The sequence below is a fragment of the Nerophis ophidion genome, linkage group LG11 (assembly GCF_033978795.1).
Source record: "Nerophis ophidion isolate RoL-2023_Sa linkage group LG11, RoL_Noph_v1.0, whole genome shotgun sequence".
Taxonomy (NCBI): domain Eukaryota; kingdom Metazoa; phylum Chordata; class Actinopteri; order Syngnathiformes; family Syngnathidae; genus Nerophis; species Nerophis ophidion.
The window spans coordinates 22,710,901-22,782,989 of record NC_084621.1 but is presented as its reverse complement, the minus strand read 5'-3'; the positions used below and the strand labels follow the sequence as shown (position 1 = coordinate 22,782,989).

The following is a 72,089-nucleotide window of genomic DNA, read 5'->3' as shown; positions in this document are numbered from 1 at the left end:
TACCAGTTTTTTATATTGCAATTAGCACACTAATTGTTAGCTAGCGGTCTAGCGTGGTAGTTGTCAGCTAGCAATTAGTGCGCCAGTTGTCAGCGAAAAATAAGCGCACCAGTTTGTCAACTAGCATTCAACTAATCAGTTTTCAGCTATCAATTAGCATGGCTAGCAATTAGCGTGCTAGTTGCCAGCTAGCAATTATATACCAGTTTTTTATATTGCAATTAGCACACTAATTGTTAGCTAGCGGTCTAGCGTGGTAGTTGTCAGCTAGCAATTAGTGCGCCAGTTGTCAGCGAAAAATAAGCGCACCAGTTTGTCAACTAGCATTCAACTAATCAGTTTTCAGCTAGCAATTAGCATGCTAATTGATAGCTAGCAATTAGCGTGCTAGTTGCCAGCTAGCAATTATATACCAGTTTTTTATATTGCAATTAGCACACTAATTGTTAGCTAGCGGTCTAGCGTGGTAGTTGTCAGCTAGCAATTAGTGCGCCAGTTGTCAGCGAAAAATAAGCGCACCAGTTTGTCAACTAGCATTCAACAAATCAGTTTTCAGCTAGCAATTAGCGTGCTAGTTGCCAGCTAGCAATTATATACCAGTTTTTTATATTGCAATTAGCACACTAATTGTTAGCTAGCGGTCTAGCGTGGTAGTTGTCAGCTAGCAATTAGTGCGCCAGTTGTCAGCGAAAAATAAGCGCACCAGTTTGTCAACTAGCATTCAACTAATCAGTTTTCAGCTAGCAATTAGCATGCTAGTAGTTAGCTAGTAATTATATACCCGTCTTCATCTAGCAATTAGCATGCTAGCGATTAGTTAGCGGTTAACATGCTAGTTGCTAGCTTATAATTATATACCCAATTTCATCTAGCAATTAGCATGCTAGTTGTTAGCTAGCAATTAACGCACTAGTTTTCAGCTAGCAATTAGCGTGTCAGTTGTCAGCTCGCGGTTAGTCTGCCATTTGTCAGCTAGCAGTTAGGGTCCCAGCTAGCGATGAGAGCACAAGTTTCCAGCTGGCAATTAGCGCTGTTGTCGTCAGCTAGTTACTAAGTGAAGTGAATTGAGATATTTCTTTATATATTAGTATTGATACAAAACACATTTTTACACAAGGTACAGAAGTAGGTGGTCCCCGCTCTATCAGTCTGAGGGTGATCAGCGCCACGGTGCGTTTGTGTGTATCCAATGATCGGTTCTCTCTTGTGACGCAGGATTTCATCAAATATAAGAGTTGGGGCAGCTCGGGCTCCTCTGGCTACTGGGTCGGCCTGAGAGTGGAGGGCGGTGGATGGAAGTGGGTTGACGGCCGGGAAGCAACTAAAGAGTAAAACCACACGCTTTGCACAAACACTGAAAAATTGACCTCATCACTGCAACTGTGACGTGCTCTGTTGCCCTTAGCTGGATACCACGGTCTGGCGTTTCTGACCAGTTCTGCGCCATTTCTGTGATGACCGACGGATTGAAGGCTGTAGGATGCACTGAAAAACAACAATGGATTTGCCAGAAAACGGCCTTATCACTTTAGACGCCGTGATGCTCACTCACATTATATTATAAAGATTCAACAACACCCGTGCTCTGAAAATTACTTCTAAAAAAAATATTTTTTTATATGTACACTATATTGCCAAAAGTACTTGGCCACCTGCCTTGACTCACATATGATCATGAAGTGCCATTCCATTAGGGTTCAATATGACTCGGGTCCACCTTTTGCAGCTATTACAGCTTCAACTCTTCTGAGAAGTCTGTCCACAAGGTTGTGCAGTGTGTTTATTGGAATTTTCTAAAATTCTTCCAAAAGCGCATTGGTGAGGTCACACTCTGATGTTGGCCGAGAAGGCCTGGCTCTCAGTTTCCGTTCTAATTCAACCTAGAGGTGTTCGGTCGGGTTCAGGTCAGGACTCTGTGCAGGCTAGTCAAGTTCATCCACGCCATACTCTGTCATTCATGTCTTTATTGACCTTGCTTTTGTGAACTGGTTTACAGTCATGTTGGAAGACGACGGGGCCCGCTCCAAACTGTTCCCACAAGGTTGGGAGCATGGAATTGTCCAAAATGTTTTGGTATCCTGGAGCATTCATAGTTACTTTCCCTGAAACTATGGGGCCAAACCCAACTCCTGATAAACAAACCCCACACCATAATTCCTCCTCCACCAAATTTCACACACTGCACAATGCAGTCCAAAATGTAACGTTCTCCTGGAAACCTCCAAACCCATATTCGTCCATCAGATTGGCAAATGTAAAAAATAAGCGATTTTGACAAAAAAATCATTTAAAACTGGTGAAGTTAAATGGAAAATAACTTTATAGTATAATCACTGGATACATATAACAATATAATAAAAAAATGTATTTAAAAAATGTTTTCTTTCCATGATGGCAGGTGAGGCCACACCTCCCCTGCCGCCCCTGACTGCATGTCACTGATACACACACACACACATATATATATATATATATATATATATATATATATATACACAGGTGCTGTATTATAAGAATATCATGAAAAGGTTTATTTATTTCATTAATTCCATTCAGAAAGTCAAAGTTGTAGAATTTATACATTCATTCCAAACAGACTGATACATTTTAAGTGTTTTTTGCCAAAAAGGAGATGCTTATAGCTGACAACCAATAAAAACCCTAAATTCAACATCTCAGAAAATTAGAATATGGTGAAAAGGTCAGATAATGAAGACATCTGGTGACACATTCTAATTAGCTAACTAACTCAAAACACCTGGAAAAGCCTTTAAATGGTCTCTCGTTTTGATTCTGTACGACACACAATCATGGGGAAGACTGCTGACTTAACAACTGTCCAAAAGATGACCATTGATACTTTAAAGAAGGAGTCCAAGACACAAAAGGTCATTGCCAAAGAGGTTGGATGTTCCCAGAGCTCTGTGTCCAAGCACATTAATAGAGAGGCGAAAGGAAGACAAAGATGTGGTAGAAAAAAGTGTACACGCAAGAGGGATAACCGCGTCCTGGAGAGAATTGTCAAACAAAACCGATTCAAAAATGTGGGGGGATCCACAAAGAGTGGACTGCAGCTGGAGTCAGTGCTTCAAGAACCACCACGCACCGACATATGCAAGATATGGGCTTCAGCTGTCGCATTCCTTGTGTAAAGCCACTCTTGAATAAGATACAACGTCAAAAGCGTCTCGCCTGGGCTCAAGACAAAAAGGACTGGACTGCTGCTGAGTGGTCCAAAGTTATGTTTTCAGATGAAAGTCAATTGTGTGTCTCCTTTGGAAATCAAGGTCCCAGAGTCTGGAGGAAGACAGGAGAGGCACAGAATCCCCGTTGCCTGAAGTCCATTGTCAAATTTCCACAATCGGTAATGGTCAGGGGTGCCATGTCATCTGCTGGTGTTGGTCCACTCTGTTTTCTGAGGTCTAAGGTCAATGCAGCAGTCTACCAGGAAGTTTTAGAACACTTTATGCTGCCTTCCGCGGACCAATTTTATGGAGGTGAAGATTTCATTTTCCTACATGACTTGGCACCTGCACACAGTGCCAAATCTACCAGTACCTGGTTTAAGGACCATGGTATCCCTGTTCTTGATTGGCCTGCAAACTCACCTGAGCTTAACCCCATAGAAAACCTACGGGGTATTGTGAAGCAGAAGATGCGAGATGCCAGACCCAACAATGCTGAAGAGCTGAAGGCCGCTATTAAAGCAACCTGGGCTCTCATAACACCTGATGAGTGCAATAGACTGGTGGACTCCATGCCACGCAAAAGGCAAAAGGAGCTGCAACTAAGTATTGATTGCCGTACATGTTGAAACTTTCCATGTTCATACTTTTCAGTTGGCCCACATTTCTAAAAAAGATTTTTTGGTACTAGTCGTAACTAATATTCTAATTTTCTGAGATACTGAATTTGGGATTTTTAGTAATTGTCAGTACTAATCATCAAAATTTAAAGAAATAAACATTTCAAATATATCACTATGTGTGTAATGAATGGATATAATATGTAAGTTTCACGTTCTGAATATAGTTACTGAAATAAATCAACTTTTTCATGGTATTCTAATAATATGAACAGCACCTGTGTGTGTGTGTGTGTGTGTGTGTGTGTGTGTGTGTGTGTATATATATATATATATATATATATATATATATATATACACACACACACACACACACACACTCGTGTGTGTGTGTGTGTGTGTATATATATATATATATATATATATATATATATATATATATATACACACACACACACACACACACACACACACACATTCACTCCAGAGAAGGTGTCTGTACCACTCCAGAGTCCAGTGGCGACGTGCTTTACACCACTGCATCCGACGCTTTGCATTGGACTCTGTGATGTATGGCTTAGATCATGGGTGTCAAACTCTGGCCCGTGGGCCCGCTGTGTAATTTCATTTGCCCCTTGAGGCAATATCAAATTAACATTAGAGCTGGCCCGCCGCTGTAACACCGCATTCACCACTAATACACATACTCGTCAACCCTCCTGATTTTCCCGGGAGACTCCCGAAGTTGTCCCGACTTCCACCCGGACAATAATATTGGGGGCGGGCCGTAAAAGCACTGCCTTTGGCATTCTCTACATGTCGCCACGTCCGCTTTTCCTCCATACAAACAGCGTGCCGGCCCACACACATAATATATGTGGCTCATACACACAAAGTGTATGCAAGGCATACTTGGTCAACAGCCATACAGGTCACACTGAGGGTGGCCGTACAAACAACTTTAACACTGTTACAAATATACGCCACACTGTGAACCCACAGCAAACAAGAATGACAAACACATTTCGGGAGAACATCCGCACCGTAACACAACATAAACACAACCAGACAAATACCCATAACCCCTTGCATCACTAACTCTTCAGGGACGCTACAATATACACCCCCGCTACCACCAAACCCCGCCCCAACTCAAACCCGCCGCCGAAAAGAGGCATTCAATCTGTATTTTTATTTTTTGATATGCCATTGATATTTTTTTAATTATTATTATTTAAAACTCAATGTTGCATGTCACTATAAAGTTATATAAGCCTTGCTTGGTCAATATTCAATGCCAAACTTGTTTGGGTCCCTATTAAAGGATGAATTTGTTCAACCTCGGCCCGCGGCTTCGTTCAGTTTTAAATTTTGGCCCACTCTGTATTTGAGTTTGACACCCCTGGCTTAGATGCAGCTGCTCGGCCATGGAAACCCTTTCCATGAAGCTCTCTGCGTTCTGTACGTGGGCTAATTGGAAGGTCACATGAAGTTTGGAGCTCTGCAGAAAGTCTTCACACTAAGCGCTATAGCATCCGCCGACTCCTCTCTGTCAGTTTACGTGGCCAACCACTTGGCGGCTGAGTTGCTGTTGTTCCCAAACTCTTCCTTTTTCTTATAATAAAGCCGACAGTTGACTTAGGAATATTTAGGAAATTTCACGACTGGATTTTTTTTGCACAGTTGGCGTCCTATGACAGTTCCATGCTGGAAATCACTGAGAGCGGCCCATTTTTTCACAAATGCTTGTAGAAACAGTCTCCATACCTAAGTGCTTGATTTTATACACCGGGCCAAGTGATTAGGACACCTGATTTTAATCATTTAGATGGGTGGCCAAATACTTTTGGCAATATAGTGTACTTGTTATCGTTATTGAATTAGTAACGGAACTACTCTTAAATAAATGTAATTAATTACTTGGGAAAGTCATTATTACTGTATTTAAAAAAAAGAAAATCCGGCATTTGCAGTTGAAAAACGTGTGTGCGTGTGTCTGTGCTTTTAAAAGGCGGGGCCTGTTTCTTAAAATGGTAAGTGGGTTATACTTGTATAGTGCTTTTCTAGCATTATACATCATTATTCACATGTGAATAAGATCAATACAGTCTATTATACAGCTTTGTTCACATGTGAATAATACTGTATAATAGACTATTGATAATAGACTATATGACACTGTCTATTATACAGCATTATTCACGAGTGAATAATATATATAGTCTATGATACAGCATTATTCAAATGTGAATAATACTGTATAATTAACTGTATTGATAATAGACTGTCTATACAGCATTATTCACATGTGAATAATACTGTATGATAGACTGTATTGATAATAAACTATAATAGACTGTCAATTATACAGCATTATTCATGTGGGAATAATGTAAATAGTCTATTATACATTATTCACATGTGAATAATACTGTGTAATAAACTGTATTGATAATAGACTGTCTATTATACAGCCTTATTCACATGTGAATAACACTGTATAATAGACTATAATAGACTGTTTATTATACAGTATTCACATGTGAATAATGCTGTATAAATAGGCTGTATTAATATTATTGACATGTAAAAAATACCTTATTGTTTATTGTGAGCAAACTGGTGCTGAATTTCCCCCAGGGATCAATAAAGTACTTTCTATTCTATCTTCAAGGTACTCAAAGCGCTTTGACACTATTTCCACATTCACCCATTCACAAACTGACGGCGGGAGCTGCCACTCAAGGCCCTAACCACCACCCATCAGGAGCAAGGGTGAAGTGTCTCGCTCAAGGACACAACGGATGTGACGAGGTTGGTAGAAGGCGGGGATCGAACCAGGAACCCTTGAGTTGCTGGCACAGCCTCTATCCCAACGGCGCCATTCCGTCACTTAGCGTCATGTGACGTCTAGGGGGTGAACGGAGCTGTGTTTGTTTGCTTTAGCCTGCTCTTTTGAATCTTTTCGCCGGATTGTGTTACCTCTGGTTAATAAATAGGTTTAATTTGCTTCGATAGGACAAGTGGTAGTAAATGGATGGATGGATGGGCTGTCATAACTTCCTGTCAACAAACAGTGTGTTCTATTGATCAGTGTTTTTCAACCTTTTTTGATGCCGTGTCTGACCCACACGCTGCAAGTCTTTGCTGTCGTCCAGCATTCTGCTTTTGTTTACTTTGCAGCCGGTTCTGTTTGCAATCAAGACTATTTAAGTTGAGCCTTTTTCTACCTTGGTTGTCGGGACATTGTTTGTTGATGCTGCTGTTATCTGGTGACTACAGACAATCTTTTTCATGCTCCTACTTTGTGGACGCCGTCTGCTCCACATTTCATAGTAAGTGTTTTTTGTTCCATTTATTTCTTTTGTGCCTGTCAAAGTCTGGCCGGTTCGAGCACGTCCCTTCTGGTCTAGCCTTCTGTTTTTGCTTGTTTAATTCAGTGTTTTTCAACGTTTTTTGAGCCCAGGCACTTTTTTTGAGTTGAAGCAATCCGGAGGCACACCACCAGCAGAAATCATTAAAAAACAAAACTCGGTTGACAGTAAAAAGCATGCGTCACTATAGCTCTTGTCTTAAAGTAGGTGTACTGTCACCACCTGTCACATCACATCCTGACTGATTTGGACTTTTTTGCTGTTTTCCTGTGTATAATGTTTTACTTCTTGTCTTGCGCTGCTATTTTGGTGGCTTTTTCTCTTTGTTTGGAATTTTCCTGTTGCAGTTTCATGTCTTCCTTTGAGCGATATTTCCTGCATCTATTTTATTTTTAATCCTTCTTTGTGGGGACATTGTTCATTGTCATGTCATGTTCGGAGGTACATTGTGGACGCCATCTTAGCGCCACAGTAAGTCTTTACTGTCGTCCGACATTCTGTTTTTGTTTACTCTGTAGCCAGTTCAGTTTTAGTTTCGTTCTGCATAGCCTTCCCTAAGCTTCAATGCTTTTTCTTAGGGGCACTCACCTTTTGTTTATTTTTTTTTTAAGCATTAGATACCTTTTTACCTGTACGCTGCCTCCCGCTGTTTCCGACATCTACGAAGCAATTATCTACCTGCTGCCACCTACTGATATGGAAGAGTATTATACGGTTAATCTACCGAGCTCTAGACAGCACAGACAATCAACATCAATAAATTACTTGCCGACTATAATTACTAATTTGCAAAAAATATTTTTTACCCCACATAGATGAAATTAGATATCTCCCACGGCACACCAGACTGTATCTCATGGCACACTAGTGTGCCGCGACACAGAGGTTGAAAAACACTGGTTTGATTAGTAAATACCCCTTTTTACTTTACGCTGTTACCTCGATCATCTGCATCCCTAAAATCACGACAACCTCCGGCGTCTCCTGTGACAAACTGCTTATCATCGCTTGACATCCTAAGCTTCAATGACTTTTTCCTTAGTGGCACTCACCTTTTTGTTTATTTTTTGGTTCAAGCATTAGATGCATTTTTACCTGCACTCGTCTTGTTGACATAAATATAACCAAATCAAAAAGTAGCGTGCCACGTTACAGCAAACGGCGTTGTAATGGACCTAAAAGTAGTTCATTATACCGGTGCTTTTCAACCTTTTTTGAGCCAAGGTACATTTTTTTTTTTCATTGAAAAAATCTGGAGGCCCGCCACCAGCACAAAACATTAAAAATGATTATCCAGCAGCTGATTATTGAGAGTAAAAAGTTTTCGCAATTGTTGGATATGAATTTAAACCGTAAACAAGCATGCATTACTATAGCTCTTGCCTCAAAGTAGGTGTACCGTCAGGACCCCCTGACTTATGGTGAGTTTTTTGGTGTCTTCCTGTGTGTAGTGTTCTTGTGGCTTTTCCTGTTTTGTTTGTATTTTCCTGTAGCAATTGCCCGTATTCTTGCTTTGTTTAGCAATCAAGATTATTTAAGTTGTGCGGACGCTATCCTTCCTTGTGGGGACATTGTTGATTGTCATGTCATGTACGGATGTAATTTGTGGACACGCCTCTGCTCCACACGCGTAAGTCTTTGCTGTCGTCCAGCATATTCTGTTTTTTTTTTTTACTTTGCAGCCAGTTCAGTTTTAGTTTTGTTTTACATAGCCTTCCCTAAGCTTCAATGCCTTTCTTTTTGTTTATTTTTGGTGCAATCATTTGCTGTTCCCGACATCTACAAAGCATTTTGCTACCTGCCGCCACCTGCTGATATGGAAGAGTATAACATGGTTGCTTTGCGAAGCTCCTGGCAGTACATACACTCGACAAGGGCACATTATTTGCAATTATAATTACTGGTTTGCAAAACATATTTTTAAACCAATTTGGTAAAATTACATAATCTCCGACGACACACCAGACCAGGGGTCGGGAACCTTTTTGGCTGAGAGAGCCAAAAAGCCAAATATTTTTAAATGTATTTCCCTAAGAGCCATATAATATTTTTTTAACACTGAACACAACTAAACGCGTGCATTTTTAAGTAAGACCAACATTTCCAGAGTATAATAGGTATCTTATTCTTTGTAATAACATTGTTATTCTGAAGCAAACTGTGCAGGAGGTGTAGCCTGCGGGCCTGCAGCAAAGTGGGATGTTGCCAGGACCGGCCTCGAAATCAGCGACAGGTGCGTAGATGGCCCGCCTGGGCCTTTTTATCTAATCACCTGTCGCTCTGTTATAAGCACAGCCAGGAGGAGAGACAGGGTTGGGGCTGGAGCCAGAGCGTGAGTGAGGATGAAAGAGAAAAAGACAATTGCTGGAAAGCAACTGAGAGACTAATTGAAAAAAAAACAATATTTTACCCTAAAACAGGCTCTCATGTCGGTGCTTGGTGGTCTGAAGAACCCCCAGGAGGGAAAGCCCAACACTAACCAATAATAGATAAATTACTTCTTACCATTAACGCAACTTCTTGAACATAAAAATGCATGAGAATGTTTTATATTTTTAATGTTATTTTTAACACTATGATTACAAGTGGAATAATTCATTACTTATCCTGTTAAGCAATGTCAGCTCAGATTGATCCGAGAGCCAGATGCAGTCATCAAAAGAGCCACATCTGGCTCTAGAGCCATAGGTTCCCTACCCCTGCACTAGACTGTATCTCATGGCACAATACTTGAAAAACCCTGAATTAGACAACGAGTAACGTCGTCTTTACAAACACTGCCCGTTACCGTTGACAACAATGTGTTCTGTTCTGATATACTAAAATACGCAATGCAGTCTTTAGAACCACATGGGGCACTATTTGTTCTTTCATTCCCACTGTTCCTCAAGAGTAGGCTTGTCAAACTCATTTTCATAGAGGGTCACATTGTATTTGTGGCTTCCCTTACAGGGCCGCTTGTAACAACGAATGATATATACAATTGCCTTTGCATTTGGGAATTATATTTTTTTATGTTCATTGTAAGAATTTTTTTTTTTTTCAGTAAAAAACTAGCAACTCAAACAGCAGAATTTTATTACAAAATATAAAGTGTTTTTTGCAACATGTTAAATAAATAAATGATAAATGGGTTGTACTTGTATAGCGCTTTTCTACCTTCAAGGTACTCAAAGCGCTTTGACACTACTTCCACATTTACCCATTCACACACACATTCACACACTGATGGAGGGAGCTGCCATGCAAGGCGCCAACCAGCACCCATCAGGAGCAAGGGTGAAGTGTCTTGCTCAGGACACAACGGACGTGACGAGGTTGGTTCTAGGTGGGATTTGAACCAGTGACCCTCGGGTTGGGCAAGGCCACTCTCCCACTGCGCCACGCCGTTACGGTAAATGGAAATACTTTTCCATCGTTTTTATTTTATTGTGGCAACTGAGCTGACAAAATTTACTGTTAAAAAACAGTGATACTGTTTTACCATTAACAGTAAAAATAACAACCATAGATCTTATATATGATAACACTGGCAGCTAAGTCGACATAATTTCCCGTAAAAAAAAAAACAAAAAAAAAAACAGTGGTAGAGTTTTTGCAATTGACAGTAATATGCTGAAAAAACATCGGAAATTTTACAGTAAAATGTAGTGTCATTTTTACAGTGCACAATTTGATGGATAACTTGCTCTAAAACCACAAGTCAAGCAGAAATTTAAGTATTTTAACAAAATAAAATGTTTGGAAAGTGTAATAAATTTTTTTGTTAATTGGATAATATTAAAGCTTAAAAGGTATGCAATGTCATGCGGTATATCTGCATATGTTTTCTGTTAAAATGGAAAGAACTAGAGATGTCTGATAATATCGGACCTTTAGACAGCCAGCACTTCATCCGTGCCCCCCTCCCCTCTCCACGAGGGAGAGGGGGGCAGAGCAGAAACGAAACGGCAGATCAACTGGTCTAAAAGGGGGGTCTATTTAAAGTCCAGAGTATACAAATGAGTTTTAAGATGGGACTTAAATGTTTCTACTGAGGTAGCATCTCTAACTGTTACCGGGAGGGCATTCCAGAGTACTGGAGCCCCAATAGAAAACGCTCTATAGCCCGAAAACTTTTTTTGGGCTCTGGAAATCACTAATAAGCCAGAGTTCTTTGAACGCAGATTTCTTGCTGGGACATATGGTACAATACAATCGGCAAGATAGGATGGAGCTAGGGCACGTAGTATTTTATACGTAAGTAGTAAAACCTCTTAAGTGCACAGGAAGCCAGTGCAAGTGAGCCAGTATAGGTATATCTATATAGGTATATATGTATATAAAGGTATATACAGTATAGGCTTAATATGGTCAAACTTTCCTGTTGTCAAAAGTCTAGCAGCCGCATTTTGTACCAACTGAAGTCTTTTAATGCTAGACATAGGGAGACCCGAAAATAATATGTTACTGTAATCGAGACAAAACGTAACGAACGCATGAATAATGATCTCAGCCTTGCTAATGGACAAAATGGAACAAATTTTAGCAAAACTACAGAGAAGAAAGAAGGCCGTTTTAGTAACACTCTTGTTGTGTGACTCAAAAAAAAGAGTTGGGTCTAAGATAATACCCAGATTCTTTACTGAGTCGCCTTGGTAATCCATCTGGTCCTTGCCCTGCCCCGGGGCCTCCTCCAAGTGGGATGTGCAACGAGGACTTCCCTAGAGAGACGCTCGTGAGGCATCCCTACAAGATGCCCAAACCACCTAAGCTGGCTCCTTTCCTAGCGAAGAAGCAGTGGCTGTAGGGCAGGTCCGACCGGTAGGAGGCCACGGGGAAGACCCAGGACACGTTGGGAAGACTGTCTCCCCGCTGCCCTGCGAAATGCCTCGGGATCCCTCGGGAACAGCTGGACGAAGTGGCTGGGGAGAGGAATGTCTGGGCTTCCCTGCTTAGGCTGCTGTCCCCGCGACCCGACCTAGACTAAGTGGAAGAAGATGGATGGATGGATAGATCTCACCATAGGAAATGTAACTTACTTCACCGAGTATTATTTATGTTCATCCATCCATCTTCTTCCATTCATCCAGGGAAACCCAGACTTTCCTCTCCCCAGCCACTTCGTCCAGCTCTTCCCGGGGGATCCCGAGGCGTTTTCAGGGTAGACGGGAGACATAGTCTTCCCCAGCTTGGTCTTACCGGTGGCCTCCTACCGGTAGGATGTGCCCTAAACACCTCCCTAGGGAGGCGTTCGGGTGGCATCCTCGGTTGGTAGAGTGGCCGTGCCAGCAACTTGAGGGTTGCAGGTTCGATCCCCGCTTCTGCCATCTTTGTTACTGCCGTTGTGTCCTTGGGCAAGACACTTTACCCACCTGTCCTGAGTGCCACCCACACTGGTTTAAATATCTCACTTAGATATTGGGTTTCACTATGTAAAGTGCCTTGAGTCACTAGAGAAAAGCGCTATATAAATATAATTCACTTCACTTCACATCCTGACCCCATACTTGCCAACCCTCCCGGATTTTCAGGGAGACTCCCGAAATTCAGCCCCTCTCCCAAACATCCCAGGACAAATTTTCTCCCGAAAATCTCCCGAAATTCAGGCGGAGCTGGAGGCCACGCCCCCTCCAGCTCCATGCGGACCTGAGTGAGGACAGTCTGTTTTCACGTCTGCTTTCCCACAATATACACAACGTGTCTGCCCAATGACTGTATAAATGTAGAATGATCGAGGGCGAGTTCTTGTTTTCTTATGTGGGTTTATTGTTAAGCAGTTTCATTAGCGCGGTAACAACACACAACAACAGCAGTCAATGTTGTGACACCCTTAAACAGGACAATACTGCCATCTACTGTACGTACATATGGTTAGGAAAATAGTGACAGACAATAGAACAAGGATGGACAATTCAACCCTTAACTAAAAAATGATTAGATGAATATTATTTGTGTGTATATGTGTAAATAAATGAACACTGAAATTCAAGTATTTCTTTTATATATATATATATATATATATATATATATATAAGAAATACTTGACTTGGTGAATTGTAGCTGTAAATATACTCCTCCCCTCTTAACCACGCCCCCCACACCGCATCTCTCGAAATCGGAGGTCTCAAGTTTGGCAAGTATCTCCTGACCAGATGCCCGAACCACCTCATCTGGCTCCTCTCCATATGGAGGAGCAGTTTGAGCTCCCCCTGAATGGCAGAGTAAATAAATATTATTATTTATATATTTTTATTGTGATTACTCATGGAGTATATTGTGAATAATTTGAGAACGTGAAGTGAGCAAAAGTTTTAGCAACTGTTATGTCAAAGAAAATGGGTAGGATTAAATAAGCGCTGCTTCTTCCTAATCCTTTTTCGAACATGTTAAATAGAGAAACTGGAATCTGTGATGCGTCATGTTGTATGTTTGGATGTTCGAAATAACCTCAAACGCAACACTTCTGATTCTGATAGAACATGGTTGTTCCCACTGCACCTAAATGTCACATGTGCGTCCGACTGACGTCACCGTTGCGCCTGCGCGGAATGCAATCCCGGAAACACTATACTTGTTTTGCGTTTTACTAGCAATGACTTAAACCGGACATAAGATTCGATTAATTCTCACAAACGGCCGCCATTATGTTGCTGTGTTTTATCCGCGTTCACGAAAGTGGCTGTCCTCTAAGTAAGAGACATTAAGAGAGTGTTTTGGGGCGGTTAGCTGGTCCCGACAAGTTTCGTGGCGATGGACAGCACAGCTTTGGAGCTCGACGCTGTCAGGTTTGCCAAAACAGCCGTCACGTATGACCACAATGGCAAGTATAACGAAGCCGTCTTTTATTATAAGGTGAGTAAATATGACGGCGGGCGACATTTTCCTATTGCAAAATCATTCCGGGTCACTTTTCGAACCGTCCATCGATGTGACTTATAATGACGTCACGCGTGTGACGTCACTGTTACTTCTTTGCTCCAGGAGGCAGCCCAGGCCCTCATCTATGCCGGCATGGCCGGCTCCAAACTGGAGGGAATCCAGGACAAAGTCAATGAGTACTTGGATAGAGTGCAGACCCTCCACAATGCGTGTAAGTCAATACAAATAGAAGGAAACTTTGTTTTCAGCGCAAACCCGTTCAAGTTTAGACAAGCAAATTATGTGCAGTAATGTTTCAAATTACAAACCCCGTTTCCATATGAGTTGGGAAATTGTGTTAGATGTAAATATAAACGGAATACAATGATTTGCAAATCCTTTTCAACCCATATTCAGTTGAATGCTCTACAAAGACAAGATATGTGATGTTCAAACTCATAAACTTTATTTTTTTTTCCAAATAATAATTAACTTAGAGTTTCATGGTTGCAACATGTGCCAAAGTAGTTGGGAAAGGGCATGTTCACCACTGTGTTACATCACCTTTTCTTTTAACAACACTCTATAAACATTTGGGAATTGAGGAAACTAATTGTTGAAGCTTTGAAAGTGGAATTCTTTCTCATTCTTGTTTTATGTAGAACTTTATTCAGTCAACAGTCCGGGGTCTCCGCTGTCGTATTTTACGCTTCATAATGCACCACACATTTTCGATGGGAGACAGGTCTGGACTGCAGGCGGGCCAGGAAAGTACCCTTACTCTTTTACTACGAAACCACGCTGTTTTAACACGTGGCTTGGCATTGTCCTGCTGAAATAAGCAGGGGCGTCCATGATAACATTGTTTGGATGACAACATATGTTGTTCCAAAACCTGTATGGACCATTCAGCATTAATGGTGCCTTCAAAGATGTGTAAGTTACCCATGCCTTGGGTACTAATACACCCCCATACCATCACAGATGCTGGCTTTTGAACTTTGCGCCCAAAACAACCCGGATGGTTATTTTCCTCTTTGTTCCGGAGGACACCACGTCCACAATTTCCAAATATAATTAGTAATGTGGACCCCTCAGACCACAAAACACTTTTCCACTTTGTATCAGTTCATCTTAGATGAGCTTGGATCACCACCCCTTTTAGGCAAAAGTAACACAACAATGATGGCAAGCTTTAATGCCATAGACTCTAAAACTCTAGTGGAAACGGTGATAGCTCTAAAGTCATCCACCTGCTGCCTTAATGTTTTACCTACCAACTTATTTAAAGGGGAACATTATCACAATTTCAGAAGGGTTAAAACCAATGAAAATCAGTTCCCAATGGCTTATTTTATTTTTCGAAGTTTTTTTTCAAAATTTTACCCATCATGGAATATCCCGAAAAAAGGCTTTAAAGTGCCTGATTTTCGCTATCTGTAAATCCAGCCGTCCCTTTTCCTGTGACGTCACATAGTGATGCCAATACAAACAAACATGGCGAATAGAACAGCAAGATATAGCGACATCAGCTCGGATTCAGACTCGGATTTCAGCGGCTTAAGCGATTCAACAGAATACGCATGTATTGAAACGGATGGTTGGAGTGTGGCGGCAGATAGCAAAAACAAAATTGAAGAAGAAACTGAAGCTATTGAGCGAATAGCTATTGAAGCTATTCGGCGATCGCATTCTAACCAACGACTGCATCTTTTGACCACTGGAGCAACTTAAATCTGTCGATTGGTAAGTGTTTGTTTGGCATTAAATGTGGGTGGAGGGAAAGGCTGGATGCAAATATAGCTACAAATGTACATACAGCTAGCCTAAATAGCATGTTAGCATCGATTAGCTGGCAGTCATTCCGTGACCAAATATGTCTGATTAGCACATAAGTCAATAACATCAACAAAACTCACCTTTGTGATTTCGTTGACTTTATCGTTGGAAATGCATTTGCTTTTAGTGTCGCAGGATATCCTCACATTCTTGCCATTTCTGCCATGTTAGTATCGATTAGCATGCCGTGCTAATCGATGCACACTCCACGTAAGACAACTTGAATCCGTCCCTGATCGTATTGTTAGACCCTCCGACAACACACCAACGAGGCATGATGTCTCCAAAGTTCGGAAAACAGTCGAAAAAACTGAAAATAACAGAGCTGATTTGACTTGTGTGTGTAATGTGTTTGAGAAAATGGTGGATTGCTTCCCGTTGTGACGTCACGGGTGAAAGGTCATCGCTCCGACAGCGAACAATTGAAAGGCGTTTAAATCGCCAAATTCCCCCTTTTAGAGTTTGGAAATCGGTTAAAAAAATATGGTCTTTTTTCTGCAATATCAAGGTATACATTGACACTTACATAGGTCTGGTGATAATGTTCCCCTTTAACTTAGAATTTCATGGCTGCAACACGTGCCAAAATAGTTGGGAAAGGTCATGTTCACCACTGTGTTACATCACCTTTTCTTTTAACAACACTCAATAAACGTTTGGGAACTGAGGTAGCTAATTGTTGAAGCTTTCAAAGTGGAATTCTTTCCCATTTTTGTTTTATGTAGAGCTTTAGTCGTTCAACAGTCCGGGGTCTCCGCTGTCGTATTTTACGCTTCATAATGCGGCACACATTTTCGATGGGAGATAGGTCTGGACTGCAGGCCACGCTGTTGTAACACGTGCTGAATTTGGCTTGGCATGGGCGTCCATGAAAAAGACGGCGCTTAGATGGCAGCATATGTTATTCCAAAACCTGTATGTACCTTTCAGCAATAATGGTGCCTTCACAGATGTGTAAGTTACCCATGCCTTGGGCACTATTGCACTCCAATACCATCATAGATGCTGGCTTTTGGACTTTGAGTCGATAACAGTCTGGATTGTTCGCTTCCCCTTTGGTCCGGATGACACGCTGTCGAATATTTCCAAAAAAAATTTGAAATGTGGAGACGTCTGACCACAGGACACTTTTCCACTTTGCATCAGTTCATCTTAGATGATCTCGGGCCCAGAGAAGCCGGCAGCGTTTCTGGATGTTGTTGATAAATGGCTTTCACTTTGCATAGTAGAGCTTTAACTTGCACTTCCAGAAGTCGCGACAAACTGTATTTAGTGACAGTGGTTTTCTGAGGTGTCCCTGAGCCCATGTGGTGATATCCTTTAGAGATTGATGTCGGTTTTTGATACAGTGCCGTCTTAGGGATCGAAAGTCACGTTCATTCAATGTTGGTTTCCGGCCATGCCGCTTACGTGGATTGATTTCTCCAAATTCTCTGAACCTTTTGATGATTTTATGGACCGTAGATGTTGAAATCGCTAAATTTCTTGCAATTGCACTTTGAGAAACGTTGTTCTTAAACTGCTTGACTATTTGCTCACGCAGTTGTGGACAAAGGGGTGTACCTCGCCCCATCCTTTCTTGTGAAAGACAGTATTGTTTGGAAAGCTGTTTTTATACCCAATCATGGCACCCACCTGTTCCTGATTAGCTTGCACACCTGTGGGATGTTCCAAATAAGTATTTGATGAGCATTCCTCAACTTTATCAGTATTTATTGCCACCTTTCCCAAGTTCTGTCACGTGTTGCTGACATCAAATTCTAAAGTTAATGATTATTTGCAACAACAAAAAAAAGTTTATCAATTTGAACATCAAATATAGAATAGAATAGAATAGAGTTTTTATTGTCATTATTGCAATGAACAGGTTCAAAGAACAACGAATTGGAGCAGGCATCAAATTTGAAAGTTAAAGATTATTTGCACAAAAAAAAAGTTTTATCAGTTTGAACATCAAATATGTTGTCTTTGTAGCATATTCAATTGAATATGGGCTGAAAATGATTTGCAAATCATTGTATTCTGTTTATATTTACTGTACATCTAACACAATTCCCCAACTCATATGGAAATGGGGTTTGTACCATAAGTCTTGAACTATACAACATATTTCAATGGTTGGAATCTGTGCCTTTGCATGATATTTTAGTGACTAGTGCTGTCCTGATACCAATCTTACTTTGGTACTTTTCTATACTTTTCTAATTAAAACAGACCAGAAAACATTTCATTCTTAGCTTTATTTTAACAAAAAATCCTGGTTGTGGCGGACCGGTACTTTTCAGAGGCGGTATGGTACCGAATATGATTCCTTAGGATCGCTTTATTACAGTAATACCTGTATACCGTACAACCCTACTAGTTACTATGGTACTGTAGGTCACAGCAGGTCAGACGAGGCACCAAGCAGTGTGGGTGGGGAGCGTTTCCATAGTGTTTCCAGAGCGGTGTGTGTCAGGGATCGACGTGGAAGGAGATTTTTACAAGAAAGTTCTAAAGCTTAGTGATATATCCAGATGTTAGTTTTTTTACCTTTCACGTTCATATTTAGCTGTGTTTGTTGCATTTTTGTTGCATTCGGCTTGATTGTAAAATATGTCGATTAAGAGCAGGTGTGACGTTCATATGTTTTCAATATTCAGGGTTGTATCGTTCATAGAAAAAATACAATTCCACTCCGTTTTTTAAGGCGGTCTGTCATAACATTTTTAGCATTCAATCAGACTTTATTGTGACGTTTTGTATTAGTTTTTCTAGAAATAGATATACCGGCCCCCAGACACTTTTTTTTCTCTAAATTTGGCCTCCGAGTCAAAATAATTGCCCAGGCCTGGTGTACAGGGTTACAGAACAGGAACGCTGATGGGTCGCCACACGGCGCCCTATAAAAGATGGTGGAAAAAGGTAAACCTGGTGATGGATGAGTAAAAAAAAATACAATCTTGACTGGGCTCCTAAGGTAGTCTGACCATATTCTAAAATCCCAAAAAGAGGACACATGTATGCATGCCAAGGCGGGCAGCATGTCAAGGCCGTGACTAGGTGAAAACTTGCCAATGATACTTGATCTAACTTTATAAATAATATATTTATTTAAATAAAGCATTTGTTCTCTTTTGTTGACAGCATTGTTGGCGCTAGGAATTTTCTAAATGGGGTCTCATGGGCGGTCCATGGGACCCCATTTTGAAAAATCCCATCACGGACCCCTACTTGATGGAATCCATGCTGGACCCCATCAAGTCATAAAAACGGGGTCCCACGGTAAATTTTTGGGGTCCCACTTTTTTGTAAGCCTTTTGAAAACGAATGATGAAGGTATGCATTGTCCTGTTATATCTCACATTATATACTGTGTTTTGGAAAATGGTTGTCATAAACGTTACTTAATTCATTAAAAGAAATAATATAAAAAGAATACACATTTGTATGCATATGTAAATGTATTCAGTTATAAACATTCATTCACTTTCTTCTTTCCTTCATGGATCTGAACTTTACCGCTGCTGGTTGTTTTTCCTATGTTTTTAATTTATAAGTTGCAGATGTATTTATTTCAGTATAAAAGTTTAAAAAGTGTTTTGCTTGGGTCATGAAATGATGATAATGGTGTGCCACGGCATTCATACATTTTATATTTAACGCTTAAATCTCTGGAGTTTACATCAACTTCAGATCTATTCCTCATTTCAAAATGTTTTAGTTTTTTTTAATGTTGTTTTTTTGTTTGTTTGTTTTTGGCCCTTTTTTGTCAAACAAAACTATGTTGTTTTTTTTATGGCCAACACACACTATATGCAGGGGGGTGGCTATTGTATCATCCCGGAAGAGTCAGTGTTGCAAGGGGTTCAGGGTATTTGTTTTGTTGTGTTACGGTGCGGATGTTCTTTCGAAATGTGTTTGTCATTCTTGTTTGGAGTGGGTTCACAGTGTGGCACATATTTTGTAACAGTATTAAAGTTGTTTATACGGCCACAGTCAGTGTGACCTATATGGCTGTTGACCAAGTATGCCTTGATTAATTTGGCCTGACGCAACAATCAAGTCTCCATCTCATCGCTCCCTGGGGGGTTATAGACTACAGACTGTGGTGAAGTAGGCCGGCTTCATAGCATGAACAAGCCTACAATTTTTGGTTGTGTTTTCCTGCTCCGTATGCTGAATGGCAATACACGATATATATCTCTCGATATTTTTTCCGTAAAGTAACAACAAAACACAAACACTCCTAGTTACCTAAGAAACTAATAAGTATGTCATTATTTTGACTTAGTAAATATTGACTTACTAGGACAAAATAATGACTAAGTCAAATTAATGACTTACTGTAAATAAGCGTTTGCAATAAGTGTTTGTTAAAAAATAGTTAATGTGGGGCCACATGCTGACATTTGCTAAACTAATCATGCTTAATTACAGCATTAGGGTAGCCTGTATTTGATTTTTATTATGTAAATGTTATATTTTTGTTAACGTGATAGCAGGGACGCTGCTATTCAAAACTAGGCTGCTACATTACTAATGATTAATGTAACTATAGCTGAAAAAATAGTAAAATAGCAATAGGAGAGACTATTCATCCCTGAACACCATGAAGTTCATGTAGGCTTTATGATGCAGTTACATTATTATATCAACTATCAGAGACAGAAACTCTTCATTTAACATAATGTCCTATTTTTCTGCTTCAACACAGAAAAAGGTCAAGTGAAATAACTTAGTTGTTAATTGTGGGTCGGCAGCACGGTGGTAGAGGGGTGAGTGTGTCTGACTCACAATATGAAGGTCCTGAGAAGTCCTGGGTTCAATCCCGGGCTTGGGATCTTTCTGTGTGGAGTTAACATGTTCTCCCCGTGACTGCGTGGGTTTCCCTCCGGGTACTACGGCTTCCTCCCACCTCCAAAGACATGCACCTGGGGCTAGGTTGATTGGCATCACTAAAATGGTCCTAGTTTGGGGATGTGAGTGTAAATGTTGTCTCTCTATCTGTGTTGGCCTTGCGATGTGGTGGCGACTTGTCCAGGGTGTACCCCGCCTTCCGCCCGATTGTAGCTGAGATTGGCATCATCGCCCCCCGCGACCCCAAAAAGAATAAGCAGTAGAAAATGGAGGGATTGATGGATGGTTAATTGTAGGTCAATAATGTTTGTCTTTTGTCTCAGACAGACAGGGCTTTGCTGTCCGTAACACACACACGCACGCACGCATTCACACACCGCAAAATGAGCTAACGTTACGCTAAAAGCTAATTAGCCTTTACCTCAAGGACTGTGAGTGAGCTAAGCTGCCGTTTATATTTCTAGAACGTCAACGGGCTCATAGTGATGTTACTAGTAGTTGACTGGGAGGTGTTAATTATAATTTGGGGAGAGTCCGCTGCATTATGCTCACCAACTAAACACCTTTATGCTAACCAGCACCTCTCCTCTCTGCCTGCCTCTGCTGTAAGCACTGACTCCATGCGCTCTGAATACTCACTGCTGATTGGCTGTTACATGCGCTCTGAATACACACTGCTGATTGGCTGTTACCGCTTTGCGTGTAACCTATCAGATGGTTGTGTGGGTGGGACAATGCTAGGTGCTGCAGAGACGTACTGACAGAGGCAGAGGCAGAGGCAGTACGAAGCGTAGCAGCTTGTTAAGACTTTAGATTAGCACCAAATGATAGAATAAATACATTTAATAAAGTCAAATACAAATAAGGCAATAAGAGGAGTATCCTACACTTCTCTATTGTAAAGTAAATTTGCACAGCCGATATGGGCATCTACATCAACTATATGCTTTGCCTAAAAAGCTGGACAGGACAAATGATTTTAAAATAACAATTTTTTATTTTATTTAATTTTTTTTTACTTTAGTTTAGGCAGTGGCTCTTTGTTGCTAAGGCGGCCTCCTTAACAACAAAGCGATGTGGGAAACCCTTTATATGTATAGGCTATATAAATAGTTTCTTTACATGCAGTTGGTTTTTGGCCCCCAGACAACATTTTTTAGCCCAAGTCAAAAAGTGTGCACACCCTTGACATAACCCAAATAATTATATGTAGCTATGTGGGTGTATATTGATTTTTATGAAGGAAAAAAAACCTTATTTGGTAACACTTTGTTTGATAATTCATCATCCTTAGTCCATAGTACAAACATGGATCGCCCACGTTGCCCATACCAGAATCTGCACCTGGTCCTTGGTATGCTGGCTAACTTCCTGGTATCCTGGCTAACTTCCTGGTATCCTGGCTAACTTCCTGGTATCATGGCTAACTTCCTGGTGTCCTGGCTAACTTCCTGGTATCCTGGCTAACGTCCGGGTATCCTGGCTAACGTCCGGGTATCCTGGCTAACGTCCGGGTATCCTGGCTAATGTCCGGGTATCCTGGCTAATGTCCGGGTATCCTGGCTAATGTCCGGGTATCCTGGCTAACGTCCGGGTATCCTGGCTAACGTCCGGGTATCCTGGCTTATGTCCTGGTATCCTGGCTAACGCCCTGGTATCCTGGCTAACGTCCTGGTGTCCTGGCTAACGTCCTGGTGTCCTGGCTAACTTCCTGGTGTCCTGGCTAACTTCCTGGTATGCTGGCTAACTTCCTGGTATGCTGGCTAACTTCCTGGTATGCTGGCTAACTTCCTGGTATGCTGGCTAACTTCCTGGTATGCTGGCTAACTTCCTGGTATCCAGGCTAACTTCCTGGTATCCAGGCTAACTTCCTGGTATCCAGGCTAACTTCCTGGTATCCAGGCTAACTTCCTGGTATCCAGGCTAACTTCCTGGTATCCTGGCTAACGTCCGGGTGTCCTGGCTAACGTCCGGGTGTCCCGGCTAACGTTCTGGTGTCCCGGCTAACGTCCTGGCATCCCGGGTAACTTCCTGGCGTCCCGACTAACTTCCTGGCGTCCCGACTAACTTCCTGGAATGCTGACTAACTTCCTGGTATCCTGGCTAACGTCCGGGTATCCTGGCTGACGTCCGGGTGTCCTGGCTAACATTCTGGTGTCCTTGCTAACGTCCTGGTATCCAGGTTAACTTCCTGGTGTCCTGGCTAACTTCCTGGTATCCAGGTTAACTTCCTGGTATCCTGGCTAACGTCCGGGCGTCCTGGCTAACATCCTGGCGTCCTGGCTAACTTCCTGGCGTCCTGGCTAACTTCCTGGCGTCCTGGCTAACTTCCTGGCGTCCTGGCTAACTTCCTGGCGTCCTGGCTAACTTCCTGGCGTCCTGGCTAACTTCCTGGTATCCAGGCTAACGTCCTGGTGTCCTGGCTAACGTCCTGGTATCCTGGCTTATGTCCTGGTATCCTGGCTAACGCCCTTGTATCCTGGCTAACGTCCTGGTGTCCTGGCTAACTTCCTGTTGTCCTGGCTAACTTGCGGTGTGTTCTATATTTGTGTGTCTGTCATTTGCAAAGTTTGTGTGTGTGTCGCAGCATTTTTACTGTCATCTGCTCCACTCCTAATACTTGAAAACAAGGAAGTGTTTTCTCGGTGGATGCCTGATTGTGCTTTTCCATGACTGTACTCGTACTCAATGTGTGTGGGTGACGTGTGTGAGGCCGTGGGAGTGTCCTGTGTTAGGACACGGATGATTCCAGTGTTTTTACTCCGCTCTTCCGTGCTGTGCTATTATTTTTGAGGCTCATATTTTCCAAAACTGTTTTAAATTTCAGCCTTGCCATAAAATGCATTTGGAAAATCACCGGACAAATATAATGGTAGTCTTTTAGGGATATGGGGGCGGTTTAGCTCGGTTGGTAGAGTGGCCGTGCCAGCAACTTGAGGGTTGCAAGTTCGATTCCCGCTTCCGCCATCCTAGTCACTGCCGTTGTGTCCTTGGGAAAGACACTTTACCCACCTGCTTCCAGTGCCACCCACACTGGTTTGAATGTAACTTAGATATTGGGTTTCACTATGTAAAGCGCTTTTGAGTCACTAGAGAAAACGCGCTATATAAATATAATTCACATATGTCATTTAATTCAAAATGAACCAAAACACAGTTTCTAGGAAATAGAAAAGATAATTCTTTAAGAGTTCCACAAATGCTGCAATTTGAAGGCAGCGCCTGATGCGGTTTTGGAAGTCCTTTTCTTCACCTCCGTAAAGTAATTTTCCTTTTGTTGTTGACCCTTTATTCCAGTCGAGGCGCAGAATAGCGACCCGCTGAAGTCCCGGCAGCAGGTAGACCTCGAGCGCGCCCACTTCCTGGTCACTCAAGCCTTTGAAGAGGACGAGAAGGGAAACGATGAAGAAGCCATTGAACTCTACACTCAGGCTGTGGAGCTATGCATTAAGACGGTGGGTCTCCTCATGCTCTTCTACACCACATGTTCTCCTCATGCTCTTCTACACCACATGTTCTCCTCATGCTCTTCTAAACCACATGTTCTCCTCATGCTCTTCGACACCACATGTTCTCCTCATGCTCCTTTACACCACATGTTCTCCTCATGCTCTTCTAAACCACATGTTCTCCTCATGCTCTTCTACACCACATGTTCTCCTCATGCTCTTCTAAACCACATGTTCTCCTCATGCTCTTTTACACCACATGTTCTCCTCTTGCTCTTCTGCACCACATGTTCTCCTCATGCTCCTTTACACCACATGTTCTCCTCATGCTCTTCTACACCACATGTTCTCCTCATGCTCTTCTAAAACACATGTTCTCCTCATGCTCTTCTAAAACACATGTTCTCCTCATGCTCTTCTAAAACACATGTTCTCCTCATGCTCTTCCGCACCACATGTTCTCCTCATGCTCTTCTACACCATATGTTCTCATGCTCTTCTACACCACATGTTCTCCTCAGTCTCCTCATGCTCTTTTACACCGGATGTTCTCCTCAGTCTCCTCATACTCTCCTACACTGCATGTTCTCCTCATGCTCTTCTACACCACATGTTCTCATGCTCTTCTACACCACATTTTCTCCTCAGTCTCCTCATGCTCTTTTACACCGGATGTTCTCCTCAGTCTCCTCATACTCTCCTACACTGCATGTTCTCCTCATGCTCTTCTACACCACATGTTCTCATGCTCTTCTACACCACATGTTCTCCTCATGCTCTTCTACACCACATCAATCAATCAATCAATCAATGTTTATTTATATAGGCCCAAATCACAAATGTCTCAAAGGACTTCACAAATCATTACAACTCTGCACCACATGTTCTCCTCATGCTCTTCTGCACCACATGTTCTCCTCTTGCTCTTCTACACCACATGTTCACCTCAGGCTCTTCTAAAACACATGTTCTCCTCATACTCTTCTAAAACACATGTTCTCCTCATGCTCTTCCGCACCACATGTTCTCCTCATGCTCTTCCGCACCAAATGTTCTCCTCATGCTCTTCTACACCATATGTTCTCCTCATGCTCTTCTAAAACACATGTTCTCCTCATACTCTTCTAAAACACATGTTCTCCTCATGCTCTTCTACACCACATGTTCTCCTCATGCTCTTCTACACCATATGTTCTCCTCAGTCTCCTCGTGCTCTTCTAAACATGTTCTCTTCATGCTCTTCTGCCCCACATTTTCTCCTCAGTCTCCTCATGCTCTTTTACACCGGATGTTCTCCTCAGTCTCCTCATACTCCTGCATGTTCTCCTCATGCTCCTCTACACTGCATGTTCTCATGCTCCTCTACACTGCATGTTTTCCTCATGCTCTACTACACTACATGTTCTCCTCAGTCTCCTCTACACCACGTTCTCCTCATGCTCTTCTGCACCACATTTTCTCCTCAGTCTCCTCATGCTCTTCTACACTACATGTTCTCCTCATGCTCTTCTACACCACATGTTCTCTTTATGCTCTTCTACACCACATGTTCTCCTCATGCTCTTCTGCACCACATTTTCTCCTCAGTTTCCCCGTGCTCTTCTACACCACATGTTCTCACAAGTCTCCATATGCTCTTCTACACCACATGTTCTCCACATGCTCTTCTACACCACATGTTCTCCTCAGTCTCCTCATGCTCTTCGACACTACATGTTCTCTTCATGCTCTTTTACACCACTTGTTCTCCTCATGCTCTCTGCACCACATGTTCTCCTCAGTCCCCTCGTGCTCTTCTACACCGCATGTTCTCCTCAGTCTCCTCATGATCTTCTACACCACATGTTCTCGTCAGTCTCCTCATGCTCTTCTACACTACATGTTCTCCCCGTGCTCTTCTACACCACATGTTCTCCTCATGCTCTTCTGCACCACATTTTCTCCTCAGTCTCCTCATGCTCTTGTACACCGCATGTTCTCCTCATACTCTTCTACACCACACGTTCTCCTAATGCTCTTCTATACAAAATGTTCTCCTCATGCTCCTCTACAACAAGTCCACCATGCACTTCTACATTAAATGTTCTCATCATGCGCTTCTACAACACAAGTCCTCCTCTTGCTCTCTTCACTCAATGTTCTTCTCATGCTGTTCTACACCACATGTTCTCCTCATGCTCTTCTACAACACATGTTCCCCTCATGCTCTTCTACAACACATGTCCTCTTCATGCTCTTCTACAACACATGTTCTCCTCATGCTCTTCTACAACACGTGTTCCCCTCATGCTCTTCTACAACACATGTCCTCTTCATGCTCTTCTACGCAAAATGTTCTCCTCATGCTTTTCTACACCACATGTTGTCACCATGCTCTTATCATGTGTTTAGTCGAACGAGACATCTGACCAGGCTCTTCAGACCAAGCTGAAACAGTTGGCCCATCAGACTTTAGACCGGTACGTCACACTAGTGAACAATCCTGCAGTTTTTTCCTGAAGTCCCTCAACCGAGTCCAACTGTGTCCCATCAGCGCTGAAGGTCTCAAACAATCACAGTCCAAGTTAAGTCCGGCCCAGCCTCAGGACCGGGCGGGGCCTTCGGGGGCAAAACCGAGCTCATCAGGACCCGCCCGTCAGTTTTTCCCCCTCGGGCCTGACTTCACCCTCAACGACCGCCATCAGCCTCAACCGGTCCGGCCGGTCCAGTCCAGCGAACCCCATGGTCAGCGCTACACATCTGAGGAGATCGAGGTCCTCAGGTGAACCATTTTTGTACAGTTCCTTTTTCACCACATTGTTTTCTTAAGTTATTTAAACAGTATTTCTTCTACATTCATACATTTATCACTACCTCATAAACACATTATAATTAGACCGGGATTATAGCTTTTTAATCACTTTAAGGCCTCATTTTAAAAAAACTCTTCATGGAATTGTGACTAAATGTATCTATACACCAAAATCCCTAAAAATGCCTCTGTACAAAAATATTCAGACTCATAAAACCTGACGCGCACATACCATCACGAAGTTTGGAGTCGAATTCTTCTGACGTAACCCCACCTCAGGACACGCCCCCTTTACGTGTCGACCCCCCATATTAGGAGGATGCAAAGTTTCACAACATTTCACAATATAAAAATAAGTTCAGTAAAAAGGTGTGTATTTCAGGATAGAAGCAGATATGTAGCTCTCTTTTAAAGCCAAAAAAATATTAACTTAATTTCATGTATTTCCAGACAGATATTTCACAAACATTTAAGGTTCTGCTCACATTCACATCATGATAATATTAGGAATATTATAATTACCAGAAGCTAGTTTTGTGTTTTTGCGAATTATGCATTTTAGTATTGTCCAAAAGAACTGGCTGACTCTGGATTTATTTGTGTATACCATATTTTCCCGACAGGCTTCACGGTGGAAGAGGGGTTAATGCGCTGCCTCACAATACGAAGGTCCTGAGTGGTCAGGGTTCAATCCCGGGCTCGGGATCTTTCTGTGTGGAGTTTGCATGTCCTCCCCGTGAATGCGTGGGTTCCCTCCGTGTACTCCGGCTTCCTCCCACTTTCAAAGACATGCACCTGAGGATAGGTTGATTGGCAACACTAAATGGTCCGTAGTGTGTGAATGTGAGTGTGAATGATGTCTGTCTATCTGTGTTGGCCCTGCGATGAGGTGGCGACTTGTCCAGGGTGTACGCCGCCTTCCGCATGATTGTAGCTGAGATAGGCTCCAGCGACCCCAAAGGGAATAAGCGGTAGGAAATGGATGGATGGATGGATATTTTCCCAACAATAGGGCGCACCGGTATATAAGCCGCGCCCACTGAAATTTAGAAGAAAAAAACATAATTTACATATATTAGCCCCACCGGACTGTAAGCCGCAGATGTATAGGTTGTGAAATTAGTCATTTAAGAAATATTTTGTAACTGTTTATTGACATACGTTACTTGTATCCAAACAGCAAAAGTAAAACGGCTGTTCAAACAAAACAGAAGTCATCGTCATGGACCCACTAGCTGTAGAAGCTGGCTCTCCAATCAGCTAAACTTACTCAATAATGCCACGGTGACGTTTTGGTGAATTTACTGAGGAATTTGTGAGACTGAAACAATACAAAAAGAAAGCCTTTGTAAGTTAATAATAATAATACAGTCACTCGTAAATATGTTAGCATATTAGCTAATGCTATCGACACCAGCTTCATTTGCATAAAAAAACTCCCACAGACAACACACACGGAATAGCTTTAGTTGTATTGTAAAACTTGCAAACGTTGCTTAGAGTGATGAATGAAGAGTCTTTTCGAGCAGAAACGCTGTGGACGGTTTTACTTCCGGTTCAAAGCATTAAAACAGGAAGTACAAACCTTGTTTCTATTTGAGTTGGGAAATTGTGTTAGATGTAAATATAAACGAAATACAATGACTTGCAAATCATTTTCAACCCATATTCAGTTGATAATGCTACAAAGACAACATATTTGATGTTCAAACTGATAAACATTTTTTTTTTTGCAAATAATCATTAACTTTTAGAATTTGATGCCAGCAACACGTGACAAAGAAGTTGGGAAAGGTGGCAATAAATACTGATAAAGTTGAGGAATGCTCATCAAACACTTATTTGGAACATCCCACAGGTGTGCAGCCAAATTGGGAACAGATGGGTGCCATGATTGGGTATAAAGGCAGCTTCCATGAAATGCTATGTAAATCACAAAAAAGGATGGGGCGAGGGTCACCACTTTGTAAGCAAATTGTCGAACAGTTTTAGAACAACATTTCTCAACGACCTTTTGCAAGGAATTTAGGGATTTTACCATCTATGGTCCGTAAAATCCTCAAAAGGTTCAGAGAATCTGGAGAAATCACTGCACGTAAGCGATATTACGGACCTTTGAGCCCTCAGGTGGTACTGCATCAGAAACCGACATTCGTGTGTAAAGAATATCACCACATGGGCTCCGGAACACTTCATAAAACCACTGTCGGTAACTACAGTTGGTCGCTACATCTCTAAGTGCAAGTTAAAACTACTGTGCAAAGTCAAACCAATTTATCAACAATACCTAGACACATGGCCGGCTTCGCTGGTCCCGAGCTCATCTATGATGGACTGATGCAAAGTGGAAAAACGTTCTGTGGTCTGACGAGTCCACATTTCAAATTATATTTGGAAACTGTGGACGTGGTGTCCTTTAGAACAAAGAGGAAAATAACCATCCTGATTGTTCTAGGCGCAAAGTTCAAAAGGCAGCATCTGTGATGGTATGGGGGTGTATTAGTGCCCAAGGCATGGGTAATTTACACATCTGTGAAGGCACCATTAATGCTGAAAGGTCCATACAGGTTTTGGAGCAGCATATGTTGTCATCCAAGCAACGTTATCATGGATGCCCCTGTTTATTTCAGCAAGACAATGCCAAGCTATGTGTTAGAACAGCGTGGCTTCGTATTAAAAGAGTGCGGGTACTTTCCTGGCCTGCCTGCAGTACAGACCTGTCTCCAATCGAAAATGTGTGGTGCATTATGAAGCGTAAAATACAACAGCAGAGATCCCGGACTGTTGAACGACTAAAGCTCTACTTAAAACAAGAATGGAAAAGAATTCCACTTTTAAAGCTTCAACAATTAGTTTCCTGATGTAACACAGTGGTGAACATGCCCTTTCCCAACTACTTTGGCACGTGTTGCAGCCATGAAATTCTAAGTTAATTATTATTTGCAAAAAAAAATAAAGTTTGAGTTTGAACATCAAATATCTTGTCTTTTTAATGCATTCAACTTAATATGGGTTGTAAAGGATTTGCAAATCATTGTATTCCGTTTTTATTTACATCTAACACAATTTCCCAACTCATATGGAAACGGGGTTTGTACATTTTCAACCCGCAACGTTGAGTGAACTCACCCAAAAGATGGCGCCATAGCACAATAACACACCCTTCCAGTCCCGTGCTTGGTTTTAGAAAAAGTTATTCAACACAAAACATGCCCATTACTGAAGAAAAATCCATTAATTAACCGCACCGTTTGATAAGCCACAGGGTTTAAAGTGAAGGTAAAAAGTTGGTTTATGTTCCTGAATTCACGGTATTTTAAGTACTATTATCACTGGAGGAAAAGGTTCAAAATGTTACCCACTGAGTATCAGCATAACATGCCAATCGCTAAACTATTTGCTAAGAGTGCTTAAGACAACAGAAGTGCTTCGTAAAATTTAAGAAGTTTGATTGTAGCTGAAATAGGCGCCAGCGCCCCCCGCAACCCCAAAGGGAATAAGCGGTAAAAAATGGATGGATGGATGAATTTGGGACGGCGTGGCGCAGTTGCAGACTGGCTCTGCGCAACCCGAGGGTCCCTGGTTCAATCCCCACCTAGTACCAACCTTGTCCGTTGTGTCCTGAGCAAGACACTTCACCCTTGCTCCTGATGGGTGCTGGTTAGTGCCTTGCATGGCAACTCCCTCCATCAGTGTGTGAATGTGTGTGGGACTGGGTGAATGTGGAAGTAGTGTCAAAGCGCTTTGAGTACCTTGAAGGTAGAAAAGCGCTATACAAGTACAACCCATTTATCATTATTTATTTATATGAATGGAAGTTTGTTACTGCAGAAAGTAAGCAGCTTTAATATGAGGGTGGATTGATCCATACATTGGTAGTTTCGATACCAAGGGTGGTATATAATCGATACTAGATTGAGCAGATCGATATTTTTACTTTCACTAAATCCGTTTTTTGTGGTTTTTGTTAATCAAATTCGGGGAATAAATTCCTCAAAACATGAGGAATTTTGGGGCAAAAACCGAAGGATTGAAATCCAGAATGGATAGCAGGTTTTGCTTTTTTTTTTTATTAGTACTATTAACATAGTTGATCAAACAATTGTATGTAAAGAGTATTAGTAGGAATTATTGCTATTGCTACACTGTCGATTATAATTATATGAAAACATTTGCAGTTATTACAAGTTACCATGAATTGATTAACGTGGACCCCGACTTAAACAAGTTGAAAAACTTATTCGGGTGTTACCATTTAGTGGTCAATTGTACGGAATATGTACTGAACTGTGCAATCTACTAATAAAAGTATCAATCAATCAATCAATCAGTATCGGCCAATGTCATCTATGGATGATCAGAATCGGCAGCATAAAACAGTAGTGATGACATATGTGACAAAATCTGGCTTGTTTTTAATACATTTTTAAAAAGTGGAGCTCTGCAGCAATGCGATATATTACATTTATTTAACTTAAACACATTATTGATTTGATAACTGTATTATGAATAATGATGATAAAATAAAAATATATATTTTACTAACAATATCGCTATTTGATTGACAAATTATATTAATGTGTATAATGTAAAATACCAGTCTGTTTTATGCAATTATAATAAATCATTTAAAAAACAAAAACATAATAAATGTAATACCTGTCTGGTTCAAACACTAATGACATATATTAAACAAGACAAGAAGCAAAGAATTAACCAGAGACAGAATTCAATTCGGCTCAATTGAGGAGAAACATGTCAACCTGTAACCTCTTACAGTGTCACCCATGCTCTGGCGAAAGATTGTTTTTCTCACCCTTTATTTGGACTTTCTCTGACCACATGTCAACAGCTGTTTCGAAGGGACGAGGATTGTATAAAGTTCACAGAAAAGGTTGTAAAACAGTTCACGGAAGAGGTTTGTAAAACAGTTCAAAAAGCGGTCGCCTGGAGGGGAATCAGGTCCTGCTTCCTCTTTGCCTTTGTAGTTCTTGGGTCAGACAATATCTTTCTGTTTATTACCATACATGAAATAAAACATGAACACCTTCATGTTGCCTCCCCCCTACCCATTGGAGTTTTACGAGCCTTACTCTTGGTACATTTTAAAGACAGCTTTTGCTTCTCACCGGGCACTTAATGTAACACAAAGTTTTTCTGATAATTTAGATAGAATTATACTAACAATACCAGTGTTTTTTTTCACTCCTAGATTTCTTTTGTACATTTTTTGCAAGCAATTAACGACAAATCTAATGACTTTTTTGATGTTAATGGACACTTTTGGAGCACTTATCACAGAATGAACACAAAAACAAAGCAACAGAAAAAAATATATTTGTTTTGCTTTTCATCATGTTTTTGCTCACTTTTAGTCTCCCATGTTAGCCTTAAAAAATATATGTGCAATGGCCAATTATGCAAATTAGACAGTCTTCTAACGATCCATCTAACAGACTGCAGTCCTGAGTGAAGCACTGTATAATTACTGTCATTAGTGAAAATGTTTCATGCTGAATTGGTTGTGAAGCTGAGGATCACGTCCTCGTTCCTTTGCAGGAGCACGTCGACAATCAACGGCATCGCCTACGTGCCCTTCATGAGCGTGGACCTCAAGGAGCGCTTCGCCTTTCCGGTGCCTTTCTCGTGAGTCCACTGCGTTCATTCCATACATGACGGCATTCTTCTAAACCAGGGGTGTGCCCAAAGTGCGGGCCGCGGCTAATTTTTTCTAACGGCCTGCGGCACAATTGTTAGCATTCTAATTAGGGCTGGGCGATAGAGCTCGATATTTTTAGGCCATGTCACGATACACAATATATATCTTGATATTTTGCCTTAGCCTTCAATGAACACTTTATGCATATAATCACAGCAGTATGATGATTTTATGTGTCTACATTAAAACATTCTTGTTCGTACTGCATTAATATACAGGACTGTCTCAGAAAATTAGAATTTTGTGATAAAGTCCTTTTATTTTCTGTAATGCAACTAAAAACATGAAAATGTCATACATTCTGGATTCATTACTCATCAACTGAAATATTGCAAGCCTTTTATTATTCTAATATTGCTGATTATGGCATACAGCTTAAGAAAACTCAAAAATCCTATCTAAAAAAATTAGAATATTCCCTCAGACCAAAAAAAAAAAGATTTATAACAGCAAAACAAAATCAAACATTTGAAAATGTCAATTAATGCACTCATTACTTGGTTGGGAATCCTTTTGCAGGGATTACTGCATCAATACAGGCCGATTGCCTCCATGCCACGCCATCTTTGGAGGCAATCGGCCTGTATTGATGCAGGCCGATTGGCAAACAGGTTCTAGGTGAGGGATCAGACAAAGAGCAGCTCGAAGACCTTTATGAAGAAGAAACATCATGGACCCAGATTTCCCTCGCCCGGACGCGGGTCACCGGGGCCCCCCTCTGGAGCCAGGCCCGGAGGTGGGGCACGATGGCGAGCGCCTGGTGGCCGGGCCTGTTCCCATGGGGCCAAGCCGGGCACAGCCCGAAGAGGCAACGTGGGTCCCCCCTCCAATGGGCTCACCACCCATAGCAGGGGCCATAGAGGTCGGGTGCATTGTGAGCTGGGCGACAGCCGAAGGCAGGGCACTTGGCGGTCCGATCCTCGGCTACAGAAGCTAGCTCTTGGGACGTGGAACGTCACGTCACTGGGGGGGAAAGAGCCTGAGCTAGTGCGCGAAGTCGAGAAATTCCGGCTGGATATAGTCGGACTCACTTCGACGCACAGCAAGGGCTCTGGAACCACTTCTCTCGAGAGGGATTGGACCCTCTTCCACTCTGGCGTTGCCGGCAGTGAGAGGCGACGGGCTGGGGTGGCAATTCTTGTTTCCCCCCGGCTCAAAGCCTGTACGTTGGAGTTCAACCCGGTGGACGAAAGGGTAGCCTCCCTCCGCCTTCGGGTGGGGGTACGGGTCCTGACTGTTGTTTGTGCTTATGCACCAAGCAGCAGTTCAGAGCACCCACCCTTTTTGGGAACGCTCGAGGGAGTACTGGAAAGTGCTCCCCCGGGTGATTCCCTTGTCCTACTGGGAGACTTCAACGCTCACGTTGGCAACGACCGTGAAACCTGGAGAGGCGTGATTGGGAAGAATGGCCGCCCGGATCTGAACCCGAGTGGTGTTTTGTTATTGGACTTTTGTGCTCGTCACAGTTTGTCCATAACAAACACCATGTTCAAACATAAGGGTGTCCATATGTGCACTTGGCACCAGGACACCCTAGGCCGCAGTTCCATGATCGACTTTGTAGTTGTGTCATCGGATTTGCGGCCTCATGTTATGGACACTCGGGTGAAGAGAGGGGCGGAGCTTTCTACCGATCACCACCTGGTGGTGAGTTGGCTGCGATGGTGGGGGAGGATGCCGGACAGACCTGGGAGGCCCAAACGCATTGTGAGGGTCTGCTGGGAACGTCTGGCAGAGTCTCCTGTCAGACAAAGTTTCAATTCCCACCTCCGGAAGAACTTTGAACATGTCACGAGGGAGGTGCTGGACATTGAGTCCGAGTGGACCATGTTCCGCACCTCTATTGTCGAGGCGGCAGATCGGAGCTGTGGCCGCAAGGTAGTTGGTGCCTGTCGGGGCGGCAATCCTAAAACCCCTTGGTGGACACCAGCGGTGAGGGATGCCGTCAAGCTGAAGAAGGAGTCCTATCGGGTCCTTTTGGCTCATAGGACTCCGGAGGCAGTGGACAGGTACCGACAGGCCAAGCGGTGTGCAGCTTCAGCGGTCGCGGAGGCAAAAACTCGGACATGGGAAGAGTTCGGGGAAGCCATGGAAAACGACTTCCGGACGGCTTCGAAGCGATTCTGGACCACCGTCCGCCGCCTCAGGAAGGGGAAGCAGTGCACTATCAACACCGTGTATGGTGCGGATGGTGTTCTGCTGACTTCGACTGCGGATGTTGTGGATAGGTGGAAGGAATACTTCGAAGACCTCCTCAATCCCACCAACACGTCTTCCTATGAGGAAGCAGTGCCTGGGGAATCTGTGGTGGTCTCTCCTATTTCTGGGGCTGAGGTCGCTGAGGTAGTTAAAAAGCTCCTCGGTGGCAAGGCCCCAGGGGTGGACGAGATCCGCCCGGAGTTCCTTAAGGCTCTGGATGCTGTGGGGCTGTCTTGGTTGACAAGACTTTGCAGCATCGCGTGGACATCGGGGGCGGTACCTCTGGATTGGCAGACCGGGGTGGTGGTTCCTCTCTTTAAGAAGGGGGACCGGAGGGTGTGTTCCAACTATCGTGGGATCACACTCCTCAGCCTTCCCGGTAAGGTTTATTCAGGTGTACTGGAGAGGAGGCTACGTCCGATAGTCGAACCTCGGATTCAGGAGGAACAGTGTGGTTTTCGTCCTGGTCGTGGAACTGTGGACCAGCTCTATACTCTCGGCAGGGTTCTTGAGGGTGCATGGGAGTTTGCCCAACCAGTCTACATGTGCTTTGTGGACTTGGAGAAGGCATTCGACCGTGTCCCTCGGGAAGTCCTGTGGGGAGTGCTCAGAGAGTATGGGGTATCGGACTGTCTTATTGTGGCGGTCCGTTCCCTGTACGATCAGTGCCAGAGCTTGGTCCGCATTGCCGGCAGTAAGTCGAACACATTTCCAGTGAGGGTTGGACTCCGCCAAGGCTGTCCTTTGTCACCGATTCTGTTCATAACTTTTATGGACAGAATTTCTAGGCGCAGTCAAGGCGTTGAGGGGTTCCGGTTTGGTAACCGCAGGATTAGGTCTCTGCTTTTTGCAGATGATGTGGTCCTGATGGCTTCATCTGACCAGGATCTTCAGCTCTCGCTGGATCGTTTCGCAGCCGAGTGTGAAGCGACCGGAATGAGAATCAGCACCTCCAAGTCCGAGTCCATGGTTCTCGCCCGGAAAAGGGTGGAGTGCCATCTCCGGGTTGGGGAGGAGACCCTGCCCCAAGTGGAGGAGTTCAAGTACCTAGGAGTCTTGTTCACGAGTGAGGGAAGAGTGGATCGTGAGATCGACAGGCGGATCGGTGCGGCGTCTTCAGTAATGCGGACGTTGTACCGGTCCGTTGTGGTGAAGAAGGAGCTGAGCCGGAAGGTAAAGCTCTCAATTTACCGGTCGATCTACGTTCCCATCCTCACCTATGGTCATGAGCTTTGGGTCATGACCGAAAGGATAAGATCACGGGTACAAGCGGCCGAAATGAGTTTCCTCCGCCGTGTGGCGGGGCTCTCCCTTAGAGATAGGGTGAGAAGCTCTGCCATCCGGGAGGAACTCAAAGTAAAGCCGCTGCTCCTTCACATCGAGAGGAGCCAGATAAGGTGGTTCGGGCATCTGGTCAGGATGCCACCCGAACGCCTCCCTAGAGAGGTGTTTAGGGCACGTCCAACCGGTAGGAGGCCACGGGGAAGACCCAGGACACGTTGGGAAGACTATGTCTCCCGGCTGGCCTGGGAACGCCTCGGGATCCCCCGGGAAGAGCCAGACGAAGTGGCTGGGGAGAGGGAAGTCTGGGTTTCCCTGCTTAGGCTGTTGCCCCCGCGACCCGACCTCGGATAAGCGGAAGATGATGGATGGATGGATGGAAGGTGCACTTTTGTGCATGATGTCACAAAAAATATTTTGATAACTCGAATAAAAATGAGCTGCATGATAGGAAATCAAATAGTGTATGTCCTTCGCTCTGTGGTAGGTTACTGTGGACGTTATCTCCTTCTGTTGAATATATATATATATTTTTTCATACGGTGTACACCTCGGTGACATAGAGTTCGGTATTTCACAAACGCTAACTGTAAGCAAGCTAATGGTAGCATTGTACTGGTAGCATAATTGCTTTTTGTAGCTCACTTTTTTTTTTACTTGACGCTATTTGGATAGCGTGCTAACGGTTAGCATCTCAGTTTGGCTTTGGCTCTTGAGCATTCATACAAAATGTCTACCGAAATTGCAAAATGTTTATATTGTTGTTGGAGCCTATCTATATTATTTATTTATTAATTGTTTAGACAATGAATTATTGGATGTTTTAGATGAATTATGATTGACTGATGATTTGATTAACTTGGACCCCGACTTAAAGAAGTTGAAAAACTTATTCGGGTGTTACCATTTGGTGGTCAATTGTACGGAATATGTACTGAACTGTGCAATCTACTAATAAAAGTATCAATCAATTTCAGCTGCTCACACTCCTCCTGGTGAGCCACTTCCTCCTCCTATTTTCAAGAAGACTGGGCAGCTGGGTGCTCCTTTTGTCTGTTTATCATGTTGAAGGAGTGAGGAGTGAAACCATTTATATACCACTAAACAAGTCTTATTTTGATTAATCTGAAGTCAACCAAAGGGAATATTTTTTGTTTGTGAAAATAAATTATAATCATTTCGAATCTAGAAATATTTCCGTGAGTGCTTATTAAGGAATTTAGTGAGTCATAGACCTCCTCCCCAGGACTACTCTGCTATCTTTATTTTTATTTTTTCCAACCTTTTTGAATGCAAGAGTAGCCGTAACAATTGTATTGGTTTTGAAGGGGAGAACTACTAAAATGGTGGCTACATCCTTTCACATCTGAGTCACCCCTGTTGTAAACAATAAATCTGCAATTTCATTGATATGTTGGCATGTCTTCTCGTTAAAAAAAAAATGTATTACCCACCAGGGACAAAACGGGAAATCTGGCGCTGTCGCCCAAACAGAAAGCCATCTTCTCCCGCTGGGTCCGCCCTGACGAGATGTGCACCAGTCCCACCATGATCATGTCCGTGTCCAGCTTCAGCATCAAGCAGGTCCACTCTTTTCCCAACTGTAGCGTGCTATCTTTGTTTGCGTCAAGATAAACGTTTAACGTGTGCCGCCACTGTCCAGACGGTGGTGTCCGACTGTTCGTTTGTGGCCTCGCTCGCCATCAGTGCCGCTTACGAGAGGCGCTACAACAAGAAGCTCATCACCAGGTACTTAAGCAACGCCCTGCGTTTAAATCTCTGTAGGTGAGCCAGAAGGAAAATGTGGCTGGTTTGTGTCTGTACAGCATCATCTACCCTCAGAACAGGCGAGGAGAGCCAGAGTACAATCCATGCGGGAAGTACATGGTCAAGTTACACATCAACGGTGTCCCCAGGAAGGTCGGCATTCTTACGCCCCGGACACAAAATATTCCCGGGTAGACTGACAAGCTGGTAAATGGCGAACGCGCCTCTGCACGCAGGTCATCATAGACGACCTCCTGCCTGTGGATCGTGGCGGCGAGCTGCTGTGCTCGTACTCCAGCAACAAGAACGAGCTGTGGGTGTCCCTCATCGAGAAGGCCTACATGAAGGTGATGGGCGGCTACGACTTCCCCGGCTCCAACTCGGTAGGTGCATTAACCAGGAGGGACTTGTGACCTCCTGATATCTTTGCAGAAGATGATGATGATTAATAAAAGAGGTCACTTTTCTGCTACAGGGCGATGTTTTTGCCATGTTTGCTGTAGCGGAGCCTTGTCAATGATCGCAATATTTTTGTTCCATTTTCTTAGAAGTCCAGGGAGGTTGTATCTGCAAAACAAAGTGGTTCTCTTGATGAACCTTTTTAGGGACAAGTGGTAGAAAATGGATGGAGTTCAAGGGGAATTGTGATGCTTCTTTCTGACCTACAAATGTTGTCACAATGTTCAATAATTGTTTCAAGCATTGCCAAAGGTTATGCCTGCAAGTAGGGCTGGGCGATATGACCTATTATTTATATCTCAATATTTTTAAGCCATGTCACGATACACCATATATATCTCCATATGTTGCCGTAGCCTTGAATTAACACCTGATGCATGTATTGTCTACATTAAAACATTCTTGTTCATACTGCATTAATATATGCTCATTTTAAACTTTCATGCAAAGAGGGAAATAACAAGTCAATTTACCAATACTGTATTTATTAAACAGTTATTAAGCAGTGGCACAAACATTCATGTCATTTCCGAAACAGAAAGTGCAAGATTGTCAGAGACATTTTAAAACAAGCTGTGAGTGCACTTTTGTGCATGATGTCACTAAGATGACGTATCAAAAAAGTGCACTTTTTGTACAGAACGCCACTGCAATAGTAAAAACAAATAAAAGCGCACTTTTGTGCATGATGTCACACAAGATATTTCAATAACTGTCAAATAAAAATGAGCTGCATAATATGAAATCAAATCTATTTATTTCATACGGTGTTGATCTGGAAATGGTTGCTTCGGCATTTTGTGGGTATGGCGCCGATAAGAGATGTTGACATGCGGAGTTTGAAGCAATCTTCATTCTCTAGCGGGTGACTTTTCAAATGATGCTACAAATTAGCAGTAGTTGCTACTTTTTGTTGCAACGCTTTTGCCGCATACTTGTTAGACATCTTCCCGCTTGAAGCCAAACCACCGCCAGACAATGTACCCCGTGCTGTTTTTCTTGGGAATTAATTCTTTCTTCATTTGTTAGCAGATTGGCACCTTCTTTCTCTCGTATCACCACTCGCACCAATCGGCTAGCATCACAGCTAACGTTACCCATGTCGCTACCTCTCTGCTCCGTGAGGGCGTATGACGCGACAGTATGTGACGTATGTAAGACGTTGCGCTTGTTTCAAGTCTCTGTGAGAAGGAGAGACAAGAAAGAGTGAAGAGGAGCCTGTAGTGCAGCTAAAAGCAACTGCATGAGAATGTATATTCGAATATCACGATGTAGTCATTTTGTATATCGCACAGAGACAAACCAGCGATAAATTGAGTATATCAATATATCGCCCAGCCCTACCTGCAAGCATTTCTGGATGCCTTTGATCGCGACGTTTTGCAGTTTATTTTTACCAGTGGGCAATTCGTGACATCACAGTGTGCCGGATGCACTTATGTGGGCATTCTAGTACATACTATCTGCCTGGCCCCTCCTCTCTGCTTTCCTCTCTTCTGCTGAGATGTTGACGCAGCCTCCTGCGTCGTGCCCTCCAGCCGACTCTGATGTCTATAAAATACGTTCTTCCGTGTTTATTTGTATACAACATTTTACACGAGAAGTCAACATGGGCCAGTGCGAAGTTGGATTAATCGCTAAACTGCTGCGCAAAGGCGTCACTCTTCCGACGTTGCCACAAGAGAAAGCTCTCTGTTACAAATTACAGTTTATTTTTTGTGAAATTGGTTGTCTGTGTAATATTGGTGTACTTGCAAAGAACATTTGGAATCATTCTGCGTTCAGTTCACCACATAAATATCAGGTGTGCTGGGGGAAAAAAAAGCCATTTACATCCAGATCGCGATCCTTTATATCGTTTCTGAGTCAATTCATAGTTATGAATAGGGATTGGGGGACGGCGTGGCAAAGTTGGTAGAGTGGCTGTGCTAGTAATCTGAGGGTTACTGGTTTAATCCCCACCTTTTACCTTCCTAGTCACGTTCGTTGTGTCCTTGGGCAAGACACTTCACCCTTGCTCCTGATGAGACCTGGTGAGCGCCTTGCATGGCAGCTCCCGTCGTCAGTGTGTGAATGGGTGAATGTGGAAATACTGTCAAAGCGCTTTGGGCTCCTTAAAAAGGGGTAGAAAAGCGCTATACAAGTACAACCCATTTACCATGTCCTAATAGGGATGTAACTCTAAATTACCAATACCGATATCAACCAATACCGATGTATACAGTCGTGGAATTAACACATTATTATACCTTATTTTGTTGTGATGCCCCGCTGGATGCATTAAACAATGTAACAAGGTGTTCCAAAATAAATCAACTCAAGTTATGGAAAAAAATGCCAAAATGGCACTGCCGTATTTATTATTGAAGTCACAAGGTTCATTATTTTTTTAACATGCCTCAAAACAGCAGCTTGGAATTTGGGACATTTTCTCCCTGAGAGAGCATGAGGAGGTTGAGGTGGGCGGGGTTGGGAGGGGGCCGGGTATTGGTGGCGGGTAATGGGGGGTGTATATTGTAGCGTCCTGGAAGAGTTAGTGATGCCAGGGGTTCTGGGTATTTGTTCTGTTATGTTTATGTTGTGTTACGGTGCGGATGTTTGTCATTCTTGTTTGGTGTGGGTTCAAAGTGTTGCGCATATTTGTAACAGTGTTAAAGTTCTTTATCCGGCCACCCTCAGTCTGACCTGTATGGCTGTTGACCAAGTATGCGTTGCATTCACTTGTGTGTGTGAAAAGCTGTAGATATTATGTGACTGGGCTGGCACGTAAAGGCACTGTATTTACGGTTTATTGGCGCTCTGTACTTCTCCCTACGTCCGTGTACACAGCGGCGTTTTAAAAAGTCATAAACTTTACTTTTTAAAACTGATACTGATCATTTTGAAACCAATAATTTCTGATATTACATTTTAAAGCATTTATCGACCGGTAATATTGGCAGTCCGATATTATCGGACATCTCTAGTTATCAAGAACCGATTTTTAGGCCATCTCCATTTATAACCTGTATTATACCAAAAAACCTATAGCAGGAATCAGTTTGAATTGAGAGTCATGTTAAATTAAGAATCAATTATGAATCGAATCGATTTGAATCAAGAGTTGTCAGATTGACATCCCAGATAAAGTGTTATTGTCATGTATACAATAACAGTGATATTCAAAATGCTATGACTTTTTAAAAATGTAATTCTTAATTTCATTACCACGGTAACTTAAACACAAATGCAATGTGATTAATAAAAATACTGACTATATAGAATAAATCTGATTAATATATCTCATCAAATGCTTTTCTAATACATTTTTTAAATTACTTTAACAAACTCCTCCTAGGGTCTTTAACCAAATGAGCCGCAGTTAAACTTAAAAATTCTACACATATAGGTTTTGAGAAATTACGAACAAATTTTGCCTACGCCAAAAGATGTGGGCGTTGCATGGCTTCAAACATTGCTCTGAAGATTTGCCACGTAAATAACTGGGCTCCTCAAATTCCAATCTTGATCCTATTTGGTAGAAATGACGATGATGAAAGAATAATGGTTATTATTTCCAGAACATTGATCTGCACGCACTCACTGGCTGGATCCCTGAACGCATCGCCATGCACTCCGACAATCAGTCGTTCAGCAAAGACGACTCTTTCCGCATGCTCTTCCAGAGGTAAGCATCACTCTAAAAACACTTTTTTCTCTTTTCTTCAATTTTTTTGTTTTGGACTCTGACGCCAGAATGAATAATGTGGTGGAGAAAATAAAGTGAATATAAGACTCACAGATGTTATTGTCTGTGGAAACCGTCAATATGGCAGTAAACAATTAGAGACTTTGTCTCGCCTCCTGCAGGTTCCACAGGGGAGACGTCCTCGTCACCACAGCAACTGGGGTGATGACAGAGGAGGAAGGGGAGCGATGGGGTTTGGTGCCCACTCATGCCTATGCAGTTCTGGACATCAGGGAGTACAAGGTTAGTCCAACCCAGCGGGAGGGTATAGCTCAGTTAGTAGAGTGGCCGTGCCTGCAACTTGAGGGTTCCAGGTTCGATCCCCGCTTCTGCTATCCTAGTCACTGCCGTTGTGTCCTTGGGCAAGACACTTTACCCACCTGCTCCCCAATGCCACCCACACTGGTTTAAAAATCTAAGTTGGATATTGGGTTTCATAATGTAAAGCGCTTTGAGTCAATAGAGAAAAGTGCTATATAAATACAGTTCACTCCACTTCACTAACCAAAGTAGCATTAGCACATCGTGAAAGGTGTGAGACAGAGATATTACAGAACTTCCCACACTTAAAATTCTTTAATTTTTTCTCAAAACTCGACAGTGCGCCTTATAGCCCGGTGCGCCTAATGTAAGGAATAAGTTTGGTTGAGCTCACCCACCTCAAAGCTATTTTATCTGCTACATGATGTAATGATTCCCTCTACTGTGACCAGTAGATGGCAGTCAAACAAGAATAAGTGTTGCCTGCATTATGATGGGTCTCAAGTAAACAACATCAACATTTTATATGTTCCATTGAAAATATAGAACATTACACACGGCGCTCAAAAATCTATAAAAAATATTTTTAAACCGACTTTGGTAAGCTATGAAACCGCACCGCTTGAAGGATTGTCGGCGCATTAAACATAGGAGTATCATTATGGTGTGTGTACAAGGCAAGACATATTATCTGGCGGTTTTGATTCACAATATTATGCAAAAGCAACTATTCTTACCTTCTGGTACCTGCTGATCTGTATTTGGGATCTGCGTAAATCCTGAAAAATTGCGTGTGTCCGCGCAATTTTTCTCTATCTTTTTGTTATGAGACATTCATCCTCCACTTTTGCCATTGGTAACATAAAGTAGTGTAAAGTTCTTACTTATATCTGTCAGTGAACTTGCCATGAAAGCGTTAAAACATACCGGTGTAGTGACTTTACATTATTCACCCAAGGGCCTTTAGTTATTAGGGCGGTCAGGTCGGACTGTTTTTCACGGGACACATTTCCGGTGTTGTTTCCCGATGAGGAGATGCTGCTCCCTTATTGGTTTAAGTACCGTATTTTTCGGATTATAAATCGCAGTTTTTTTCATAGTTTGGCCGGAGGTGCGACTTATACTCTGGAGCGACTATGTGTGAAATTATCAACACATTACCGTATAAAATATCAAATAATATTATTTATCTCATTCACGTAAGAGACTTGGCGTATATCAGCAATCCTCACAGACGTCAACCAATAAAAAGTTGGCGGGGGCGGGTCATGGCAGAAGTGCATTGTGAAAAAAACAGATGCTTCCTGCTACTACTTCCATCCTTATGAAAATTCATCATTTCAACATTGGCAGCAATTTATAAAAACTGAGATTAGCGATTAGGAGTGACAGATTATTTGGTAAACGTATAGCATGTTCTATATGTTACAGTTATTTGAATGACTCTTACCATAATATGTCACATTAGCATACCAGGCATTTTCTCAGTGGGTTATTTATGCGTCATATAACGTACACTTATTCAGTCTGTTGTTCACTATTCTTTATTTATTTTAAATTGCCTTTCAGATTTCTATTATTGGGGTTGGATTTTATCAAATAAATTTCCCCCCGAAAATGCGACTTATACTCTAGTGCAATTTATGTTTTTTTTCTTCTTTTTTATGCATTTTCGGCCGTTGAGATTTATACTCTGGAGCGATTTATAATCCGAAAACTACGGTAAAGTCTGAATGTCATTAAAACAGTTAGCTCCGTCTTTTGACACTTCTTCCACTCCCGTCCTTGCACGCTACACCGCTACAACAAAGATGACGGGGAGAAGACGCTGTCGAAGGTGAGCCACGTAAATAAGACCGCCCACAAAACGGCGCATCCGGAAGTAACTGTCAGAAAGCGCCTTGAAGATAGTCTGTAAAACATCCTCTATGCAACATTTTGACCAAAGAACCACCATTACATGTTATGTAGACCACAAGGAAGTGTTTTCCATTTAATAACAATAACAATTATACATTTTATTTGGTATAGCGCTTTACAGAGTACTCATACGCTTTACAGGATAAAAAAAAAAAATGAAACATTAAACTGTTCAAAGTAATAATATAAAATACAGGAAATGTAAAAGCAGTCCATTGTAAATTACATAATAATACAGGACAATTACAAGACGGGACATTACAGGACAATGTTTTGAGAATGTGAAGTAAGGTCGGAAGGTCTGAGCAGTCACAGATGGGTTTGGGAAGAGAGTTCCAGGGGGTGGGAGCAGCGATGGAGAAGGCTCTGTCACCCCAAGTCCGGAGCTTGGTTCTGAGTGGTGGGGAGAGGAGGTTGGCATCAGAGGAGCAAAGGCTGCATGAAGGGGTATGGCGGTGAAGCAGGTTGGTGAGGTAGCAGGGGGCCTGGTTGTTGAGGGCTTTGTGGGTGAGGAGGAGGATTTTAAAGTGGATCCGGTAAGGAACGGGCAGCCAGTGGAGTTTCTGAAGGACTGGGGTGATGTGCTCACGGGAGCGGGAACGGGTGTGGGTGAGCAGGCGGGCGGCAGAGTTTTGAATGTATTGGAGTTTATTGAGAACTTTGCAAGATGAGCCGTAGAGGATGCTGTTACAGTAGTCAAGTCTGGAGGTGATGAAGGCATGGATCAGGGTTTCAGCGGTAGAGAAAAAGGGGGATGGATGGAGACGGGCAATATTTTTAAGGTGGAAGAAAGCAGTTCTTGTGATTCAAATAAAAAATATGACTCCTTTAATGCGCTCTATAATGCAATGGCCTATTTTATGAAAAAGATAAAAAATAGACCATTCATCGGCAGTGCGCCTTATTATCCGATGCGCCCTATGGTCCGGAAAATACGTTAATCAAACATGCACTCTGGGACAGTGTTCTCTGACAAGCCCCGCCCCTTGTAACCGCGTTTCTCTCGCAGACTATGCGTTTCCTGCAACTGAAGAATCCGTGGAGCCACCTGCGCTGGAAGGGGCGCTACAGCGAGCGAGACGACAAGAACTGGACCCCGGAACTCCTCAAATACCTCAACTTTGACCCCAAGACTGCACAGAAGTTTGACAACGGTATTGCTTCTTGTAACTTTACCCCTAGTTCCAGCTGCAACAACAATCTGTCTTCCATCGCCATTTTTTTCGCTTGTTCTGAAGAAAGCCAACAAGCTAATAATAGTTGAAAGTCATGGTTGCTCAGAGTTGAATTGTAAAATACTGCCTCTAGAGTTTTGGGGGAGAACTTCACAAAAGGCCCTTAATGTTGATGAAGTATAAACAAGCCTTTAATCCTATATTTCTGGGCTCTTCAGGTGTTTTTTGGATCGCGTGGGAAGACCTATGTCAGTACTATGATGTCATCTACCTAAGCTGGAACCCTGGCCTCTTCAAAGAATCCACATGTATTCACAGGTTTGTGTTTAAAGAAAAGTCATAGTTTGTTTGTGGAAGATTCTCAGCTCATCTTCTCCATGTAGCGTGGAGGGCTGCCTGACGTGTGTCTTGTGCTCTTTTTGGGTGTTGCAGCAGCTGGGATGGAAAGCAGGGCCCCGTGAAGGACGTCTACAGTTTGGCCAACAACCCCCAGTACAAGCTGGAGGTGCAGTGTCCAGCAGGGGGCGCTGCTGTATGGGTCCTCCTCACCAGGCACATCACGGACAAGGTGGGGGGCTGCAAGATGATGACATCATCTTACGTGTGGTCGGGAGGGTGCGTTGTGCTCTAGCCAGACTTTGTGCCTGTCTTTGTGTGTTCACAGGAGGACTTTGCTCAGAATCGAGAGTTCATCACGCTTGTTGTTTACAAGACTGACGGCAAGAAAGTTTACTATCCAGGTGGGTCTTTCTTCTGAGCTAGACTGCCAAATCTATCTTCTAAATCACTAAATGTTTGCTACCACTGCACAATATGATAACAATTCCAATCACACCAACATTTTAGACTTGCTTCTCAGTACAATACAGTCCCTAATAATAAGCATATCTCATATCAAAAGTCATCTTTGTAAAATGTATTTGATCTTCACGTACAAAACCAAGCTGTTAGCGGGAGACAAATGAATCTTCCTCGCTCTGTGCCGTCTCCCCTTGCAGCCGAGCCCCCTCCTTACATCGACGGCATCCGAATCAACAGCCCCCACTACCTGACCAAGATAAGGCTGACCAGCGCAGGAACGCACACCTTCACGCTGGTGGTGTCGCAGTACGAGAAGCAGAACACCATCAACTACACACTGCGAGTAAGCGAAAGTCCTGCTTGCATTTTTGTACTGCATTTTAATAATTTACCGTTGTTCTAACGCATTATAATATATTATTGTTCCTTAGTACATTATGATATACCATTCTACACATTATAATAATATAACTTTGTTCTAACACACAAATACCTTTCTATGGCATTATTGTAATATAACATTGTTCTAACACATAATAAATATATCATTGTTCCTAATACATTATAATAATATACAATTCTTGTAGCACTGTGGTTCTCAACCTTTTTTCAGTGATGTACCTCCTGTGAAAATGTTTTTAATTCAAGTACCCCGTAATCAGAGCAAAGCATTTTTGTTTGAAAAAAAGAGAAAAAGAAGTAAAATACAGCACTGTCATTAGTTTTTGATTGATTAAATTGTACAAAAGTGCAAAATATTGCTCATTTGTAGTGGTCTTTCTTGAACTATTTGGAAAAAAGATATAAAAATAACTAAAAACTTTTTGAAAAATAAACAAGTGATTCAATTATAAGTAAAGATTTCTACACATAGAAGTAATCATCAACTTAAAGTGCCCTCTTTGGGGATTGTAATAGGGATCCATCTGGATTCATGAACTTAATTCTAAACATTTTTTCACAAAAAAAGAAATCTTTAACATCAATATTTATGGAACATGTCCACAAAAAACCTAGCTGTCAACACTGAATATTGCATTGTCATATTTTGTTGAAGTATTATTCAATTAATATATTTATAAAGGATTTTTGAATTGTTGCTATTTTTAGAATATTTTAAAAAAATCACGTGTACCCCTTGGCATACCTTCAAGTACCCCTAGGGGTACGCGTAACCCCATTTGAGAACCACTGTTCTAATGCATTATAATAATATACCATTCTTCTACCGCATATAATAATATACCATTGGTCCACCGCGTTACAATCATTGTTCTAACGCATCATTATAGTATACAATTGTTCTATCTTATTATAATATACAATTGTTCAACCGCATTATTATAATATACATTTGTTCTACCGCACAATTATAATATGTCATTGTTCTACCACCTTATAATAATGTACCATTGTTTACCGTATTATAATAATATACCATTGATCTTACACATAATATACCTCCGGTCTACCATATTATTATTATTATGTACATGGTTGTAACACATAAAAAATACAATTGTTCATCCGCGTTATGATAAAATCCCATTGTTTTAACACAATATATTAATATGCCATTGTTCGACCACATTACATTATTTATGCCATTGGTCAACCATATGCATAATAATATACCATTGTTCGACCACATAAACAATAATAAACCATCGTTCGACTACATTATATGAATGTACCCTTGTTCGACCACATTACCAATAATTAATTTTGCATTGTTCTACCACTTTTATAACATATACCATTGTTATGCCACATTTCTAATGATTTACTGTTCTACCACTTTTATCATTAAAAAACATTGTTTCAGCTCATTAAAATGTGACTGTTTTACCAAATTTACAATAATAAACCATTGTTGTACAATATATTAATATAGAATTGTTGTACCACATGTATAACAATAAACAATTGTTATATCACATCATGATATATGCCATTTTGTTACCACTTTTATAATATACCATTCATTCAATGATATATTATTATTAGGGCTGGCCAACGATTAAAAATTTTAATCAAAGTTAATCGCACTATTTCTCCGATTAATCGCGATTAACTGCATTGTATACGCAAAGCCCAATAATTAATTCAAAAGTTGTGTGTAGTTCACCTTTGTTGGAATATTCTCCCACATGAACAAAAGCGCCAAAACATTTGTTGTGCAAACACAATTTAAATCAGTCCTTGTTGAAAAGTAGCAGTTAAATAACATATTTTATGAAAATCAACTCAAAAAATGTAAATACAAACATTTAAGCTTATTGCCACTGCCAGGGCAAGAACTCCTTTGTCCCACACGCCATTAGACTGTACAACTCCTCTCTGGGGCGGGGGGCGAGGGGTACAAGGATGACAGGGGAGGCAAAACAATAACAGTGCAATACGTTTTCATAACATGGTCACTACTGCCTACTTTGTCTTGTTATATTCTTATTTTACTGTTATATTTTTATTCCCATTGTTGCTTTTTAGTTTTTATTCTCATTGTAATATTTCTCTTTTTTGTTTCCATTTAAACCCCCATTATTTACTTTTTACTTTTATTTAAATTGATCTTAACTCTGTACACTGCTGCTGGAATTTTAATTTTCCTGAAGGAATCAATAAAGTACTATTTATCTATCTAGGGTATTTAAGTTATCCTGTTTGTTATGGAAAATAGATATAATCTACATACAAATCTCTGAGCCACAATCATAACATCTGAACAGGCAATTTCTGAGGTAACAGCAGAAACTTTTTTTTATCAGGGATCTTATGTTTAAAAAACCTATATTATAGGTAGTGGGCTGTTTTAGGGAATTTTAGATTAAATTATCCGTAGTAGCAATATTAATAATGTTGTGTTTATTCTGCGTAGTGCACTTAAAATAATTATGACCATATCTAGGAATTGATTTGATGGGAATTTTCCGATTGTTTGCTTGGTGCTTTGATAAACTGAACGCATATACATGGTACTATTTGTGATGTTAGGAGCCAGGGAAAAAAAGAACTACCCTACCCAGCATGCAACAGGAGTGACGAGCATGCGCGGTAGCCCGGTATAGGTTGTGTTGCCATGACGGCATCTTGTATGTTGTGATATGCACGCTCTGAAAGCAAACGTTAAGAACTCAGCCAACACTCCTCGTCTGCATTATTCATAAATAGACAGACAACACATATACTCCGCTGCTTCACAGGCTGCTGGATGTAGCCGGCAAAGTATTCCCATGCTAGCTAGCCGGTCTAGCAAGCACGCGTCATTCAGTCCAAAACGGCCCGATGTATCCACATTCAGAATTGTCTGGCGGTCGTAAGTGATCCCGGAGTGACCACGCTGTAAGCCAGCCATGAAATTTGCAGAATTGTCCGGTATTTTGCCAAATGTTCCATCTTTACCAAGAGCCCCTCGACGCCGAAGAATATCCGGCCGACGCCATCTTGTTAAGAAAAGGCGTTAACAAAATAAAAGCATGTAAACAACATACGCAAATGTGCGATAAAATAATTGTCGGCGTTAATAGATTGATGAGTAAACTCGTAATTAACGCATTAATTTGCCCACCCCTAATTATTAAACACAATTGTGCTACCACATTATAATGTAATCGTTCTACTATATTTTTAGTAATGTCATTGTTCTACCACTTGTATAATACACCATGTGATGGTATATTATTATAAAACATAATATACAACTGTTCTACCACATTTGTAGTACAAACCCCGTTTCCATATGAGTTGGGAAATTGTGTTAGATGTAAATATAAACGGAATACAATGATTTGCAAATCATTTTAAACACATATTCTGTTGAATATGCTACAAAGACAACATATTTGATGTTCAAATTGATAAACTTTTGCTTTTTTACAAATAATCATTAACTTTAGAATTTGATGCCAGAAACACGTGACAAAGAAGTTGGGAAAGGTGGCAATAAATACTGATAAAGTTGAGGAATGCTCATCAAACACTTATTTGGAACATCCCACAGGTGTGCAGGCTAATCGGGAACAGGTGGGTGCCATGATTGGGTATAAAAACAGCTTCCCAAACAATACTTTCACAAGAAAGGATGGGGCGAGGTACATCCCTTTGTCCACAACTGCGTGAGCAAATAGTCAAACAGTTTAAGAACAACGTTTCTCAAAGTGCAATTGCAAGAAATTTAGGGATTTCAACATCTACGGTCCATAATATCATCAAAAGGTTCAGAAAATCTGGAGAAATCACGCCACGTAAGCGGCATGAATAACATTGAATGACCGTGACCTTCGATCCCTCAGACGGCACTGTATCAAAAACCGACATCAATCTCTAAAGGGTATCACCTCATGGGCTCAGGAACACTTCAGAAAACCACTGTCACTAAATACAGTTTGTCGCTACATCTGTATGTGCAAGTTAAAGCTCTACTGTGTAAAGCGAAAGCTGGCTTTCTCAACAACATCCAGAAACGCCGCCGGCTTCTCTGGGTTCGAGATCATTTAAGATGGACTGATGCAAAGTTGAAAATTGTTCTGTGGTCTGACAACTCCACATTTCAAATTGTTTTTGGAAATATTCGACATCGTGTCATCCAATGGGGAAGCGAACCATTCAGACTGTTATCGACGCAAAGTTCAAAAGCCAGCATCTGTGATGGTATGCGGGTGCATTAGTGCCCAAGGTATGGGTAACTTACACAAATGTGAAGGCACCATTAATGCTGAAAGGTACATACAGGTTTTGGAACAACATATGTTTACATCTAAGCGCCGTCTTTTTCATGGACGCCCCTGCTTATTTCAGCAAAACAATGCCAAGCCACATTCAGCACGTGCTACAACAGCGTATCTTCGTAAAAAAAAGAATGCGGGTACTTTCCTGGCCCGCCTGCAGTCCAGACCTGTCTCCCATCGAAAATGTGTGGCACATTATGAAGCGTAAAATACAACAGCGGAGACCCCGGACTGTTGAATGACTGAAGCTCTACATAAAAAAAGAATGGGAAATAATTCCACTTTCAAAGCATCAACAATTAGTTTCCTCAGTTCCCAAACGTTTATTGAGTGTTGTTAAAAGAAAAGGTGATGTAACACAGTGGTGAACATGCCCTTTCCCAACTACTTTGGCATGTGTTGCAGCCATGAAATTCAAAGTTAATCATTATTTGCAAAAAAAAAAAGTTTATGAGTATCTTGTTTTTATAGTGCATTCAATTGAATCTGGGTTGAAAAGGATTTGCAAATCATTGTATTCCGTTTATATTTACATGTAACACAATTTCCCAACTCATATGGAAACGGGGTTTGTAATATGCCATGTTTCTACGACTTTTATAAGATACCATTCAATGGTATATTATAAAATATTATAATATACATAATATAATAGTTCTAGCACTTTAGTAATATTATGTAATTGTTCTGCCACAGAAAAGCACAACCTATTTCCATTGATAGCAAAGTATCACAGTACGCACAGGCTGAGATTTTAAGAGCGGTTTTGATAATCTGGACGAAAATCAATCTTTCAGAAAAAGTGACCTTTTGTGTCATTTTCTGGTCTCATTGGCTCCCCCGATGTGAGCGTGTGAGGTTTCTTCCCCATGCCTTCCCTACCAGAAAGAGAAAGAGGTTTATAACATCTTCCGGATCAGAATGGTTCCATAAACAGCCAAAGGAAAAGAAGTACCTTTTTAGGTCAGAAAAATTGTCAAAAATTGGAAAATTGTCAAAACTTATCTGCTTAGAAAAGTCGGCGTGGGTCATGAGGGCCCTCAATGAGGGTATGGGAGCTTTTCCTACCTTGTGGACCAGAAAGAAGCCACAAACAGGAAATGATCAATTACATTTGTCATCATGTGAAATAGACAAAATAACAGAAAATTTACTCTTTGAAAAATTTGTGTTTTCTGCAACTTTTGGGTCCTGTGAGGTCATGAGCTCATGATTTGGAGTCGCTCTTCTCAGCGCTCATTAAGGATGGTTTGGCATGCAGGCTGTTGGCAAAAAAAAGAAGGCTCATGACCGAAATTACTTTAGTTTGCTGTTTACCTCCTAGCATAGAAAATCATTTCTACAAGCTCAGTGTTTTTCTGTAAAACTTGTTTTTTTTTTCCAGAAATTTCTGGAAACTCTTCAAAGCCATTTTATTTGTGTATGGTTACAGAACAGTTCAAAACTTTTGTCCTTTGTGCCACACCAATCTGTAAAAAAAGATTCTTGTTTTTCCTGCTTTCCTTTCCCATTTAAATCCCCTGCAATCCATGACGGGAAAAATGCAAAAGACTCTCTCCACACTTATCTGTGTTTGGTGCATTTTAGCTGCCTGAAATTTCTGATTACAAAACTTCCAGGTCACCACAGAAGTAAACAAAGTAGCAGTAAGTAAACATTGATTGATTGATTGATTGATAAAACTTTTACATACTCTTAATAGCCAATTATATGAATTATTTATTATAGAGCCAATATATTAATATAATATGTAAAACTATGTATCTAAAAAGATGTGTGTGTGTGTGTGTGTGTGTGTGTGTGTGTGTGTATATATATAAATATATATATATATATATATATATATACACACACACACACGTATGTATGCATGTATGTACAAAACTAGTGAAGTTGGCACGTTGTGTAATTCGTAAATAAAAACAGATTACAATGATTTGCAAATCCTTTTCAACTTCTATTTAATTGAATGGACTGCAAAGACAAGATATTTAATGTTCAAACTGAGAAACTTTTTTTTTTTTGCAAATAATCACTAACTTAGAATTTAATAGCAGCAACACGTTGCAAAAATGTTGTCACGGGCATTTTTAACACTGTGTTACATGGCCTTTCCTTTTAACAACACTGAGCAAACGGTTGGGAACTGAGGGGACAATTTTTCTAAGCTTTTCAGGTGGAATTCTTTGTCATTCTTGCTTGACGTACAGCTTAAGTTGTTCAACAGTCCGGTGTCACCGTTGTGGTATTTTAGGCTTCATAATGCGCCACACATTTTCAATGGGAGACAGGTTTGGACTACAGGCAGGCCAGTCTAGTACCCGCACTCTTTTACTATGAATCCACACTGTTGTAACACATGGCTTGGCATTGTCTTGCAGAAATAAGAAAGACAATTTATAAAGTACTTATATACATACATATATATGTGCGTGTGTGTATATATGTATGTATATTTATATATATACTGTATATAGGTATAGATGTACAAACCCCGTTTCTATATGAGTTGGGAAATTGTGTTAGATGTAAATATAAACAGAATACAATGATTTGCTACTCATTTTCAACCCATATTCAGTTGAATATGCTACAAAGAAAACATATTTGATGTTCAAACTGATAAACATTTTTTTTGCAAATAATCATTAACTTTAAAATTTGATGCCAGCCAAACGTGACAATGAAGTTGGGAAAGGTGGCAATAAATACTGATAAAGTTGAGGAATGCTCATCAAACACTTATTTGGAACATCCCACTGGTGTGCAGGCTCCTTGGGATCAGGTGGGTGCCATGATTGGGTATAAAAACAGCTTCCCAAAAAATGCTCAGTCTTTCACAAGAAAAAATGGAGCCAGGTACACCCCTTTGTCCACAACTGCGTGAGCAAATAGTCAAACATTTTAAGGACAACGTTTCTCAAATTGTAATTGCAAGAAATTTAGGGATTTCAACATCTACGGTCCATAATATCATCAAAAGGTTTAGAGAATCTGGAGAAATCACTCCACGTAAGCGGCATGGCCGAAAACCAACATTGAATGCCCTTGACTTTCGATCCCTCAGACGGCACTGTATCAAGGACCGACATCAATCTCTAAAGGATATCACCACATGGGCTCAGGAACACTTCAGAAAACCACTCTCACTAAATACAGTTTGTCGCTACATCTGTAAGTGCAAGTTAAAGCTCTACTATGCAAAGCGAAAGCCATTTATCAACAACATCCAGAAACGCCGCCGGCTTCACTGGGCCCAAGATCATCTAAGATGGACTGATGCAAAGTGGAAAAGTGTTTTGTGGTCTGACGAGTCCACATTTCAAATTATTATTGGAAATATTCGACATTGTGTCATCCGGACCAAAGGGGAAGCGAACCATCCAGACTGTTATCGACGCAAAGTTCAAAAGCCAGCATCTGTGATGTATGGGGGTGCATTAGTGCCCAAGGCATGGGTAACTTACACATCCGTGAAGGCACCATTAATGCTGAAAGGTACATACAGGTTTTGGAACAACATATGCTGCCATCTAAGCGCCGTCTTATTCATGGAATCCCCTGCTTATTTCAGCAAGACAATGCCAAGCCACATTCAGCACGTGTTACAACAGCGTGTCTTTGTAAAAAAGAGTGCGGGTACTTTCCTGACCCGCCTGCAGTCCAGACCTGTCTCCCATCGAAAATGTGTGGTGCATTATGAAGCGTAAAATACGACAGCGGAGACCCCGGACTTTTGAATGACTGAAGCACTACATAAAACAAGAATGGAAAATAATTCCACTTTCCTCAGTTCCCAAACGTTTATTGAGTGTTGTTAAAAGAAAGGATGATGTAACATGCCCTTTCCCAACTACTTTGGCACGTGTTTGCAGCCATGAAATTCTAAGTTTATCAATGTTTGCAAAAAAAAATAAAAAATTACGAGTTTGAACATCAAATATCTTGTCTTTGTAGTGCATTCAATTGAATTTGAGTTAAAAAGGATTTGCAAATCAAATCATTGTATTCTGTTTATATTTACATCTAGCACAATTTCCCAACTCATATGGAAACTGGGTTTGTGTATATATATATATATATATATATGTGTATGTGTGTGTGTGTGTGTGTTTGTGTGTGTATATGTATGGTATGTATATATATATATATATACATATATATATATATATATATATGTAGGTGTGGGAAAAAATCACAAGACTACTTCATCTCTACAGATCTGTTTCATGAGGGGTTCCCTCAATCATCAGAAGTTTTTAATGGAAGCATTCACATACAATGGTTTATATAGAGCACAGAGTGGGTGGGTACAAGCAGGCGTAGGGTGTGGTGATTGGCTCATGTGTTACCTAGGAGGTGTTTCCGTCTATGGCGGCATGTTGAAATCATTTCACTGCGCTTGTTGAGGGATGATAGATCTGGATGATATATAATAAACAGTTTCTCTTTTAAGCATAGGTTGCATCTTTTATTACCACTGTTGTAAGGTGTGCTGGATGCAAGAATTTGCCATGTTATTGAATATTCAACATTATTGTCTTTGAAGTTCCAAATGTGTTTGCTGAGTTCTGTAGAATTCTGCAAAGTCTGGTTTCTAAAGGAGGTGTTGTGATTATTCCATCTTGTTTTGAACGCTCCTTCGGTTAATCCTACGTACGTGTCGGATGTGTTAATGTCCTTGCGTATTACCTTTGCTTGGTAAACGACTGATGTCTGTAAGCACCTTCCGTTGAGAGGGCAATCAGGTTTCTTGCGACAGTTACATTCATTATTGGTTTCAGAGTCGTTTAGTCTGGGGGTAGGCAGTCCTTTTGCAATTGCTTTGTTGTGGTTTGAAATGATTTGTTGCATGTTATTCATACAGCTGTAGCTCAATTTAATGTTGTTCCTGTTGAATATTTTTCTTAGAGTGTTGCCTTTGGGGAAGTGTTTGTCGATCAGATATATATATATATATATATATATATATATATATATATATATATATATATATATATATATATATATATGTTGGAACACGTCTGGTGTAGACCCAATCCTTTACTCCCAGGTCATGCTGATCCGAGATCTTTTTTTTATTCTTGCAGGTTTACTCAGGATCCAAATTCAACTTCTCCAAGATCCCAAATCCCTTCACACACACCAAGAGGGTCTGTTGACAAGCACAGTTTTATTGCTGGTGTGTGTGTGTGTGTGTCTTGACAGATTGTGTCCCCAGATTAACGGCCAGTGGAAAGGCCTGAGCGCCGGAGGCTGTGGTAACTACAAGGACTCGTACAAGAACAATCCCATCTACCAAGTCCAGTTGGAGCGGGCTGGTCCCCTGCTGGTAGAACTGCGAGGATCCAGGTCAGTGCGAGCGGCTCTGTTTGTTAAATAAAGAGCGAACCAGAAGAACTCAGTGAATCGAGCACTGTAAATCATTTTTGATTTATTAATCTTCTGTATCTTTCATAGCACATCAACTTGAATTACGGCCAAATTCGACCTTGCAGAGTCCATGTAGTATTGCTTTTGACAATGGATTTCACAGAGTCCATTTAGATTAGCCACGGAGATGGTCTGCTGACTTCTTGGTTTTTATTAGACTTGTGCTGCATGTATGTTTGCAGTACAAGTCATGGTCAACAATAACGCTGACTCGCCACAGCACTGTGCACTGATTTGTACACACATTCACCAGCCACAACACCTACACATTCATCATTTGTTCACACTTTCGTTTGTGCCGTTAAGGTTTTTAAATTATTCTGAAATACATTTTCTGACTGGTGACATCATCCAGCCTGCCATTTTTTGTCTAGCTATTTCCATGTTTATCTTATCGGGCTGGTTATGAATAATAAAATGCTAGTAACATAAAACTGTAATAGTTAGACCAGTGGTGTCAAACTTATTCGGCATGGATGAGTTTGTATACCATATATGCCAGACTGGTGAAATCATGGCATAATACCTTAAAAACAAAGCCTACTCCCTTACACCGTTTTTTGTTTGTAATACTTTTTGCTATTTTTTTTTTTATGATACTAATATACAGTGTGTCTGGAAAGTATTCACAGCGCTTGAATTTTTCCAAATTTTATATTACAGCTACAGATGTCCGATATTATCGGCCTACCAATATTATCGGCCGATAAATGCTTTAAAATGTAATATCGGAAATTATCAGTATTAGTTTCAAAATTATCGCTATCAGTTTTAAAAAAAGTACAATTTATGACATTTTAAAATGCTGCTGTGTACACGGACGTAGAGAGAAGAACAGAGCGCCAATAAACTTTTAAGGCATTTTGACTGGGCGTGCCGGCCCAGTCACATAATATATACGGCTTTTCACACACACACAAGTGAATGCATGCATACTTGGTCAACAGCCTTACAGGTCACACTGAGGGTGGCCATATAAACAACTTTAACACTGTTACAAATATGCGTCACACTGTGAACCCAAACCAAACAAGAATGACAAACACATTTCGGGAGAACATCCGCACCGTAACACAACATAAATACAACAGAACAAATACCCAGAACCCCTTTCAGCACTAACATTGTTACAAATATGCTCCACACTGAGAACCCACACCAAACAAGAATGACAAACACATTTCGGGAGAACATCCACACCGGAACACCATAAACACAACAGAACAAATACCCAGAACCCCTTGCAGCACTAACTCTTCCGGGACGCTACAATATACACCACTTCGCAACGCCTTACCCAAACCCCAACCCCACCCACCTCAATTTCCACATGCTCTCTCAGGGAGAGCATGTCCCAAATTCCAAGCTGCTGTTTTGACGCATGTTCAAGGCCTACTGAAATTAAATTTTCTTATTTAAACGGGGATAGCAGGTCCATTCTATGTGTCATACTTGATCATTTCGCGATATTGCCATATTTTTGCTGAAAGGATTTAGTAGAGAACATCGACGATAAAGTTGGCAACTTTTGGTCGCTAATAAAAAAGCCTTGCCTGTACCGGAAGTAGCAGACGATGTGCGCGTGACGTCACGGGTTGTTGAGCTCCTCACATCCGCACATTGTTTACAATCATGGCCACCAGCAGCGAGAGTGATTCGGACCGTGAAAGCTAAGATTTCCCCATTAATTTGAGCGAGGATGAAAAACTTGTGGATGAGGAAAGTGAGAGTGAAGGACTAGGAAAAAAAATAAATAAAAAAAATAGACGGCAAAGCGATTCAGATGTTATTAGACACATTTACTAGGATAATTCTGGAAAATCCCTTATCTGCTTATTGTGTTACTAGTGTTTTAGGGAGATTATATGGTCGTACCTGTACAACCTGAAAGTCAGAGGGGTGTGGCCACGGGTGTGGTGACCGCCAGTGTCTCAGAGGGAAGCCACGTTTCTCGACGAGGCAAAGGCTGCCGATGCTTCCTCTACGGTAGCAGCAAGTGATGGTCGGGGGCGGCCGGTCGGGAGGAGGCTTAGAGAGTCCGCAGCAGCCTCTTTGACAGGTGCAGGAGGAACGACGCAACTCTCCGCTCATGTCTACGGTAAGAGCCGACTTATTACCACCATTTTCTCACCGAAACCTGCCGGTTGACATGTGGTCGGGAACCATGTTCGCTTGACCGCTCTGTTCCATAGTAAACCTTCACCGTCATCTTTCGGGAATGTAAACAAGGAAGCACCGACTGTGTTTGTGTTGCTAAAGGCGAGCGCAATACACCGCTTCCCACCTACTTCTTTCTTCTTTGACGTCTCTATTATTAATTGAACAAATTGCAAAAGATTCAGCAACATAGATGTCCATAATACTGTGGAATTATTCGATGAAAAGAGACTACTTATAGCTGTGAACGGTGCTGGACCAAAATGTCCTCTACAATGCGTGACGTCACGCGTCATCATACCGCGACGTTTTAGCATGATACTTCCACGCGAAATTTAAAATTGCAATTTAGTAAACTAAACCGGCCGTATTGGCATGTGTTGCAATGTTAAGATTTCATCATTGATGTATAAACTATCAGACTGTGTGGTCGGTAGTAGTGGGTTTCAGTAGGCCTTTAAACAAAATAATGCACTTTGTGACTTCAATGATAAATATGGCAGTGCATGTTGGCATTTTTTTTCCAGAACTGGAGTTGATTTATTTTGGAAAACCTTTTTACATTGTTTAATGCATAATATCAGCAGATATTATCGGACATCTCTATTATTAACCTAGGGGAGCGGCCCCCACACTGTGTACAGTATGAACACATTGTACATGGTTAGCTGCTAGCCGCCTCTTTTGGGGGACCAAATATTATTAAAGCATCAGCCTTAGGGCTTTTGTGTACGGCATTAAACAGCGCTGGCCGATTAGATACTTCTACACGTAAAATGACCAATTCTGATGATCATAGGCCGATCGATTGGCTCATCCATATATGAGACCTCTGGTTCCTGGAACCTACAAAGGTCTGGATCCACAATATTTCGATCTGTCAGTAGTTCGAATGTAAAGGTTTCTTTTTCCTGGCCATTTTTTTTCATAAACTGTGATGCAGAGAAAGTGCTGACACGAGTTGTCTTCTTGATTCTCATGCAGACAGTACAGTGTGGGCTTTGAGGTGGTGACCGTGTCGTCGGCAGCAGACGCCAACACAACATCAAACAAGAGGAACAGTGGAGACTACAGGTACTCTCGCTTGCTCCAGCACACTTGGGGACTGATCTACTAAAGGTTTACTTGTATTAAAACGAGGGGTGTCAAAGTTAACGGTTTAACTGTAAGGTCCTTTAACCCACATGCGCCCTTTTTGACCCTCGGGCCGTTCAGTAGCGGAGGGAAACTTGGCTGCCTACACTAATTACTGATGAGCCACAAGCGGGAAAATAGCAAGCAGAAATGGACAAAGAAAAGGGTACATTCTGGCAAGTCGTACTCCCATGCGTCGACATCAGTGCAGCAAATGTCTCCTGCGCACTGGTAGGTGGTGCTTCATTTCAGTGTTTAGATTATTGTTCCGGTAGATTAATAACATAAAATGTAAATTATAATGTGACTGCTTTCGATGTCATAAAAGCTCAACAGTTCTCACACTTCTCTTTCTAATGTAAATCTTTACAGCAAATATAGGCATTTAAATCAAAAATATGATTTGTCTGAGTGGCAGGACAGGACAAATTTTAAATACAAATGTTATATATATTTTTGATTGTTTTTTTAATCAATTAAGAATCGTTACAAATAAGTTTTGGGATTCATTTGAAAAACATTTTTGACTCCCCTAAAAAAAACCCATGTTTGGAGCTGATATTCATATGCAGTAAAAGTCAACACTGTGGTGAAAACAAAATAAATCTTTACATGCTGGGAAAACTGGCTGGTGTTTGAGCAGTGGTTATTAGGAGTGTCTAAAAATGTATTTTATTTTTATTTTTATTAAATTCTGTACTATTCAGCCCCTCAGGCAAATCATTCTCTTGATAAAGATGCCCATATCTGCTGTACTGATTTACTTTAAAAAAGACAAACAATAAGTATCGCATACTTCTCTTGTTGCCTTATTTGTACTTGACTTTATTAATTGTTTGGGTGGAAATTTATTTAAAAAAATACTTTTCTTTTACGTAATATAAAAAAAAAAATCACAGTTTATTTAATGGGGGATTGTAGTTAATCATAAAACTTTCCCTAGGGCTGGGCGATATGGCCTTTTTTTAATAACTCTATATTTTTAAGCCATGTCACGATACATGATATATAGCTCCATATTTTGCCTTAGCCTCGAATGAACACTTGATGCATATAATCACAGCAGTATGATGATTCTATGTGTCTACATTAAAACATTCTTCTACATACTGCATTATATATGCTACTTTTAAACTTTCATGCAGAGAGGGAAATCCCAACTAAGTCAATTGACTAAAACTGTATTTATTAAACAGTTTTTAAGCAGTGGCACAAATATTCATGTCATTTCAAAACAAAGTGCAAGATTGTCAGAGACAATTTAAAACAAGTGCACTTTTGTGCATGATGTCACCAAGATGACATATCAAAACAACATTAAATTAAAGTGTACTTTTTCTACAGAACGCCACTACAATAGTTTAAAACATATAAAGTGCACTTTTGTGCATGATGTCACACAAGATATTTCAATAACTGTCAAATAAAAATTAGCTGCATAATAGGTTGCTGTGGACGTTATCTCCTGTTGTTGACTATTTTTTTCAAACACTGTTGATCTGGAAATAGTGGCTTCGGCATTTTGTTGGTGTGGCACCGGCTGGAGATGTTGACATGCAGAGTTTCAAGCAATCTTCATTCTCTAGCGGGTGACGTTTAAAATGATGCTACATTAGCAGTGCTACTGCTTTTTGTAGTGACGCTTTTGCTGCATAAATGTTGAAAATATTCCCGCTTGAAGCCAAACCACCGCCGGACGATGGGTCCCGTGCTGTTTTTCTTGGGAATTAATTATTCCTCCGTTTGTTACCAGATTCGCACCTTCTCTCTCTTGTATTACCACCCGCACCTCACCGTTAGCATCAGAGCTAACGTTACTATAGCCCTACCCGTCTGCTCTGCAGTAGCGTGTGACGTTGCACACATTACATACGTTAAGAAGGTGCGCTTGGTTTACGTCTCTGTGAGAAGGTAGAGACAAGAAAGAGTGGGAAACGCCTGTAGTGTAATGCCCGCAGCTATAAGCAACCGCGTGAGAATGCATACTCAAATATCACGCAATCGTCATTTTCTATATCGCACAGAGACAAATCCGTGAAATATCGAATATATTCGACATATCGGCCAGCCCTAACTGGCACCCATTGTTGTTTTAAAAATATTGATTTTAAATGGGGAATTTATTCTAAATTGAATCGTGTGGTTACTACTGTATACTTCCCTCCTATTTTGTATAAACTAAACACTAGTATCATATGTGTATATATTGTATATGGTGTAGTTCTGTTGTAGTTGTAGAAAAATACAATATATGTCAAAATGCCATATATCGGTGCAGATAGTCGATCTCCTTTCTGAAACAGTGAAGTAGTGCCGCACGTTCGACACCATGTTTGTTTACAATGAGGTCAGGAGAAGTTCATGACAGCAGAAAAGGAGCGCTTGATTTACTCACCTCAACCCATCTGCAGTCATTTTGGAGCATTTTTAATAATAAATGTTGTTAACTGAGCTATTTTTTAATGTTACCAAGTTTATCTGTACGACATCATAATATAATTCATCAATAATATTAGCCCGCTAATTATTTTTCAAATATTTAATGTTAACCCCTACAAATAAATACTGTGTACAGTACATTTTACTACTTCTTCTTTTGTTAAGTACATTTTAGACCTCTGACTTTATTATTTCATTTAATACACTTTGGAGCAGGAGAATTAAAAACAGTGGCAGCGCTCACACTTTTCCATCTTCCTGCTGAAAGTAACTTCTCACCTTTCCAGCGTGTGTGTGTGTGTGTGTGTGTGTGTGTGTGTGTGTGTGTGTGTGTGTGTGTGTGTGTGTGTGTGTGTGTGTGTGTGTGTGTGTGCGCGTGTTACAACACATCCACACTCACACACACTCTTTGCTTTGGCCTTTTTTCTAGGCCCACAGAACAACACACTGCTGAAGATGTCTTATTTTGTGTCGTAAAGGGCAACCACGGAAGCAACATTCCAGAAAACATATAGATGGGCTTCTAGAAATAACAGCATGGATAATGGACAACATATTAGATACAACATATTTACATTGGCTTATTTGGATTTGGTGTTTTTGTCACCATCATAATGTCAACACTAACGGGTTAAAATCAGAATCCGAATCAGCTTCATTGGCCAAGTATGTTTAACACACAAGGAATTGGAGTCTATGTTGTAAGACTGAATGTTTATAAGAAAAATACGGAAATAGTATTAAATATAAACAATTTTATAACAATATGTCATAATCAGAATATTTTTTTAAATAATCTAAAATAAACATGCAACTTGGTGGATTGGCTACACTAAATTACTAAGTCGAAATATTGACTTACTAAGTCATAATAATGACAAACTCTTCAAACGATTACTTACAGTAAGTCGTTAATTTGACTCAGTAAGTCATTATTTTGTCATTACTTTGACTTACTAAATTACTAAGTCAAAATATTGACTTACCTAGTCATAATGACATACTTAGTATCTCAGGTAACTAAGACTGTATTGTTTTTACTTAACGGAAAAAATATCGAGATATATATCGTATATTGCTATTCAGCAAATGGAGGGGAAAACACAACCAATAGTTGTAGGCTTCTTCACGCAAGAATGCCGGCCTACTTCACCACAGCCTGTAGTCTATTGCACCCCCCCAGGCTGTGGTGGCAGCGATGAGGTGGAGTTACACCGAGAAGCGGAGCATGCATCAAGTACCAACATATGACTGATACCCACAAAATTAATGTTTACCTTTTTTTAGTGTGTGAATGTGGTCTGTCTATCTGTGTTGGCCCTGCAATGAGGTGGCGACTTGTCCAGGATGTAACCCGCCTTCCGCCCAAATGCAGCTGAGATAGGCTCCAGCACCCCCCACGACCCCGAAAGGGACAAACGGTAGAAAATGGATGGATGGACATGCAAACATCTTTGCGCAAGTCCGACGTTTTTAATTTATTTAGAAGCGTTTGTAGTCCAAAACATGTCAAACCGTGAAACCAAATGAAGGAAGATAGCCTGTTGTCGGTTACTTGAACCAGCACAAGTCACTGCACAAAGCCCTCATCTGAAGTATGAAGTGCCTTACTTTTGACTTTTATGACTTGTGGCAATGTGCCTTCAACTGTGGAAAATTCGCTCCAAGTGTGTTTGCACGACGTTGAGGAGTCCTGCTTTACAAATCCAGAAACCTTCACAAAGGTGGATTTTCTTTAAAGCTATTTTTAATGGCGGAATCAGTGCCTACTATTTATGGCAATGCAGCAGACAAGTAGTAACAGTAAGTTCAAAATGTGTGAACGATACCTTGATTTGTTGTGTCGCTAGCTTAGCCTTCTAATGGAAGACAACATTGTCACTGTCCTCTGGCAGAGTAATGATTTTCCTCAAAACTACTTCCATTTGGATCAGTTAGCATTATAATCCATCGTTACTTTAACGAAGTAGCTTGTAGCGTAGCTTGTAGCACTGGTCAAAGCAGCAGTGCAGTACAGTTAACATGATCTAAAAGCATTTTAATGTCCAATACACATGTATGCGTCCGGTATCTAGTATTGGAGATATGCCGTTTTAACCTTAGTGTTTAGTTACACACCTGGCTGCTTCCCTCCGCTGCTCTGTCCGCATAGTCTCCTGTCATTTTCTAGGACAGTGGTTCTCAAACTTTTTTTCACCGAATACCACCTCAGAAAACACTTGGCTCTCCAAGTACCACCTTAAAACCTCTAAAGGCCTTAGTGGCCACATGCGTGCACAGCACCATTTAGCTCGTATTTCCAAAATGGTTTACATTACTGAGTTGGGATCTTATGGCCGCTTATGTGGACACTTATACTGCCATCTGGTGGTGTCAGAAGAGTATAACATACAATGGAATTTTGGAAAAAAAAGTGTAAAAATAAGAATTAGTATGCCACTAAACATGAAGTACACGTTTGTGTACTTATGGACTAAGTAATTCAGATCCAAAGATGATTCCTAGTTTTTATTCTAATTAGGGTCCAATAAGCCAATTTAGCAGAGAGAAATAAAAGAAGCATGTAAACAAACAGCTTGGGCCTTCAGAGGTTAAATAACAGCCAAATAAAGTAGCGTAGTAGGTTTAAGTATTCATTAAAAACAAGGAAGCTGTTTTATTTATGTGTATTTAACAGTAGTATTACACACAGTTTCAACAGTAACACTGTTTGAATATAGGAATATAAAACACTACCGTAATTTTCAGACCGTAGGGCACACCAGATTACTGTGACTGTTTTGTCACTTAAATATTACACGCCTCCACTTTGACAGCCTGTTTTCCCCGTCATCATCAAAGCTTTGGGATTGATTGCTTTACGGATATTTGTCAAAGTCATTTATCGAACAGGCGTCATCCTGCAGTCCACACGTATCTCTAATGTGTGGCTGCCATTTACTGGTCACACTTGTCATTACACCATGTATCAAATAAAATTGCTTCGAGTTCGGTAAGCACAACCAGAATTAATTCGTACACTAGGCGCACCGGGATATAAAGCGTGCTGTCGATTTTTGAGAAAATGGAAGGATTTTAAGTGCGCCTTGTAGTATGAAAAATACAGTACTTTAATCAAGTAATTCTTTGACGTACCACTAGATGGATCTTTGGTAACACAAGTGGAATCCCTGTTTGAGGATTTGGTGTTGTCACTCAAAACGAATGGCTTGTAAAGGTCACAAATGTCCATAAGGTCCTGACGGGTGCACTGCAAAAACTGAAATCTAAGTAAGATTAAATATGTCAAATAAGGGTGATATTTGCTTATTTTCTGTCTGATAAGATAATTCTTCTCACAAAGCAGATTTTATGTTAGTGTTTATATGTTTTAAGGGTTTTGGTACTAAATGATCTCAGTAAGATATTACAGATTGTAGCTGAGATTTGATGACCTATATTGAGTAAAACATGCTTGAAACTAGAATATCAACTGATGCAAAACTGTGTCATTAACACAAGTATAAAACTACTTTTTTAAAGTAATAATTTCTTACTTCAAGCATGAAAAAAAAATCATGATGCCGAGCGCATATCATTATGTCAAGATAATGGCACTAGCATTTACTCAATTTAAGAATATTTTTCAACATATTGAGCAAAAAGGTCTCTTTTTTTCTACCAAGAAAAGTGCACTTGTTATCAGTGAGAATATACATATTTTAAGGTATTTTTGGGTTCATTGAGGTTAGCTAATTTTACTTGTTTTGGAAAGTCTTGACAAGCCAAATGTTCTTGTTCTATTGGCAGATCATTTAGCTTTGTTCAAATAAAACACCCCTAATTTATATTTTTGCCAAAGTAGTTGGGAAAGGGCATGTTCACCACTGTGTAACATCACCTTTTCTTTTATCAACACTCAATTAACGTTTGGGAACTGAGAAAACTAATTGTTGAAGCTTTGAAAGTGGAATTCTTTTCCATTCTTGTTTTATGTAGAGCTTCAGTCGTTCAACAGTCCGGGATCTCCGCTGTCGTATTTTACGCTTCATAATGCTCCACACATTTTCGATGGGAGACAGGTCTGGACTGCAGGCGGGCCAGGAAAGTACCCGCACTCTTTTACAACAAAGCCACGCTGTTGTAACGTGGCTTGGCATTGTCTTGCTGAAATAAACAGGGGTGTCAATGATAACGTTGCTTGAATGACAACATATATTGCTCCAAAACCTGTATGGACCTTTCAGCATTAATGGTGCCTTCACAGATGTGCAAGTTACTCAGGCCTTGGGCATTAATACACCTCCATACCATCACAGATGCTGGCTGTTGAAGTTTCCGCCTATAACAATCCTAATGGTTATTTTCCTCTTTGTTCTGGAGGACACCACGTCCTCTGTTTCCAAATATAATTTGAAATGTGGACTCGTCAGACCACATAACACTTTTCCACTTTGCATCAGTCCATTTTAAATGAGTTTGGGCCCAGCGAAGCTGGCGGCGTTTTAGGGTGTTGTAGGTAAATGGGTTTGGCTTTGCATAGCAGAGTTTTAACTTGCACTTACAGATGTAGCGACAAACAGTAGTTACTGACAGTGGTTTTATGAAGTGTTCCTGAGCTCATGTGGTGATATCCTTTACACACTGATGTCGGTTTTTGATGCAGTACCGCCTGAGGGATCAAAGGTCCGTAATATCATCGCTTACGTGCAGTGATTTCTCCAGATTCTCTGAACCTTTTGATGATCTTAAGGACCGTAGATGGTAAAATCATTAAATTCCTTGCAATAGCTTGTTGATAAATGATGTTCTAAAACTGTTCGACAATTCGCTTACAAAGTGGTGATCCTCACCCCATCCTTGTTTGTGAATTACTTAGCATTTCAAAGAAGCTGCTTTTATACCCAATCATGGCACCCAACTGTTCTCAATTAGCCTGCACACCTGTGGGATGTTCCATATAAGTGTTTGATGAGCATTCCTCAACTTTATCAGTATTTACTGCCACCTTCCACTTCTTTGTCACGTGTTGCTGGCATCAAATTCCAAAGTTAATAATTATTTGCAAAAAAAAAAAATGTTTATCAGTTTGAACATCAAATATGTTGTTTTTTTAGCATATTCAACTAAATGTGGGTTGAAAATGATTTACAAATCATTGTATTCCGTTCATATTTAAATCCAACACAATTTCCCAACTCATATGGAAAAGGGGTTTGTACATATTCCGTACAATTGACCACACCCAAATACATTTTTTCAACTTGTTTAAGTCGGGGTTCACGTTAATTAATTCATGGTGATGTAAGTGATGTTTGTCAGGCCAAATAAAAAGCTTTGGCATGCCTGAATAGGCCCTTATGTACACAGTATACTTACTAAAGCGCACTGAAGTATTTAATCCGACACACACGATGCACAACATTTACCTTTCAGTTGAAGCCTGACTTCAAAGATAGCCGACATATCGTCAAGCATCTTTGGCGGCGTCCCTGTGAGGTGATTAAAGCTGTAGAACTGTTCTTCCAGTCTCATGCTCTTCGTCGTCCTGCCAATCAAAGACACGCTCAGACTGACAGTTCTGGAGACACAAAGCAGAGAAAATCCAAGTTTGTGTTGGACAGTAAAGTGCAGGAAACAAGAAGCTTTGTTGACGATTTTCACGGGAGTTTAACGCCAAAGGAGCGTAGCTTGGAGTTCGCGTCGGGCGCCCTCGCGCCCACACGCATGTTACGTTCATTGGATAACGTGTGGTTCCTCCCTCCGGTCAAGTTCAAACACTGATAACATCCATCAAACAAGACAAGAAGCAAGGAATTAAACAGAGACAGAATTCAATTTGGCCCAATTTGAGCAGAGACGCTTGGACATCTGTACCCTTGTACAGTGTCATTATGTTCTTCCAAAAGATTGTACGCCTCCCCCTTTATTTGGACTTTCTCTGACCACATGACAACAGCTGCTTCTGAAGGACGAGGTCGTAAACAACCATTGCCGTTGATTACAACAGTTCAAAAGAAAAGGTTGTAAAACAGTTCAAAAAGAGGTTTGTAAAACAGTTGAAAAAGTAGGTTCCAAAAGAGGTCGTCTGGAACTTGGGCAGATCCTGCCTTCTCTGCGCTTTGTAGTACTTGGGTTAAAACAATATCTTTCTGTTGATTACAATACATGAAAGAAAACAAAAACCCCTTCATGTTGCTTTCCATCTTACACAGTGGAGTTTTACAAGCCTTCCTGGCAGGTTGAAAGACAGCTTTTGGTATTCTCGCTGGGAACTCATTTCTACACAAAGTGTTTGTGATAACTCAGAAACAATCATTCTGACACCTCCGCTGCAGATGCGGTTTCTGCTACATGGAAGCCGAGCACGTCCCCGCTGGCATCTACAACGTCATCCCCACCACCTTCCTGCCCAAACAGGAAGGACCCTTCTTCTTGGACTTTGCGAGCACCGCCCCCCTCAAGGTGTCTCAGCTGCAATGAAGGACTTCCTCGTCTTCTGGGCTCGGCCCATACAGGACTTCCAGTGAAAGGATAAATTATTGTGGTTAATATTATGAAAACGACGTGGTTCGAGGATCAGTTAGCCAAAGTGAAGTCAAAGTTTGACATTATATTTGCCATCATCATCATGTACACAATAAATATGTCATCATCTTCCAAAGCTTCCACTGGAAACTTCTTCACGCTGGCGGACGTCTTCTCGTCTTCTGCGCCGCTTCAAGTCTCAGCTTCGAACAAACCTCGCATCAGGTACTTTTTAATTGTTCTCATGTAGGGCTAACATGGCTAAAAACTATCAAGTGTTTTTATAGCGGTATCGATAATTATTGATATTTATTATGACCTATAGAAAATAATCATGAGGAGGAAAATATATATATATTTTTTAATGTGTATATATATATATATATATATATATATATATATATATATATATATATATATATGTATGTATATGTGTGTGTGTGTTTATACAGTCATGGTCAAAAGTTTACATAAACTTGTAAAGAACATAATGTCATGGCTGTCTTGAGTTTCCAATCATTTCTACAACTATTATTTTTTTGTGATAGAGTGATTGGAGCACATACTTGTTGTTCACAAAAAAACATTCATGAAGTTTTGGTTCTTTAATGAATTTATACAGCAATGTTAATATTTGCTTACATGTCCCTTGGCAAGTTTCACTGCAATAAGGCGCTTCTGGTAGCCACTCACAAGCTTCTGGTTGAATTCTTGACCACTCCTCTTGACAAAATTGGTGCAGTTCAGCTAAATTTGTTGGTTTTCTGACATGGACTTGTTCCTTCAGCATTGTCCACACGTTTAAGTCAGGACTTCGGGAAGGCCATTCTAAAACCTTCCTTCTAGCCTGATTTAACCACTCCTTTACCACTTTTGATGTGTGTTTGGGGTCATTGTCCTGTTGGAACACCCAACTGCGCCTAAGGCCCAAACCCCCGGGCTGATGATTTTAGCTTGTCCTGAAGAATTTGAAGGTAATCCTCCTTTTTTATTGTCCCATTTACTCTCTGTAAAGCACCAGTTCCTTTGGTAGCAAAACAAAGCCAAGAGTATAATACTACCACCACCATGCTTGACGGTAGGTTTGGTGTTCCTGGGATTAAAGGCCTCACCTTTACTCCTCCAAACATATTGCTGGGTATTGTGGCCAAACAGTTCAATTTTTGTTTCATCTGACATTACATGGACAAAGATAAGACCTTCTTAAAGAATGTTATGTGGTCAGATATGTATATATATATATATATATATATATATATATATATATATATATATATATATATATATTTACACAGTGGGGCAAAAAAGTATTTATTCAGCCACCGATTGTGCAAGTTCTCTCACTTAAAATGATGACAGAGGTCTGTCATTTTCATCATAGGTACACTTCAACTGTGAGAGACAGAATGTGGAACATTGTAGGAATTTTAAAGAATTTATTTGTAAATTATGGTGGAAAATAAGTAATTGGTCACTTCAAACAAGGAAGATCTCTGGCTCTCACAGACCTGTAAATTCTTCTTTAAGAAACTCTTCTGTCCTCAACTCGTTGCCTGTATTAATGGCACTTGTTTGAACTCGTTATCTGTATAAAAGACACCTTTTCACAGCCTCAAACAGTCAGACTCCAAACTCAATTAGGGCCAAGACCAAAGAGCTGTCGAAGGACACCAGGAAAATAATTGTAGACCTGCACCAGACTGGGAAGAGTGAATCTACAATAGGCAAGCAGCTTGGTGTGAAAAAATCCAACTATGGGAGCAATTATCAGAAAATGGAAGACATACAAGACCACTGATAATCTCCCTCGATCTGGTGCTCCACGGAAGATCTCATCCCGTGGGGTCAAAATGATCATGAGAACGGTGAGCAAAATTCCCAGAACAACACGGGGGGACCTGGTGAATGACCTGCAGAGAGCTGGGACCAAAGTAACAGAGGTTACCATCAGTAACACACTACGCCGACAGGGAATCAAATCCTGCAGTGCCAGACGTGTCCCCCTGCTTAAACCAGTGCATGTCCAGGCCTGTCTGAAGTTTGCCAGAGAGCACATGGATGATACAGCAGAGGATTGGGAGAATGTCATGTGGTCAGTAGAAACCAAAATAAAACTTTTTGGTATAAACTCAACTCGTCGTGTTTGGAGGAAGAAGAATACTGAGTTGCATCCCAAGAACACCATACTTACTGTGAAGCATGGGGGTGGAAACATCATGCTTTGGGGCTGTTTTTCTGCTAAGGGGACAGGATGGTTGATCCGTGTTAAGGAAAGAATGAATGGGGCCATGTATCGTGAGATTTTGAGCCAAAACCTCCTTCCATCAGTGAGAGCTTTGAATGGTTGACCAAATACTTATTTTCCACCATAATTTACAAATAAATTCTTTAAAATTCCTACAATGTGAATTCCTGGATTTTTTTTTAGATTCTGTCTCTCACAGTTGAAGTGTACTTATGATGAAAATTACAGACCTCTGTCATCATTTTAAGTGGGAGAACTTGCACAATCGGTGGCTGACTAAATACTTTTTTGCCCCACTGTATGTATATGTATATGTATATATATATATATATATATATATATATATATATATATATATATATATATATATATATATATATATATATATTATATTATTTTTATTTTAAATGTAAGCTATCTCTAATTATAACTCCCACAGCTATGCAGGCGGAAAGGAAATGTCAACACAAGTATGGAAAATAATGTAAGCAAAATTGTAAAATCACATTAAACACTTAACAATAAAAGGAAAAGAAAAATGTGTAAGAAATGCTTAAAAAAAAAAAAAAAAGTAGAGCAAAGTGAGAAAATGTAAACAGAGAAACCTGAGAACTATTTTCTGCAGGTTTAGTTACAGGAACTTATAGCCGTGCTCTAAAGGGTGAGCTTGGTGAAGGTGGTCCACATTGGTCTGAAAAACGGTGCGTTTAAAAAAAATAAATAAAAAACTCACGTACAATTTCTTAATTTTTACTTTTCTCTTCTCAATCCATGCAAAGAATCAACCGCAAGACATGATGTCGCAACCAAACATGATAGGTAATACCGTTACCTGATTGGCTGTTGGCGTGTGTTTCCGCTTTCTTATGACGAAGTACAAAAAAAAAACTATCAAACGTTTTATCAAACCCATGTTTTGTTGATATTAATTACGTGTTCATCACCCAGCCCTATCCCCATACAAGTTTTTTTTTTCTTTCGTTATGGTGCCACATCAGCAGGAATCATCTGTACTTATATCATTTTTTTTAGTGTGGAATATCATAAAAGGTTTGATCAAGTGAAATGAATCAAACAGAGAACAATGGTAGGTATGAAAAACACTAACGTATTTATTTATCAAACATCTGGAATGGACATGTGCTGTGTTTAAGTTGAAGTGGAGTGGTAATTATTTATGGCGACACCCACTGGCCACTAG

General features: G+C 41.0%; 2 protein-coding genes across 3 annotated transcripts in view; both read left to right on the top strand.

The window, feature by feature from the left end:
• Positions 1–1,577, top strand: part of LOC133561823 (C-type lectin domain family 9 member A) — a 94,589-nt gene extending 93,012 nt beyond the window's left edge. For both annotated transcript variants that reach the window (XM_061915402.1, XM_061915401.1), the window contains exons 9-10: positions 1,216–1,328; positions 1,406–1,577. In XM_061915402.1, coding sequence (XP_061771386.1) covers positions 1,216–1,328; positions 1,406–1,532 — 240 coding nt within the window. In that variant the 3' untranslated portion in view covers positions 1,533–1,577. The remainder of the gene's footprint in view (positions 1–1,215; positions 1,329–1,405) is intronic.
• Positions 1,578–13,680: 12,103 nt separating this feature from the next.
• Positions 13,681–68,779, top strand: capn7 (calpain 7). Its single transcript, XM_061915398.1, has 21 exons — positions 13,681–14,013; positions 14,143–14,251; positions 23,995–24,152; positions 26,538–26,605; positions 26,680–26,907; positions 32,497–32,583; positions 37,594–37,720; positions 37,800–37,885; positions 37,963–38,056; positions 38,140–38,286; positions 41,923–42,029; positions 42,212–42,332; positions 45,280–45,424; positions 45,664–45,763; positions 45,878–46,013; positions 46,110–46,185; positions 46,444–46,589; positions 56,064–56,126; positions 56,195–56,325; positions 59,548–59,637; positions 68,454–68,779. Exons 1-21 carry the CDS (start codon positions 13,912–13,914, stop codon positions 68,596–68,598), a joined length of 2,466 nt encoding a protein of 821 aa, XP_061771382.1. The 5' UTR covers positions 13,681–13,911; the 3' UTR covers positions 68,599–68,779.
• Positions 68,780–72,089: the final 3,310 nt, after the last annotated feature.

Excerpts from the sequence above, each read along its gene's own strand:
- capn7 (XM_061915398.1), top strand. The coding sequence starts at position 13,912 with ATGGACAGCACAGCTTTGGAGCTCGACGCTGTCAGGTTTGCCAAAACA. Across the intron at positions 26,908-32,496 it reads GAGGAGATCGAGGTCCTCAG|GAGCACGTCGACAATCAACG; the intron begins GTGAACCATTTT and ends GTTCCTTTGCAG. Across the intron at positions 56,127-56,194 it reads CCTTCACACACACCAAGAGG|ATTAACGGCCAGTGGAAAGG; the intron begins GTCTGTTGACAA and ends TTGTGTCCCCAG.